This window comes from Drosophila arizonae, chromosome 5 (genome assembly GCF_054131065.1).
Source record: "Drosophila arizonae isolate 15081-1271.41 chromosome 5, UAZ_ARI_1.0, whole genome shotgun sequence".
Classification (NCBI taxonomy): domain Eukaryota; kingdom Metazoa; phylum Arthropoda; class Insecta; order Diptera; family Drosophilidae; genus Drosophila; species Drosophila arizonae.
This window is the reverse complement of record NC_142925.1, coordinates 21,435,540-21,507,628: the sequence shown is the minus strand read 5'-3', so window position 1 is coordinate 21,507,628 and position 72,089 is coordinate 21,435,540. Positions and strand designations below refer to the sequence as shown.

The 72,089-nt window shown below is 37.2% G+C and overlaps 1 protein-coding gene and 1 long non-coding RNA gene across 2 annotated transcripts; both read right to left on the bottom strand.

The window, feature by feature from the left end:
• Window positions 1-372: 372 nt before the first annotated feature.
• On the bottom strand, window positions 373-1,842 carry LOC149268769 (uncharacterized). The gene is made up of 3 exons (XR_016270408.1): window positions 1,706-1,842; window positions 1,090-1,619; window positions 373-965 (listed from the first exon to the last, which is right to left on the bottom strand). It is a non-coding gene; the product is annotated as an uncharacterized LOC149268769 (long non-coding RNA).
• Window positions 1,843-58,708: 56,866 nt separating this feature from the next.
• Window positions 58,709-64,962, bottom strand: Toll-7 (Toll-like receptor 7). Its single transcript, XM_018013071.2, has one exon. It carries the CDS (start codon window positions 64,521-64,523, stop codon window positions 60,207-60,209), a length of 4,317 nt encoding a protein of 1,438 aa, XP_017868560.1. The 5' UTR covers window positions 64,524-64,962; the 3' UTR covers window positions 58,709-60,206.
• Window positions 64,963-72,089: the final 7,127 nt, after the last annotated feature.

The following is a 72,089-nucleotide window of genomic DNA, read 5'->3' as shown; positions in this document are numbered from 1 at the left end:
GAAGAATTAAACAAATTTATGATTATTTATTTATTAAATACAAGTCTACAATGAAGAGGTAATAAGATTTTCTTTAATATGTTTTATTTATATCACTCTGTGGTCTCTCTAACTCTCTTTATCTCCCTCTCTCTCTCTTTCCTACTGACTCTGAATTGTGTTTGTATTATATGTGGCTTTAGCTACATTTGCTTAAATTAAGTATAATTAACGAAACTAATTAAGCAAATTGGCCAACTACATATACATATATATATATATATATATAATAATATACATATATATATATATATATATAATATATATACTAGCTGGCCCGGCAAACGTTGCATTGCCCTCTATATTATTTCTAGGTAAAAAATTGTTGAAAGCTATGTTGTTCAGGCTGGGATACACTGATAAATTTATTAATCGGATTTTCATTCAAGCACCTTGTTGTAAACGACATTCTTCGTTTTTTGGTCGGGTGCAAGAACAAATAATGCGGATCGTTTGCCAACACGTGAGCATGCACCGTACAATTGACCATGAGAAAAACACGCATTTTCTAGATTGAGGCCACAAATAGTCAAAGATTGGCCCTGTGACTTGTTGATCGTCATGGCGAAGGCAAGACGAAGCGGGAATTGAATTCGTTTAAATTCAAAGGGCATATCTGTTGAGCTCATCGGAATCCTAGGAATAAGAACTTCCTCATCTTTAAATTTTCCTTTGAGTATCAACGCGTGAATCACATTGCTCATCAGTTTTCTTATCACCAAACGCGTTCCATTGCACAGTTTTGGTTGGTTTAAATTTCTAAGCATGCAAATCATGGAGAATTGCTTTTTCATAGCTGTGTTCATTTCTTGACGCCGGTCAAGTTGTTCTTCCATATTGCCCATGAAGTATATTTGCAAGAATTTTTGCTGTGCATCTTCAATAGGTTGCAATGATCCAATGCGATGGCAAATCTGGCCTTGAATCTTTAAATTCAAAGCCATAGTTATAGTTATATTTACAAACACTATTTACAGAAATCTAACAAACTACATTATTCAAAATTTTTTTTTGGCAGTCATAGAAAATAAAATTTTTAACGTAAATTACCTTAAATATCCGTCTCCAATATTTTCCGCCCCAAATTATGTCATTTGGAAACAGGCATTGTATTTTTGAGTGTTCGCTAGAAAATGTCGTGATTCTAGTGTTTCGCCATAAAGCAGGGAACGCAATGGCTATGGTGATCGCTAATGGCAATGTCACTTTACCACTAAGGCAGCACAAACCGGGCGTTTCACCAGCAAACTTCAATGCGCCACAATGCTAGCAAACAACGTCCATTGGACCAATGCAAACTAAACGATTCAAGCTGTAATCAATGGTGCAATCATATCGAAACGCTGCTCGATTCAAATCAATCCTTGAACCATTTCTTATTGCCATTTCACGGGCTGCCTCTCTTTGAGAAGCACGAATTAAGGCCCTTCTTCCCTGGGTACTAACGCGGAGCCTTTCTCGGGCGATTTCTCGCTCTTCGTCAGATAATTGACTCGCGCTATTCCGTTGCCTAATTGCATTATGGGTCCGCCGGGAAAGATTAGATCTTCTAGGACGCGGCATTTTTATTAATAGTAATACTGCCCTCGCACAAAACCATATAAAACAATCGAGAAATATAAATATAAATAATTTACACAAATTTATGTTTGAGACAAACAAATACCTGAACTTTCGAGATATTTAGCTTTTGTAAAAGTCCAAAAATACAATTTTTAATAATTAACTTTTTTTTTTTTAATTTCGAATTTTGAATTTTGAATTTTTTATTTATTTTTGATTGTTAGGTTTTAATCTTTTGATTTTTTTTTTAATTTTTGCAGATTTTTGATTTGAAATATTTATAAAGTTTAAAAGTCCGAAAATATAAAAAGCCAAAAATACACTTTTTAATAATTACCTTTTTTTTTTTTAATTTCGAATTTTTAATTTTTTATTTATTTTTTGAACAGTCAGGTTTTAATCTTTTGATTTTTTGCAGATTTTTGATTTGAAATATTTTTCCTTTTGATTTGAAAATTTTTTTTTTTTTTTTTTTTTTTTTTTTTTTTTTGAATAGTCAGGTCTGCTCGAGGTCAGGAGGACTGACTGACTACATTTGTTTATTTACTTCTACACTATTGTCAAAACTGTCACTGTTACCAAGCCTACTGGGTATAAAAAAAATTTGAACATTTGGGGAAAAAACCGCGTTTTTCAAGTATTCGCCAAATTTTTTCAGTATTTTTAAGACCCTATACTAAACTCGTTGCGGAGACAAATCCAACAAATCAAAAACCATGAAAATTGGTTCAGCCCAAATCAAGTTATAAGCAGTCTTCACTTTTACACAACTTTCTTTTATATATATAGATATATATATATATGTTTTTTTTATATTTTTATTTAATTTTACTCATAGCAATACATTTTATATATATATAATATTTTCATCAATTATATTTTGAAAAATTAATACATCTCAATATACCAGTGTGTCGTCATGGGTAGAACATCTCTCAACTCGTCAGCTGTAAAATAAATGACTTTTGGCCGAGACGAAAAATGAATTATGAAATATTTGGCAAGTGTGTGCGGCCTAATGAGCCAAGCGAGGCGAGTCAAGAGTCGACGTTGAGTTGGATTGAGTCCAGTCGAAGTCAAAGTCAGGTCAAGTGGAGTTTGTCCCCCGTTTGCCCCCCCCTTCGCAGTAAGAGTAGCTGTCACATTAGCACCTTAACCGATGTAAACCCGAGATAAGTTAACGACAGCTCCCGACCCTCGACCCCCCGGCGTGGCCAAGACGAAGATGGACCTCTACAACTCGACGTTGGTAAATTGTAAATGGTAAATGTTGCTGTCGAGTGTTCGACCTGCCTGCAAGCAGCGAACTCTGCTCACTTTTATTTTTCACAAACGGCAAAAAAGCAAAAACGAAACATTCGACAGGTAGCCAGAAATGTGAGGAAAATGATGTGATAACAAAATGCCCATCCCTGCGTATATATTCATATACATATCTACAAGTTTATGGCGCAAAAAAAGGTCAAAAAGCGCCCAAAGACATCATAAACGAAGGTTCAGCCTAGCTAAAAAAAACAGTCGAAACAATAACTGCAGGCAATTTGGGACCTCTCGCAACTGTTTATTTGTCAAGCATTTTCTCTTCTTTTGACATGTCGATTTCCAGCTGAAGACGACCCCAAGCCAGACCCACGCCCAGCATGCCCAGCACGCGCAGCGCATTTTCCTTTTCAACCAAAATGGGCAGTGGCCATGCACACACACATACACAAATATATGTACATAAAATATAGTTTATTTTTTGAAAGATGTCCGAAAATTGTTATCGATGTTTTTGTCATGTTGGCCTCAAATTAAAATGCCCAATAAACGAGAAAAACTGTCATGTCCGGGCATCGCTGGGCTGATATATTATTATCCTCTGTCTGCCAATGCTAAGCAGACAGCATCCTGTATCCTGAAGGCCTACAGGACGCAATGTCCTGTGACGTTTTTTAATTGGCTTCTAGTGAAAGCAACTGGAAAATCAAACGCTGCTCCGAATATGACCAGAAATTACATTTTGGCTGACCCCAAAAATAAAACACGCAGATAAACAAAATACAACGATGATAAAAAATTAAAAAAAAAAATATATAAATAATATAATATATAATATTTCTTTAATTATTTTTTTGAATTTATTTATTATTGGAAATGTATTCCAAATTAAATAATAAATATGTCACCTAAAATTTCAATACATATTATTTAAATATCTTATTATTATAAAACCTTTTTATAGTTTAATTAATAAAAGTTCGCTTTAAGTGGCACACAATTAAATTAAATAATAAGGAAAATTATATAAATTTTAACTATATATATAGTATAAACAATATAATATTATATGTATTTGTATTTTAATTGAAATATTTTGTTAGTTTAAAAAAATGTTAGAAAAATATATGGCATAGTATTTTTAATATAATATAATTTATATAGTATATTAACTAAATTATATATATTATTAACTTGATAATTTTTTTGCATAAAATTAGAAGTGTTTTCTAACTTAAATAATAAATATGTGCTTTATGTGAAAAGCAATTTAATCAATAAATATTATTTAATTATAATATTGTATAATAATAATTAATTGACACAATTAAATTAAATAATAAAGAAAATAGTATTATTTTATTTCCATCTTAGGAAGCCACTAAGCCTGAGCTACTTTAAGGCTTAGCTGGGACTAGTTTAACTTCCAACTACACTAAATATACATATAGACAAAATAATATACGCGAATGACTCATAATGCGCTACTATAGATTCCCGAAGAAGAAAATAAAATAAAAATATGTTCTTCAATTTGATTATGGCCATGAGCAGGACAAAGTTTTGGCCCCAGAGACGAAAACAACTTCCGAGTAGGGGGAAAAAAAATATAAATGGCCTTTCAGATTGCAGCTTCATTTACTAATTTCAGTGCTATCTGCTAATCGAGCGCAAAATAAGCAAAAACAAACGACAGGCCAGATCGAGTCGCCTTGGCCATGACGCGGGTAGGGCGGCGGGGCATTTCATTTGGCAGGCGAAACTTGGGACGTTAATTATACGAGCAAAGTTTGTGCAACGCACTTGTAACTGAAACCGAGCAATGACGCACATTAATTAGTTTTTATGATTATTGGCCAAGGCATTGAAATACAATGCGCGAATGTGAGATAAAATTTACATAAGCTGCGGGGGCTGTGCGGGGCAGGGTATGCGAGGATAAGGCCGATATGTGGCTGCTTCGGTAGTTGAATTTGTCAATTTCTAATGCCAGTTTATCGTATGAGGCTTATTTACGAGCTTGCCAGACTTCAGACGGCGCGGCCAGAAGCTGGCTCTAACTGGCACACACACGCACACACACACACACTCGCACACACATAGAGCGTAGGCGCCATAAATATGCAGAAGCTTGCGCTGGCTGCCAGTAAATCCGTTTGGCTAAATAAATGCCAGGGCTGACATAAATAAAAGACAATTAAATTAAGATAATCGTTTTGACTTTGGCTTCTCCTTCTCGTTCTTCTACTTCTTCTTCCTCTGCTAGAGCTCTCTTTTGTTTTTGGGGTTTTGCGTTTTGGGGCTTAATGCGTCGTCGTTCAGCATTTCCCTCTTTGCCATAAAAGCCCCCCAAAACAGCTTTAAATGCGCTACAAATTAATGACAATCACAGCGCCAGCCAAAGCCCCTTGCCGCGCCTCCGCCCCCGCCACCGCTCCAGCTAAGCCCCAATCTGCGACAATTGCCATGCACTTTGATTTGGCTTTGATTTTTGCTTAATTACTTCCACAACTGTCGAATCGTTGTTTGTTTGTTTCTTGTTTGCTTTAATTGCTGCATGCGTCAAATGTTGCATGTGGAATGCGGATGGAAGTCGAAAATAACGCAATGGGCACTGAGCATATCGCGGCACATATAAAATTAAATCAAATGACGTCAATCATAGCCTCAACTATGTACCACGAAATGGAAATCAAGTTTTTCTTTAGAGTAGTTTAAATAATATATATATGATTTGTACACTTAAATAAAATATATTTATTTTAGAAAATCAAATTTTTACAAATTTTCTATAAATATATTTTTCTAATATATTTAAAGTTGTCTTAAGATTTTTTTTTTTTTTTTTTTTTAATTATTATAAATATGATTTTTAGGTTTGAGTATTTTGTATTCGTTTTACAATAAATTATTTTACATATTTTTTTCTATTATTTGCAGTAAGTTATATGTATGAAAGACTGGTGATATCTTTTCTGAAAATATCATTTGGGCTTCTAATAATTTTTTTTAAGCTATCAATTTAACAATTTATACCAAATTGACAGATCAGGAAATGAGGTCATTTCGATAGACAACTTATTTTGATTGCTAGCTGACATCTTTTCTTTCCATACCATTTAATAGCTGACTATAGCCAGCTAACAGCGATTCTTCAATCAGCATCAACGGTTAATATTCCAATTTTTTAATTAAAAACTCAACTTAATAACAAGCTGACAACGTTTTTCCCACATATCCGTAGAGCTTTGCATTTCAAATTTATGCAGAGCTGCCCTTAAATTATCATTTTAGACACTTTTCCAAACCAAACTAAATATACATAGACCTCAGTATATACCTATATACTATATATATAAATAGAGATTTCGAAAGTGAAAAAACATGCAACTAATTTTCACTTTTTATCACAGCAACAAAGACAACAAACAAACAAACAGACACACGACCTGCATAAATTTGTTGGCCCAAAAGCGAAGAGGAAAACACACGCGAGAGTAGAAGAAAAATCTTAATCAAGCATAATTCAGCCGAAAATGAGATTTGCATAAAACACAACGTTACAGTCAAATAAATTTCGATTTAAGTCGAACATCAATAGGCAGACAGATAACTCAATAATTTATATGCTCAACAAATGTAGATACAACGAGTATTCGAATATGTTTTAATGGCTGATTAATAAGCCGCAGAGCTACAGCCAATGCAGATTGTTTTGCCAGTGAGCTGCTGGCATTTAAAGCCACGCTAAATATTTGTCGCCTGAGCTGCAATTGGTATCAGCGTGGGCTTGGGTTACCCGGCCAAATGCTATTGAACTTTCGAATCTATCGTGCTGCGGTGCCACAAATACCTGACATGTGCGACTAGATCTAACACATATTACATGTGTGAGTAGGGGTAGGGGATTGGGGTCTTTAGCACTGCATATGATTTTTAGCTAGGCTGTTATACCCATTACGAAAAGCTGTATAAAGTGAACGGGTAATTAAATTGGAAAACAAAGAAACACAGATTGTGTAATTATGTGTACGAATAGATAAGGAAATGTTTTATTGTAATAGAATTCATTTACTGTACAAAGAAAAGATTTTAAATAAAATTTAGAATTATTTTATATTATTATTATATTATATATTCATAAATAAATCTATTAACAAAAAAAAAATGTTTAAATAAATTTGGAGTTTGTATATTACAAATTAAATTCAAAAAATATTAATTTCAAAATGAGAGTATATTAAATATTTTATATTATATTCTTAAATATTCTTAAATAAGTTTGATCTCTTCAATAAATTTTCTCTAGGATATTTTCTAGTTGCTTAATGCATTTTGCAGCTTTCAATCTTGTTATATTCAGTTTTTGTGTATTTTTGGGTACCAATGCAGCCTGAGCCACAGTCGCCTTCGCACACAGTCGCAGTCTTAGTTGTAGTTGGAGTTATAGTCGGAGTCAGAGTCGCAGCTATCTACATAATTAATGCATGTCTGAGACCACACGAAAACATGCAAACGCTGACATATTGACCCAATATCTAGGCAAAGGGCTTGACATTTGTGGAAAACAGAAAGAGAAAAAGAAATAGAAAAAGAAAAAGAAAGAGAAACAAAACGATATCACAGTAAAACAAGAAACATCGCGTGCCAAAAAGCCACAGCCACAGACGTTTATACAAAATTTATGCTTCTGCAGCTCAAGCAAATAATTAAAACGAACCAAAACCAGCTCGAGAGGAGAAAAAAAAACTCCAAAGAGAAAAAACCAAATAATTATGAACACAGCTCAGATACAAGCGTCGAGAAGGTAGAGATAGTTAATGCAATGAGGCGGGCAGCAGCAGAGTTTTGAAAATGACACAAGACAGGGAAATATCTATGCGTGATTAATGATGGGTCGTGCGGACCGCAGCAACTATCTCTCTACACATATATATTTGTATATACATATATACACATATTTAATATATAAATATATAAATATATTTGTATATTTGTTTTAAATTTCTTATTAATTTATGTGTGCGCCAGAAGAAAACATTTTCAAGCCTAAAGTATACGATTACGGCCACAAATAGTAGGTTAGGTAATCCGTGCTTAAAGAAATATGCTTGATTTGTGGCTGGATTTATGAATAAGGCATGAACATGAGCAGATATAGACAGATGTGGGTGTTAAAGCTAGAAATATGAGTGATTTAAAATGAAGATAAAAAATTAATTGCAGATCAATTTTATAAAGACAAATTATATTTTAATGGACAAACTGAAAGTATCAATTTATTGCTATGAATTATTAAAATGAAAGCACTTAACATGACGATAGTTGTGCTTGAGACAAATAGAATATATAAAACTATTCAGTATTGTATAAATATTTAATATAAATGGAGTAGATTCTGAAAGAAATAATCAATCCCCAATAAAGTCAGTGAATGTGAAAAAAAAAAAGTTCTATATCTCTTTAGTAGTAATTTAGTTTAATAAAAGACTGAAAAGAGCAGGTGTTGGATATTTTGATTTAATATTGCCAATGCAATGCCAGCGAGAGTAAAAAAGTAAATGGTTTAATTTAGAGTGAAGGAATAAACTAAGTGAAATATCACTTACACTTTTTTAATAGGGGGCTGAAAGATTACACGTTGCCTTATGTTTGTGCTAAATTGATTCACATTTTCAACAGCATGCAATAATTATATACATATTAAACATTACCTATTCAAAATCATATTTAATAATAAAAAGCCAACTATCGAATATAAGCGAAAACATCTATAATATAGTTTAAGAAAATATCATAATAAAAATATTATAGATTATCATAAATATTACGCATTACATGGTTTAAATATAATTTAATAAAACGCCAAAAATTGTATATAAGGAATATCGTCAATAATATTCTTTAATAAAATATCATATTAATTATTATAAATGTTAAACATTACTAATAAATAAATATAATTTAATAAAAGGCCAAACATTCTTTATATGAAATAACATCATTAATATAATTTAATAAAATATCATATTAAATATATTAAATATTATTATAAATATTAAACATTACTTAGGAAAAAAATAATTTAATAAAAGGCCAAACATCATATATAAGGAATATCATCATTAATATAATTTATTAAAATATCATATTAAATATATTTAATATTTTTATAAATATAAAACTTTACTCACATTAATAAAAATAATTTAATAAAAGGCCAAACATCGGATATAAGAGATAACATCATGAATACATTTAATTTAATAGAATATCAAACATCAAATTAAACAATTAATTAATTTCGTTGAATAGACATGCGCATTAAGTTAAGTAGTTAGCCAAATATGATATCTTTTTTACAACCTACTCAATATGAACTAAGAGGAGGAAGAAGAAAATACCGCTAAATATTTACGACCCCGGGAATATCATGTTGATTTCAGTTGTTTCTGAGCTGATCATCGTAAACCACCCATAACTTATTTCCAGTTAGCCAGAGACTATGTAATCATAATAAAACCCATAGAAGCCCACACTAAAAATCAGCATGGCATATCATCATAAATTATCTGATGTAAAATATCATCAATTCAATGCAGGAATTTATTATGGCAGCTCCCAAAAGCACAATTGATAATTGCTGTCGTCTCTGGTAATTCCGAGCCCCATCTCCCCCAGCCCAGCCCCAGCACGCTCTTGGAGACCAATTAAAACGGCTCCATTTTCCGCTCCGCTCCGTTCTGTTCTTTTCTTTTAGTGTGTATTTTTATGATTTTGATTACGATTTCGGCGCCTGGGCAAGCCAAATAATAAAAACACGCTCGACTCGCTGAGCTAAAAACTCAATTTCAATTTGAAATCAATTTTTCAACAGAGTTGTTTTCGGGGCCGTGCTTGTGACACCTCAATAAAAAGAACCAGGGAGCCCAACAGGAGGGCAGGAGGCGGCGCCACAATGGGCTGGACAAGATGCGCATGCATAAGTTAAAAGTTGATTTTCGGTTAGAAAGACAGACAGGCGGACAGGCGGACCGAGAGATAAAGTCAACAGAGATCGACCACCCGTCGGGCGTATAAAAATTAAAATTTTATTTGTTTAGCAAACGCCGCGACAACAACAATAGCAATAACAATAACAACAACAACTGCGACAGGTATCGAACTGCTGTGGCTTAGGGTCAAGTGTTATTTCTTATAATTTTTTTTTTTTTTTTTTTTTTTTTTTTTTTTTTGTGGAGACCCCATCGATATTTGCCCATTGGCGCATTAATCAAAATTGTAATACAAGCCCAATAACAAACAATCTAACACTTTCGAAAGACCAAAGCCCAACTGAACTCGAGCAGCGAAACACGACTTGAGCTCGAAGTGACTCGACTCTATTCCAAAACTCGCCTCGACACAAATCCAATTAATAAAATCAACATTGTTGCCAACGTTTCAAATGTCACAAGTGGAACTCAGCTGCCCACGCTGAGAGTTTCTTGTTAATTCTATATTTGGTTGGCAAATTTATTAAATTATGCTTTATATGTTATATGCACACATATATCGAATGGGAATGGGATGAATGTGAAGCCAATTGAAAGTTGTAGGGCATGAAAAGATCACATTGAATATGCAGAAAGTGCCAATGATTAGATTAGATGGAGCAGAGATTTATTTAAATTTTATTTAATAGAACTATATCACATAAAGTGCCAATTGGAGATTTTGTGAAATACTCTAAATATTTGTTGAGCAGAATTTTCTGTTCATCTTTAGAGCGATGTTGGTGCAGCTTTTGGGCTTACATAAATATGACTTAAGATAAATATTTCAGCTAAATATTTATATTTAGATAAATATTTATTTAAAGTTAAGTAAAAAAAATGATTTTCTAATAATATTTTTATTTTCAGCGTAATATATACTTACAATTTATTATCATCGATTAAGCTAAATGAAAAATTAAAAAATAAAAAAATTAAATAAATAATAAATAAATGGAAATAATTAAGCAAAATAAACCAAATTCTTTAATTAACATTCGTGACTAATTGAAGTCAGAGTCAGAGAAAATCTTTACTGCTTGCAACACAATTCTTTCAAATGAGAGAAAAAGGAAGAGTATTCGAAATCTTTTGTAGTTCTCTTTTAAAATTCACCTTCAGCTACCAAAGTTGGCTAAATGCTTATCGCTAATTTTGAGACAGTCCAAATTATTTAAATCATTAGGCAGTCAAATATTTTAGTGTCACATAGGTAAATTAATAAAAATTGAGCGGAATGCTTGATTAATTTAAGGAAACGCACATGGCCACACACACATACACAGTGGCACACACACACAGACAGCAGCAGCTAAAGCCAATTGGTTGGGCAAAGTTGAGCGTCGCGGGTTAATTACCATGTCAAATTCAAACAGAAACAAAGGCAATGGCAGCAGCTACAACAACAACGACAATGGCAACCCCAAATAGGTAGTTTATCATTGCAACAACAACAATAACAACAGCCAACAGTAGCAACAACAACAACAAATAATAGGCTGCCAAAAGGTAGTCAAGAGACAGGCATTCACTCGGTCAGGTAGTTGAGCCTAAGTAAAACCTTTTTTCTTTCCTTATCATAATTACGCAACAAAACTCAAGCGGAGGCGAGTAGAGAGAGAGAGTGTGTGTGTGTGTGCGAGTGAGAGGGCTACAAATGCAAATGCCCAATTGTACGACGCAACGGAAGTCGCAGCGCAGTTGAAGAAGGCGTCGCCCGCATCGCAGCTGCGCCTCCCTCTCTCCCTCTCTCTCTCTCTCTCTCTCCCAGTCTATGGTCTATGTGTGTATGTTGTCGTGGGCGTGGCAGCGGCTAACTTCTCGATGACCCCTAGCCCCTAGCTTCCCCCCTCCACGCCGCAGCCAGCCCACGCATCGCTGCCGTTTCGCGTACTTAAACATACGTCCATTTATAATCGACGGGTCAGCCGTGCGGACAGGCCGCACTTACGATTACGCACTGCGTCCGCTTTTGTAGGGTATCGTGGAGTGCGTTTATTATAATGAAATTATGCATACAAAAAGAGAGAAAACATCGCCCATATATCAAACTAGGCACTGCGCATCGTCGCAAGTGACGCCGCGTATTAAAATAATGACTTAATTTCGTTTATGCATGCGTCCAAGTGCCTACTCGTCCCACTGCCCTCTGCCTCCTTCCCCTTCCTTCTGCCTATGGCCAAGCCATCTGTCTTGCCTGTCATATATATAGCGTCTAGCTGAGCGCAGTTGCAATCGAGTTGGCGCGTTAATTGCCATTTGGATCGCCGACATGGAGACGCATTCGCTTATCAGCACAAAATACTAGAGACCCCTCTGCCGCACACCCCGGGCTGCTCCACAGCCCATTTAATATTATGCATGACAATTGTGTCCATAGAATGGCGCATAATCAAGCAGTAAATGAGTTATGAATGACAGACGCTTAAGCGGGACAAGTGCGTTTAGAGGGGGCGAAATGGGCTAGCTGGTAAGGCTGGTATATGGTATGTACTTGGTATCTACCTAGCTGGCACACACACACACACACACACTGACTGGTACACCAACATGAGCAGCAAAGGTTCCTTAAATACTTAAGATCATTGGGATAAGAAACACCTTTTTGCAGGCACGTGTGAACAGAGCTGAGTCATGACAGTGGTGGCGTCCTTATAGATAGGGCATATACAGTGCGTGACGCCAGGATATCGCCACTCTTCACATTAAAGATTAATGTTGAATACTTTTTCAAGCAAGACTCTAACGAAACTAATGACAGTTTTTCTAGCACGGTCAGCTTCTATAGCGACTTTTGGTATAGCTAGTGAAGAATCAAATTAAGCTTCGATCTATGATTTTTCTTTAAATGATTATACTATAAATACTATAAACAGAAGATCTATATATATAAAAAAAATTATATATTTAGTTGCCGAATTGATAGAGATATTAATAATATATTTGGTATTTATTGATTTAATTATTATTATATTTTTTATTTAATTTAAAGTGTAATTGAACAAAATTGCAGTACTTTAAAGCGTATAATATGAAATATATTTAATATTAGTAGAGTATATGAGGGTGCACTATCACATGACGCGCAGTGTAAATCTATCACAATATTTAAGCCAAACTAGTTTGAAATATCATAAAAAATTTAAAGCAACTGTCAGCTGGCTGCCAGTTCGAGCTATACGCATAGTTATTCTACATAGAGTTCTTGAAACTCGTCCTTAAAAAATTACTTAAGAAATTCTTTTCATTCCACTATTCCAGCTCTTTTTATAGTTTTATATATATATTGTCTTATAGTTCCATAGTCATTTACCCTCTATCTAGCCCAGACCTATTGTAGCCCAGTCAACTTAAAGCATTCATATGATGTGTTCATTCCACACTCCCAATAACAACAACTAATTCTTATGCCGAACTGTTTTTAACATCATAAAGAAGTTGAAGCGGCTGTCAACAGAAAAGGAGTCCTTTTAACTTTGTCTATCAGTTATTTTTATGGCTCTTCATAGACATAACTTCCTCATAGTTATATAACTTTCATAGTTCCTCACAGACATTCAGCCCGCCTCTGGCCTCTTTAGTTTAATGAACTTTGCATCAATCATCATATATTAGAGATCCGTTTCATAGTCTCAAGAAGCCTCAACTAAATGAATTTCATTTTGAGCTAGAGCAACAACAAATCATTAGGTTAGCTGCACTGCTTCGGCCCTAAGCCGCGCACAACTGGCTCAGAGGTCTGAAATTGGTTGGTGGCACAGTTTGATCTACCGTAATGCAAGTCCGTTGGCACCTGCCTGCAGGTCTAACAGAATTTGAAGAAGATGACCGTCTGTTGTCACTTTTGGTATGCTTGACCCATTTCATGATTATCATGCACTCATTCATCCATTCATTCATTCGCTCAGTCAACTCCGACTCGGTCGGTCATTGTCTTCTTCGCTCACAATTTTGTTTGTCAGTCGAGTCAGTTGAGCTTCGGCACACTCAACTGACAGCTGTCATAATTAATTTTGACGTTTTTTCTGTGGTAATTAAATATGACCCTCTCTCTCATTATCTCTCCCTTTCTCTCTCTCTTTGCCTGTCTCGCACGGTAAGCATCATCTATCTAACAGGTTCTTAAAGCTAGGGAATGCGTCTTTGGTTTTGAATTTCATAAAATGCCAGCTCTGATTAGCCATTCCAAGTGTTGGCTGAGTTAGGTTAAGGAGGCTCATTACGCACAACTTCGATAACAACTTAATAAAAGCTACCCAGAGAGTGGGAGGTCTATAAATACCCTACAATATTACAACCAAATTGAAATTGCTGGCGAGCGTCCGTTTTGTTCCTATTTCTTTCTCTCTCTCTCTCTGGCCACAAAATGGAATTTTACTTAAAGACCCAAACGCCTTGCCGCACAATGATGGGGAACTGGGGCTCTGGCTTGCTCTTGGTCTTGGGGGTTGGGTTACATCCTACTAACCGCAATGCATTGTTTGAGGCACTACGGAAGGGCGCTCCGGCTGTACGGTTCATATGCACGCGGCCGGAAACGACCTTGGCACGTTATCGTCGACTTTTCATCACTTTCATATTCATACAATATTCGAAACCCTGCCCGGGCACTCGGCCACAGGCAGGCATACACCCGCCCATTATCCGTGGCAGGGCCGGTTCAGGCCAACGCGAGGGTTTGACTATGAATACTTGTGCATCGGTGTTTTCAGCTCCTGCTCCTGCTCTTGCTGCTGCTTCTCCTGCTGCTCCTGCTACTGCTCCTGCTCTTCTGGACAACGTCAACGTCAACGTCAGCGTCATCGTCATCGTCATCGTTGCGGTCCAGTTGCCACGTTGTTCGAGCCACAAGCTATCTGTGTCAGGGAATCTCAACTACCCAAACATACGTTATGAGTTTTCTTTTGTTCGGCAGCTCGGGTTGCGGCTGGCCGGGCAGAGGATTATTCGAACGGTAGGTAGGTACCAAGTGTTTGGGCGTACACAATTTCACTTAAATCTGCTCAAATTTCATATTTATTTTTTGTTTTGACAGTTGCCTTCTGTTGAGCAGAGAGGGAGAGGAAAAGAGGCTGGATGAATGGCAAAGCAATCAAGCGCATCAAGCAACACTCAACAGAAGATGTATATATATAAAAATATATACATATATATATTTTTTAAATTAAACCTAGACATGGCAAACATTAATGTACAAGAATATTTGAAGAGAATATTGATTGTCTTTCTTACAAATATATTCTATATATGGTAAAGATATGTTTCTTAGGATGATTCTAGCTAGAGAATGGTCTGAGTTTACTGCAAATAATTATATACTTGATCATATCATGATTGTCGCATATATCATTTCAATTCCCAACAGTCCACAGGAGCTTCAATTGCTTTTTGCCAGATATCGTTATCAGCTGCAGTAACTACATCTCACTTTAATTGATATATTTCCGGTCTGGCGTGGACTACATTCATGGCCGTATTATTACGAGCTTTGCCCGTTGCAATTTCCGTGCTATATGATCCAAAACATTACGGCAAATAGTTCGGCTCGACCACAATTAAAAGGCCATTGAATGCTCTAATATGAGTTCTCGCATTGGTTATCCTGCAGCTGGACTCGACTAATCTATGCTGAGGCAAACCGAAACCACAAAAAACAGTTTCAACTGGCGCTGCTGCTGCTCCTCCTGCTGCTGCTGGTGTTGGTGTTACCGGTGGATATGTGAGCGTGGGCCTCCTGGGGGTACCTGTAGCTTATGGCAGTTACTTTTAACAGCCGGCCGTTAGGCAAACAGTTATTGCGCTCAGTACTCGCCCCATTACAATGACACTGTTCCTCTGCAGCCGAAGCCGAATGCCGAAAAGCAACAACTTGTCATTAGACAAATTCAATTTAATGCTGGGCAACGGCAACGGCAACAGCAACAGCAACAGCAACAGCAACACCAATACCAACAACAACTGGCGACCGCAACATTTTTCGGTGGGTTGCTGCCATACAAATTCTATTTAATTTGGCGCTCCGTTCCCCCAACCCCACGCATACTCGCACACACACACACACACACACCCAGGCAGACATGGAAAACTCCATCTAATGTGCACATTGGCACGTTCACTTTGTTGACACAACTGTACAATGGGGCAGGACGCCCCGAAAGGTGGCTGGGCGGTGCGGTGGTGCGATTTGCAGCCCGGCGAAGTTTATTTCGAGTGGAATCGCCGCTTTGTCGTATCTCAAAGGACATTACAATGCAGATAGACCCGGACGAGTGAGTGACTGGAACGACACAGCCAATGGAGCCGAGGCCAGGGCAAAGGCAACCGAGCTGGCAAGACCCACACACGTCGCACAGTGGAACCAGGATGAAGACGTTAAATACGAAAATATTCTTATTATTATATCTTTCTTTCTTATAGTCATTCTTGAGCTTTTTGTTAAATATCTACAATTTTTTCTATATTTTCTATCTTATTTTTTGTTCTTTTCTTCGACTATTCTGTATTTGATACTTAATTATATCTCATTTTCGTATCATCTCTATTTCCAAAAACGTTTGCTGATTATGTAGATTTTATTCTATACCTTTTTTTTCTTCTTCTCTTTCTCCTGTCTAATTTCTATGCTCTATTATTTGCATTCTCTTTTCTACAATCTTTCCTATATCTCTTTTTCTTTCTTCCATTCTCAACTTTCACTCCATAGTTGTCTCCAATCTTTTGATCCTTGATCTTGTCGACAGTTGCATCCTCTTCTCAGTCTCTCTCTCTCACTCTCATTTCAGTTCGTCTCACATCTGATCTCTTTGCCTGTTTCTTCTTTTTCCCATACATTATTTTATTCCTTCTTTTATTGTATTTCCTTTCCGCTTTTTCTCTCCTTCTCTCTCTGCTTATCTTCCTTTATTCTCTAAGCAAAATATATCCAAAGCTTACGTAAGCTCTTCAACATGCTCAATCCTCTTCCTGGAATCCACAAACATGCCTTGACTACTTGTCATTCCCTGCTTCCACTTCCTTGTGCTTTACATATTTTCATTAATTTGCCACGAAATTGTGAGTCAGTGTGCGGAGAGCATGTGGCTACACCCGAGTGTTCGAGTGTTGCTCAAGCTGACGGCGTTCGGCGGTGTCTCTCCTTTTTGGGTTCAGTTAGTGGCATTGTCACGACTTCTTAATGTCATTTTATCAAAGGCGAGTCGCGGACGGCACCTAGGACGGCGGCAAAGTGGGAGAGCGGACGAGCGGGAGATGGGGACAGCGGAACCCTAAGAGATGAAGCACACGTGTGTGGCAGCCGCACAACGCTGCGTATACGTGATGGGGTCATTATTGTTGCTGTCAGCTGCCAGCTGTTGTTGTTGTTCTTGCTTTTGTTGTCGTTGTTGTTGTTGTTGTTGCTGCTGCTGCTGCTGCCGTGTCTCGTTGTGTTCGATATGTTTATATTTGTTGTGCGGTTTGGCGTGTCTGCATGGCCCTTTAACATGTGCGTTACGTTTACATTACACACACACACACACACACATAGACATTATGAAGTCGTAATAATGTACATGTATGCGTGTGTGTGTGTGTGATAAGCGTATACGTATCAAACGACATTTGGCGAAAATTTTATGGCACATACCCTGCATACCGAAATTTTGGTTTGAAGCCCCCGAAAAAAAGGAGATGGAGTGAGAGCGAAAGAGAGAGATAGAAAAAACCAGGAGCAACAACGTTGCCACCCAGTCGCACGCCTGTTCTATGTATCTCTGCTTCTTGCTCGTTTTATTATGCGATTTGTTCAACTTCAGTTTATAGCAAGCATACAGAGACAGACACACACACACATACACACACACACTCTCTGGGAGTATTTAAAATTTAATAGCATACATTTTTATGCACAATCGATCGAAAGGTTTCATTAAACCAAAAGAAGCAAAACAAAAACATTTGCTCCGAGTCGAAGAGTTTCGCACTTTACATCTAGTTCAGGTTCAGTTGGTCTCTAAGCATGCGAACTTTGTTTTCTCACTTTTATGACACATAACTATAAAAATCAGCCACATAAACCACATTTATTGTATGGCTTCAATTCCGGCAGGCGCTCATTGAAAAGCCATTAAAATGAGTTTTCATTTTCCCTACTCCCGCAGCGCATGGAAATCAGGACATGCAGCAGCACTCAGCAGCCGGCTGAGGCAGAGGCAGAGGCAGAGGCTGAGGCGGAGGCTGACGTGTCCTTAACACAGTCACAAACAGAACCTTGACATGTCATTCAATTTGACATGGCTTGCAATTTCTTTTTAGCCAGCACTCACATGCATATGCACATGAAACCCCACTCCACTTGAACATTTCACTAAATGCGCCATACAAATATCATTTAGCATCGCATCAAATTCATATGCAACATAAACTTGGCATACATTTTATGTGCTGTTCAGCTTCATCGACATGCATATACACATATATATATATATATATATATTTATATACTTTTATATATATATATATATATATATATATATATATATATATATATATATATATATATGCTATATATATATATAGAAGAGCCTACAATTTGTGCTGGCGGCGCTGGCAGCAGCTGCCAATTCGCATAAATGTCACGTACGTCAGTTTGTCATTTGTGTAAAAGATGCAGCCGCCAACGACAACGTCGCTGCACTCGAGTCCTTCCATGGAGTACGAAATAAGTAAAATATAATAAAGACATGCATGGAACAGACTAACAGATACCTATTAAAGACAATTGAGGGCTATATATCATATATTAGTGTTTTATATTAAGCTGTCCCTAAGAGCTAGACTTGTGGACAGTTGGATGAGGTGGATGGGATAGGATCGATAAGAAGCTATCATAGGAAGCCTCATGTAAACTTTGAGAGTTCTTCTTCTTCGAGAATTCCTCGTAAATCTTTTCTAAACTGTGAAAAGCCTTATCTAGCTTGTCAGGGGTATGAGAAGTTGGATGAGTCTTCTTGCCGCTGATAGGAAGCCTAGTCTAACTAAGATCATCTGATCATCATCTTTTTGACAGATTGAAACAGAAATAAATCATTTTTCTATTTAAAAATGTAAAATACCAATTCACTGCTTCAAAAAACTCAGTCATCGCAGAGATATAGCTGAAAAGGAAGCGTCGTCTGACATTTCTCTGCAGCAGCTTATCGCTCTATTCCGATCGCCGGGTTCCTTAAGACAATAAAACATAGACATGGCTAATAGTTTATATATATATTAAAGTCCCATCTCAGCTCTCAAATAACTCTTCATCTATTCAAGCTAATAGAGCCTTAACTCTTCATACTCCTCATCGATGACAAATTACCAAAAATAATATAAGGCTAATTTATACCTCTTTAAGGCTGCCGTGCTTGCTACTCTTCATATTTACAGGGTATTAAGCAGATAGCATCAAACGCTAGCCCACACTGTACAACAAGTTCGAGTTCGAGTTCGAGTCGTATGAATAACGCATACGCACTGTGTGCCGCAAACTTTTCAAACAGCTCAAATTGGTGGCATGCAGCGCACAGAGGCGACTAATTAAAATTTTATGACACCCAAAAACTCAGCATAAAAGATGCGTTGCGTGTGCCCCTCCAAATGTGGGTGAGGGTGTGTGAAGGTGTGCGAGGGTGTGCAAGTGTGTGTAACAAAATTCATAACAATTTTGCCAAAATGCTTTCCAGCTGCTTAAATATTAAATATGAGCTGACATTTTTGCCCAGCCCTAAATAACATTTATCGCTGTTGGAGCTGAGTTTAAGCAATATATTCTATTTTAGGAATTTGAGTACATTTAAAGATGATTTTTCAATTCTAGCTGAATATTCAATGTAAATTTAAGTTGTTTTTTTTTTTTTTTTTTTTTTTTTTTTTTTTTTTTTTGGACACGTTAGTCTCTTAGTTAGAAAATAATATGATGATGATTGCATTGCAGTTTTACAGTGTTATTTTACAATCAAAATAAAGTTCTGCTTTCTTATAGATTAGAATTGCACAAGCAACTGGAGCCTTCGGCTTTGCGAGAGATTTATATTTCGATTCATACGTTCCGATTCCTCTACATTCCTTTTACATGTTTGCACGCTTGGATATGAAAGCAATTTGAGACCTTCTTCTGCTTATATAGGGACTCACTAAAGACCTAGGGACTAAAGTGACTGCAGTGGGTGCTCTTAGAACTTCCAATTCAAATGTTGCCCTTGCAATTCCAAGTAAATCCTCAAGTAAATCCTCTCAGCGCATGGGCTCGATCAAACCAAGCAGGCAGTCGTTGCTCAGGCATGAGAAGAAACGAACTCAGCAAATTGACTAACTTGAATATATTGAGGACAGCAGTGAACACATTGCCGCTTGAATAATAATATTGTAATATTATAATTAATTATAATTAGACTCTCTCAAAGGCTTCTATATTAATATAAAATATTTCTCGTTTATAATACAACTGCCAAAAAATATATACATGAAAAATCATAGTAACTTAGCTCATTCTTTGCATTCAAACTGCTGACATATATGGCATCCATATAATTTCATCAGACTTAACTTTGCTATTCTTATCCATGTTCATTTAGTTGAAAACAAGTATCTTCACTTTTTATGGACTCAGGTATCAAATGTTTAGGCAAAAATAGAAATAAATCACTTTTTTTTTAATATTCGATAAGGTGTTTCTTCGGGCCGTGCCAGGATTTGCCGTTAGCCATGCTTATTTCGCTGGGCTCGGTTTTATCAAATTTCAAAGCTCATTACACTTTATGTGGATGGGCTTAAGCCGTGTCACCGCCGCCCGTTATCGATGTCGACGGCGTGCTCGATGTGGGGCATTAAACGACCTATAAACGGCGATGTCGCCGCTTCAATTGACAATTATGTTAAACAAAGTTATTAAATTACGCAAAAATAAGGCAGCCAAGCGCGCCAAGTCAATGGGATTACACATACGCACCGTCGGCGACAAATCAATAGACACGGGCAGAGGGCTGCTGGGCGTGTGGCGTGGGGTGTGGGGCTGTCACAGGTGCTCCCGTCGACTCGCTCGGGGACTCGCTCGCTCGCTTTCTCTCTCTTTCTCTCTCGCGCAGCGCTAAGCCAAGCAAATTGCAAGCTGAAAAATTTCCATTTAGCATAAAACTCGTGCTATTATCACACGAAGCAAAGCGAACAAAATTACGCCACTCGCGTACACTACATACTAAAATATGCAGAGAGTGGCTAGGCAGCTGGGCGGCTGGGGTGGCAGATGGAGAAGGGGCATGGTGGCGGGGATCCATGGCATATCCAGTACTGTACCCAGTAGACGCTTTTTAATGTACCAAAACAGCGCTGGCACAAAGAATGTCTGCCCATTGCCGTAGACATCATAAAAATTCGTTAAAAATAAAACACACGCCACAACAAAGGTAGCCAGCAGGAGGCGGGGCAGGATAAGGCTAAGGGGCAACAAGCGCGTCGACTTCCGTGTAGCTTAAGCTTAGGCTAAGAAGCAACAGAAGCAGCCGCAGCCGTAGCAGCCACAGTAGCAGCAGCAGCAGCTGGAGCTGCGTTAACGTTTACCGGCATTTCGGATTACGCATACGCCACCGTCTCGCCCGCGGGGCCTGTTTATGCGACAGACGCCTGAGCCTGGGCGCGCCATAAGTAACAAATTTTATAAATTATTTAAATTTTTATTCATGCAACGCTGTAAAGTTAAGCCCGCTGACAGTTAGCTAGTTTGCCCAAACAACAGCAGCAACAACAACAACAAAAGCAACAACAACGACAATGGCAACAAATTCACTCCAGCCGCTCTCATTCATAATTTTTTGGATGCTATTAGAGGGGCGACTGCCGCTGCTGCTTTGGGCAGCCTGTGACCTTGACTTGTTGGCTTTTAAATATTGATACCGGCCGCCTTTGATCTGGCGCGGAGAGACCCAACGTTCCATAGTAGGCCGGAAGCAGACAGTGGAACTTAACCTGCGCTTATGCAAATGCGTGCCCAAACTAAGACGATGAAAAATTGGGGGCCGGCCTAATAAAATGTTACGATTCGGCGACGTATTTTGTATAACAATGCAAATGCTCTACCATTCTATATGCATTTGAACGGGTACTTTAGAATTTGCAGCAAATATGTAGCGATAAGAAAAGCAAATATAAATTGTATATGATTATATGTGCTAGATACGTTTCATGTAAAATATTTGTCATTATAAAATATATATAAAATTTCTGTATCGAAAAAGCTTCTTAAATATTTATTTATCAACTTCAATTCGATTAATTTATGTACAAAATATATTTAAATATATGATATTAACGTTTCGCAATCAACTATAAATAAATCCTCTTTATTCTTCAGCTTAAATTTAGAAATCAAAAGGAGAATTTATTAACTGCCTTTCTCACATTGAGCCAATATTAATTTTAATAAGGCATTCGAAAGTGTATTTGAGTCTCCGATTCGCGCAGACATTCCTGGACTTTTGTTATTCCTTTCTTCTGCCCGCCTTCACACACACAGGAATACACACACATAAATATATTCGCATGATTTATAAGCAGCTGCAAAGATACAATAAAAAAGACTGTCGCAGTTTTATGAGCCCCGGCAAATGGCCATAAAATGCCATAGCACATATGAGAAAATATAAATAAATCGAACGATTATTGACAATTATAATGATATATGATGCATTCTGAAAAGTCATAAATTGAGCCAAACGCTCAGCAAGTATATTAGTTGAGAGCTGAGAGCACAAAGAAAGAGGCGGGTAAGAATAAAATCTGGAGCAGTGTCGCCGCTCCTTGTGGGTCAACTCTTAAGTGGGTGAGCAAAGTATTTTGCAAAATAAACGAAATGAACCCAAGGCGCAATAAAAATGAGAATTTATTGAATATAAAGTAGTTATTAAAAGGGGAGAAATATGATCGCTTACGGAAACAGCCTTTACTGAAAATGCATTAGGCTTTTTCTATAAAGCTTCAATTCTGTTAGCTCAATTTCACTCTAGAGCAACCAGTTTTACCAAGTGAAATGTAAATGTAATAAAAAAATTGGTTTAGCATTTTTTGAAATAATTGATAGAACATGCAATGATTTTTTAGTTGTTTTTTTTTTTTTCAACATTAAATCAATTCATAAATATAAAAAATTGTATGCCTGTTCATAACAAAAAAAAAAATTTTTTTCTATAAATAAGAAAGTGTTTTCAATAAATAGTTTTATTTAAAAAATAAATATTAATTTTATAAATTTACCCTAAATTTGTATTTTTAAATATTAGTAATACTAAGTTAAATACCTTTTTTTTAAGATAAAATATTAGGAATCACAAATTTTTCATCTGCGTTATTTTTGATTTTATAAACATTTGCTTTTATTTTACATATTTTTATTATTTATTTATTTTTTATTAATAATTGTATTTAAATTTTGTATTTTAAATTTTGATTAATACACTTTTATTAAATTTGTTTGATATTTTCCGTATTTATTTTGCAAGCAAGCTTTCATTATCTTAAATTAATATTATATTTATTCACTGACTAAAATTTATAAAAATATCTTAAAGTCACCTAAAAACTGCACACATTATTCAAAAATAGCCGGAATAAAAATCAGACTAAATTGCATAACAATATCGTGGCATGATTATCTATGCAAACATCGACATTAGCCTAGTTCTAAGCTCGTAGTTGAAATTCTTTGAATTTTCTGCGCTCCAGTTACCGAAAAATGGAAAAACACTGAAAAATGTCTGTAATTTATGCAGCGAGTAGGCACTGCTGGCTCTTGCTCTTGCTGTGGCTCTGGCTCTTGTGCTTGCCTCGGCTAATTATCAATTTAGTGCAATTTGTTGGGCTCATTTTTAAAGTGAAGCGAATGAATGACTACAAGTTTGAGTGGACTCACGAGTTGTGCTCAGTTTTATCTCAGCGTTTGTTGTGACTTAACAGCCTTAATTTGTTTTCATATTTACTGCCTATGTGCTTCTGTGTGTGTATGTGCGTGTGCGTGTGCGTGTGTTTTTAAACTATTAAAAAGTTCGAGTTGTCTGCGCCACAAATAATAAAACAGGCACATCAACTGCTGCTTAATGCGCCTCAATGCAAAACAAACAACAGCAGCAGCAGCAACAGCAACAGCAGCAGCAGCAGCAGCAGCAGCTTTGAAGAGTCGTTTGTTGCAGTTGTCTCTGCTGGAAAAATATTGTTGTTGCTTGTAATTGTTGTTGTTGTTGTTTGTCACTGGCGACTGGCAGCAAACTGTTTGTTAATAAATTAAATGCTTAATTTACTGGCCATTATGGCTAACAAGCTGCTGCTTGCCTCTGCCTCTGCCTCCATTAATGTAGCAGCAGCAGCAGCAGACCTCAAAAGACATTTTCTCTGCTGCACAGACTAATTTTCGTCGGGCAGACGCTCTGCACTTTTCACAAAATAAATAAAACATATTTCAAGTGATTATGTTAATTTGTCAAAGAAAGTTAACAATTATTTAATTTATTTTTATTATCTTTTTTTTTTAAGTTTTCTTTTGTAGTTTAGCAAATGAGCCCGAAGATTAACCACTTATAATAAATTGCTCACATCATAGTCATAAGGGCGCACATTAGGCCCAATTTGTACACTAAGCACCTTAGGAAACTTGTTCAAGTAATAATATATTAAAATCTTTTTGTTTCTAAGTCTTCCATTTTTATTTTTTTTAAACTATAGGTAATCTACAACTATAAGCAATAATTAATAGAAATTTATTTTTTCACGATTATAGACTTTTACGAGAGGCACTTAATCCTTTCAGAAACCTAAACAATATTAATTATTATTAATTTTAATTTTTAATATTTTTTGAGTAATAATAAAAATTAAAAATATTTCGGACTTTGCATACCGTTGGACTTTTAAATAGATAAAGTATAATAAATAGCCTTTTTGGAAAAAAAAAAAAATATTACAAAATTTGATTGTCAAAAGAATATAATTCTAGAATGAATGTGAATTATTTTTTGTTTATTTACAAGAAACATATCAGGCTTTTAGACATGACCTCTTAATGACATTATAGCCTAAAATTGTAGAAAATGAAAACACACGCACTCCCATACATCAGCCAAGTAGCTATGCTAGAAAAAACTACGTGAATATATGTATATTACATCAAAATAAATATTTAAGTAGTAAATAATAAATATACAAATTTTGCACATTGTCAGGATCGTAGCCAAGTCAGAATCGTTGACAGTGCTGGAAGAAATCTCACAAGTAAACAGACTAGAAACCCATCAATATTACTTGACTGTCTAGCTAAAAGACAGCAGTAGACATATAAGGATACGAATAAAGGTTGCAACCCGCACTGACCTGCCCCTCAGTGGGATCTAAAATTTAATCACCCACACTAGCCATACATTACTTAAAATTTACCACAATATGTTCACAAAATATGTTTATAATCAGAAATTCCCTTCAGGTCACGAGAGACAGTTGCACAACAGAAATAAGTGCAAAAGAATTCGATATGCAAAAAAGTAGAAAACTGAAAGCAAAATATATATTTCACATTCTCTCACAAAAAGGAACGAAAATTAAATCAAAATATGTTCACATGCAGTGACCTAATTTTTCATCATTTTTGGTACCTTCCTTTCCCACTCTTTCATTTGTTTTATTTTCTATTTTAAGAATACTTTCGGTAGAAATATGAATGCTCATCATCCATTTCACTTCAATTTGTTGTGACAAGTGAAAAGGAGAAAAAATTGCGCAACTTGTAAACATTTTTTACATTTGCCAAGTCCCTATTAAATGGCTAAATGCGCAGCCGAAACTTTTTTGCAACTTCCTGTAATGATTGTTTAAAAACATTTGGAGCTCTTCCACAAATGTACAAATTGTCTGTAATGTGGAACCGCAACAATGCAGTTAAAGCTGCGTAGCGCATAAAATGAAATTTATGCTTTGTTTATGTCACATTTATGCAAACCCAATGACAATATAAAACATTCGCATATGTCGCTGACAGAGTTTTTAATAAACTTGCAAAGTTTTCGATTCTCTTGATATTATTTTATCCTTTTTTTTTTTTTTTTCTTTTTTCTTTTGAATATGTGTATTTTATGTGGAGCTTAATTGCAGCGTTTTTCAACGCTGGTTAACCCAATTGCGACCGTAAATTTATGAAATATTTATTGCATGAAAACAAATGCATAAATAACGCAAAAAAAGTAAAAAACATACAAAAAGTGGAAAAGTTGTGCGTGCACATTTGGTAGATAATTTAAATCAATTGCCGAGTAGCTGCAATTAGCAGCAAAAGATAAAAAATAAATTTACAAACAAAACAAATGGCCCAAAGACCACAGCGACAATATATATAAATATACATATACATATATATATGTATGAAGGGAGAAAGAAAAACAAACATTTGCAGCCCTAGCCGCAGCTTTATGGCGCGGGCTTATAGAGTATGTATGAATGGTACTATATATTAATGGTGCAGGCTCCATAAATTATGGCGCATTTACTTAGCCAGATAGATAGTGGAGCGAAAAATAAAAAAGAGTCGATAAATGATTGCGGTCGAGCCTTGAAATCCTTTAATTTGAAACGCAAAACTCAGCTGCTGCAGTCGCTGCCAAGTCAAAGGCACATTTCACAAATGTCGAAAGCAAATAGAAAGCAAGCAAGGATAGTGCTGAAGGCATACACAAGCTGAACAGCGAGCAGATATCCTGTAGAGGATACCTCAGAGAAAAACGGAGTGAAAGAGAGAGGTGGGAAGGAGAGAAATCTCGAAAATTCAAAAATGGCGTGAACTATATTTTGTTAATATATATTGGATTAGATTATTGATTACTAATATTAGTTTTACGCAGCTTTTTTCCAGACTAAAGATATTTTATATGACCTTTATATAAATATAAAATTTTTATGCAAATATTATAAATATACAATTGTTGTAATTATTTAAAATTATATATAACTAATTAAATTAAAATTATTTTTTTATTTATATTTTAATTATATAAAGAAATGTCTCATATGTATATTTGAAGCTGTATCTCACTCTCCTTAGAGTTCTTTGGGTCTACAAATATTTAGAATGTTTGTAACAATACTTAAATATATATGCAGACTTCACTTGTTTCTACATATCCATTGATATACTTTATACTTATATGTATGCATAATATTTACTGATATATGTATATCCCACTCTCTCTCTCTCTCTCTCTCTCTCGCTCTCGCTCTCTCTCTCTCTCTCTCTCTCTCTCTCACACACACAGACCAACATTTACTTCAGTGAGTCATTCGCATATATTGTTCCATCTGCCTAACAGAAAAAAATACCCAAATACCTTTTAATAGCAATTAATTCAAGTTGAGCCAGTTACACACATCTCTTGCTTAATGGCTACAGGGTATATGGGAATAACTAAAAACGTACCAAAAGCCAAAACACACATTAAAATGCATGTGTGTGTAGTCTGAAGAAATATGGCCATAGCAAATTGCTGACTCTGGCACCGGAGTTGAAAAACTTAAAAATTGCTCGGATATCCCAATACTACTGCAAGCTAGTGGAGGTGGACGGAGGAGTGGGTCCTTGCCAGCCTGCCGGACTGCTCGACTGGCTGACTAGCTGCTGGCTGGCTGGGCTGGTTCGGTCCCTTTGCTGCGCTGCTTTTTAAGTAAAGAGCAGCAAAACGCAAATATCATCGAATGGAATATAATTTATGTGCTCCATTTGCAGTCGGCAGTTCGACAGGCACACACACACACACACGCGGACTGAGAGAGGCAGGCACATATGCTCTGGTCCCCATACGGGACAATCCCCCGGCCCTGTATCCAGTGTCCAGGGCCCTATCCCTTTCGGTCATTTAGGACGCTTTTGCATATGGGATACCGCTGCCAACAGTTGCCGCAGTTAGCAATTCCCCAGTCGCGTTTCTGCACTCGTTTTGTTTTTTCTCTCTCTCCCTCACTCTCTCTCTATCACACACATAGATATATATATATATATTTGTTCTTTTTTTCGGCAAGGTTGCGCCTTCAATCCATAAATATCCGTTGGTTAGTTGCTGAACCCTTTGCTAACTTGACTCGACTCGGCTCTTGGCCCCGTTTGTTTTTTTGGGCTCTTTTTTGTATTTGGCAAATTAAATCGTTAAATGCTTGTTAAAAACTTTGACTGCCATTTTCTATATCTGTATCTGCACTGAGGAATATATATATAAGCACACATACATATATAGATATATATTTATATACAAGTATCTGTATCTTTGACCGTTTCTGGGTAACGCTTATGATTTATGTCTGCGCATGTTTTTCTGCAGTCTGCTCGGGCACAGGTTGGCCACGTAAACGTAAATAAGGCAATACCCGACATTGGAACAATAAAGCAGAGCAACAACAACAACGAAAAAGGGTTGCGTTTCAATGCGGCTTCAACTTGGACTTGGACCTCGCTTTGCGCAGGCACAGCCAACAATAAATTAAATGCAAAAGGAATTAAACTAAACTTTTCGCTTGCGTTTTAGTCATCGATGATTGCCAGTTGGCTAAAAGTTCCTGGGAAGCAGTTAAACCCAATTCTGGATTAGTCATGAGCAGTCCGTAAACCAAAAACGCAACTGAAACCAGGTAGAGCTGCAAAAATTGCTGCTGCGTTGAAATGGGTTTATAACTTATTCATAAGACAACTCACATTGACAAGTGCGAGAGTAAAAAATCTAATGAATCATTGATGCCTCTCCTATGCTTTGCAGCTGCAATTTTACTAGTTTGATGCATTCGAAATATATAAAGAATTTGATATTATTTTCAAATATAAGAATATTAAAAAATAATAATAAATGAAGCAATTTCACAAAATATTTAAGTGTAAAAAATATTTACAAATAATAAGCAATAACTTAAAAAACTTAAAAAAATATTTAAAAACATATTTTCTGTCGAGCTGCAAATACAATTTACAATTAAATTATATATATTTCAAATATAGAAAATACATTAATTAAATAAAAATAAAAATTATTTAAATAAAGAAAAATATTGAATATTTAAATAATATGGGGTATATTTAAATTTTTAAATACTTTTAGGCATAATTTAATAATAATTAAATAACTGCAAAATAAAATTTAAAAAAGTGATAATAAAAAAGTATTATGAAAATGTAAAACAAATTTAAATAGAAACCACTAAAAATTTTAATTATTTATATACTCAAAGACTGTGCGAATTATGAATTTAAAAGGGTGGGCATATAAGCACACTCTCTCCTTTCATTGTAATCCTCATTCATATGACAAATTAATATAATAATAACAATTTATTGTGTTCTGAAAGAAAAAAAAAACGCATTCAAGAAGAAGAATTAGATTTGCTTTGGCATATACATATTTATTTTTATAGATAGTTATATACACATCTCGCCATATAAGTCTTTTGACTCCAGCAGCTGTCTATGATTATAATTTATAATTTAATGTAGCAGTAATATTTGATCGGTTTGCCCAATTAGCGCTTTGGCTTTCAAATGCTCGCAGTCCGGCAATCAATAGCCTATGACACAGTCCCAATTATAAATACGCCTCTCATATGCAGCATGATCAATTGTCGCTCACTAATTTTCTGAAAGTCCCTTTTGCATCCCTGATCATGCTAATTGATGCACCTGCATATTAAATTGTTGCCCAAAAACAAAAAGAGAAAATAAAATAAAACAAGGGAACACACATGGCATCTATCAGCCGCGCATGATTAACGCCCCCTGTCCTACACTCGATTAATACATCAAGATGTTTTCGTCTCTGTATGTGTGTGTGAGAAGACATTCATATGCATACCTGCATACCTCTGGCGACTCGTGTCTCTCTCTCTCTGTGTGTGTGTGTGTGTGGAGAAAAAAAGCTGTCACAATAAATTTAAATAAATTGTTGACAAACGTCAATAAACATAAATTTTCGTGTGCAGCAAAGCAAAGCAGACCAAAGCGAACAAGCGTAGACAACGTCAAATGGAACCCCGAGAGGAGCGACTGGACCGACTGGACCAGACAGACGACCGGAAACCGCAACGCGCGCTGCCACTCGATGCATTGCGTCAATCAAAAATGTACGAAATGGCAAGCGGGCGCAACCAAAAGGGGGCGGGGCGCGACGCCCAAACCAGGCACTGAATTACAAGCGGGAAAGAAACCAGCTACAGTTAGTTGGAGTGCAGTGACAGACTAAAAGATACTCTAGAAAGAGTGAGAGACAGAAAGAGAGAGAGAGAGCGAGATAGCTTATAAAATATATATTTAATAAATAAGTAAAATATTTTTATTTTTAAATCTGTAAGTTGGAGTGCAGTGACAGACTAAGAGATACCCTAGAAAGAGTGAGCGAGAGAGAAACAGTTGATAAAAATATATTTATATATTTAAACTTTAGTCTGAAATATATAGTACTCTTTGAATATATCATCAATCGCATAATAAAGAAATCCAGGAATCCTGCTTCCTCCTCCTACATAATCAATATACTCTTCGTGCACATCTCTTGTGGGTTGAAGGAAAACCGGATTGTGCGTGTCTGTGCACGTGTGGCGCTTGGGTTTGACTAATTAGAAAAGCTGCGACGCCGAAGAGTTTTATTTTGTTTATGCAAATTGTAATAATAACTCAATTAAACATTGTGCCCAGGCCAGTGGCATGGGCAGGGGCAGGGGCTGGGGCAGGGGCGCGTCTATCAGGGGACATTGCATAAGCTGGTAGCGATTTGATTTGCAGTAATGCGGGCACAACAACTGGCACATTGACCGATCGCTGGCCTTTTGTCAACCACAAAAGCACACACACACACACAAGCACAAACACACACACTTGAACAGCTCACACTCGAGGGTCTCGCTTTTATTGATGTCCCGTTGCTTTTGTGGCAAACAATTGTAGAAATGTCGTCGACGTCATTTAATTGTAAGTGAAACTACGCTTTGTTAGCGCACTTCATGGATGCACACACACACACATGGACACACTGGCCTGTGTCAGTGTGTGTGTGTGAGGTCAACAACCAGCCAGAGAGACAGCCAGGCAAGCAAGCAAGCAACACTCAACATCAACTGACATCCAAGTGCTGTCTATATATTTATCTATCCATCCACATCCACGCAGCACTGGGCACTGCACTGCGTTTGCAACTGGAGCAGCCAGTTTAGGGGGCGGGGAACTGGCGGACAGGCGGACAGGGCGAGAGAGTCGCGGCATTTGCTGTTGTCAAAATAAAGCACACTTTAATTGACACATTTGCATTTTATTATGGCTGCGTTCGTAAATGCCACACTGAGAATATTCTCTCCATTCTGTTTTCGCTGTGGCATGAATATTTATAATTATCAATGCCTCGCTGCTCCACTTTAAATGCAGCCGGGCTCCCACAGCAGAGATGCCCGTACTTGATTATATATTATTTATTGTATATACATATATATGTTGGCTTGACGGCATTATGACTATTTGTATAACATTTGTCAACACTCAAGCACTAAATGCAGCAGGTCAAGTAGTGCGGACCTCAAAACGAAAAACTGAAACTGAAGTGCAAACAAGTGTAACCACTGTAGGTTTAATGCTAATTCAGCAAGTCCTAGACTAAAGAGGAAGTATAAAGCAGATAACTTTAAGAGCGCTGAAATCTTGGAGAACTCTTTTTGTTTTACAGATAGTAGAGACTCAATAAAATGTGTAAGTCATGCATATAAGTCTGCTTACTATTCCTTAACTTATTTTAACTATTTTTAACTAACTATTTCAATTGAATTAAAAGTCGAGTATTCAGTGTCAAATTATACTATTCAATATTTTACGATTTCAGCGTATTATATTGAGTTTAGTTGACTATATTCATATTATATTATATAAAGCAATATTATACTTAACCATTGATTATTTCATATTATAATGTATATTTCTTACTATATCCACATTATTTTATACCTAACTGTATTATACTAAACTTTAACCTGTGACTCTCGGCAAACACCTCCAACACTTTTGAGGAAATCTTAGGCGTTTCAAATGCCCACTCATTCGACTCGTTGGCTTGTTAAGCAAACAACTTCTACAACTTTATTTCGACAACGTCATAAAAAATGTACATATATGATTTTTGGTATCTAAATATGTTAACAGTCTAATGCACGGCTGTACTATTTTTTGTCTAATCAGCGCCAGACAAAACCATCAACAGCTTCAACACAAAAACGCAGCTGGAGCTGGCGTTCAAAACGGTGTTGGGCAACGTCAAAAGCGCAGTTCTAAGTGATTGCAAGCGACTGGAAACGAACATAAACAAATATTTATACTGTTGGGGGAAGTGAAGGCCTAGAAAATACCCTGAAACTTTTGTCTTAACAGATTTGTTTGTTAATCGTATGTCTTAATAGTGTTAGCGTATTTTCTGTAATTTATAAATTAGAATTACATATTATTATTTATATATATTATATATATAAACTGTAATACTTTAATATAACCAGAAGTATATATAAATATTATTTTCGGTTCGATTTCATTGGGAATTCACCTTTTATATGTTTATTGTTTAGGAATAATTATCTTCCAAATTATACATATACCAATAGTTTAATCATACTAATCATCATTTTTGATCAATTTATAGATTGCTAGCGCGTTCAGCAATATATCAAGAATTTAACAATTTCTTGCTTAAAATTCGACCTCAACTCGACTGTTGATTCCCATCAAGACTATAAATCTGTTATGGTTTTGTCTATTCCTCTCTCTCTCTCTCTCTCCATCTCTCTCTCTCAATCTGTTACATACATTTCGATCAAAACATCATACCCCATTGACCCATTATTAATGGGCTCAAAGCACACACACATACGTGACTGACTAAGCGATCAGCTTTGCTTTGTATTCACTTTTTTTTTCATCTTATTTCTAGGTGGAGCTCTAGATCACCTTGCAGCTCAGACACTCCACTTAGACACTCTATTTTGCGTGTGAAATTCAATAAGTCGACAGCTGAATGCAGCATGGAGAGCAGAACCTGGGCCACAGAGTTGGCCAAGTTCCGACTTGGAACTGGGCTGCCATGCCATAGATGCATATCTATCTGTATTGACTAAATTGTGGCTGTTCTCGATGTTGTTGTTGTTGCTGTTGGGTGTGGCGCAAAATGCACGACAAAAGCAACAACATTCGAAATCGTGTTGTAGTTGTTGTTGTTGTTGCTGTTGTTGTTGCTGTTGTTGTTGCCGGCATTGTTTAGCATGTTGTAGTTCAATTTATGACGCTTGTCGCGCTTGACTTTTGCGCAGGCGTTGAAAGCCCAGCAACAACAATGTTTAATTTTTTTTTTTCTCTCTGGTTTGTTTGACATGGACTTTGCTTTGGCGCTCCGGAAAATCAAATTGAGCTGGCTCCAAACTCAATGTCTGTATTGTTATTGTTCAGTATATAGGTTCTGTTTTTTTTTTTTCTTCTTGTTTGCCTTATTCGATTTCGTGTTAATTTCTTTTTACAACACAATGCGTCACAGTATCTATACATGTCTTTATACATCTATATGTATCTGTGTGTGTATGTGTGTGTTTACAATTTCATTTAGTGTCCGACATCCATTTGGCATTTCGGTCTATTCGGGCATGACAAGTTGCACGATCGATTTGATATGTTTACACGGCTCGGGAAATTGATATGTCAATACGAGCAAGAGTCTCAAGATGTTGTAGATGTGGTGGCTGTTGCCTATGTTGTGTGAGTGCATTTAGTTCAATTAGAAGACAACTTCATTATCAACTCTGTTTGCTCAGTGCTGCATTTGTGGCTCATGTGTGGGTCTTAGAAGAAGAAAAGCTTTTAGCAGTTACTCTTACAGATGAATTAGCAATTGGAAAATTATAGAATAACGTTTCTGTTTTAACATTTAAAACCATAAATCTTCTGCTTTGAAGTCTTTGCCGGTAAGCGGGCAAAAATAGTTGGGAAGAAACTAAAGTCTTGCTGAGTAAATGAGAGAAAATAAGTCAAATGGTTCATTGAGAATGCAATACCTGCATATGTCTATAGAGAGACAGATTCTTATATCCAAGAAAATCAGTACCATGTATCTGTGAATAACTAAATAGTTCAAGTTCTAAAATCCTAAAAAATATTTACCTACCTGAAGATATATTATATATACGGAATTTTATTTCTTATTTTAAACAGATATCTCGTTTCTTTGTGAACTTATCAATATGAATTGAAAGCTATTTAGGTTAATCACTTAATTTTAATTACTATTAATACATTTTACTCAAGAGTTTTAGTACCTTTTTGTATAGGGGAACATCTTTACAATACAAGTAAAATACTGAAATCCCAAATCGAATTAATTTCAATATTAAATCAAATTCTTTTTTACTTGAAAGACCACCAGAATAGATGTCTCTTTTCCTTTCACTTATCGGGAACATAACACACAGATCTCTCTGCTCAAATAAATATGAATCGATGAATGAGATTTCGTACTTTATTCAATTTCCATAGCAGATTTCAGGCATATCCCAATTTAAATAATCTTCAATTGGTTCAAAACTGAAGATGTCAAAATTCAAATAGTTTCAGTTTGGATGTCTCTTCGATACAGATCAGTCTGCTCTATGCCAATTGAGAGCGTTTTTTCCACATTAGGGTCATCTAATTGAATGGCTAATTGTATATCCATAACTCTGATTGCCTATCTGCGATACAGAACAACAATTTCAATCAATTCGCAGACCTCAATTCGTACAAACGCTGCTCAATAACAAATCCATTATCCACAGATGAAGCACGTTGATTGTTTTTGTTTCGTTGTTTTTCATGTTTTTTCTTTTCAATTTTAACTCAAATCGTGCTTCACACATGCGAAGCATTGCACTTGAGCTAATTCCCAAGAAACTGGGGTCACACCAGCCAGCACACGCCCACACAGCAACAGCAACAGCGGCAGCAGCTGAGCAATTGCCATTCAGACTTGGCCATATATGAATTACATACACATATATATCTACAATGTGTGTATATCTTTTAAGTGGGGGCCTAATCATAGAGCTGCGGCTATTGTTCTGACAAGGCGTTAAGCAGTTTTCGAGAGTCGCCGTCGATTACGTTGAGGCAATTATTTGTTGTTTTCCGCCGCTGTCGCTGCCGCTGCCACAGCCGCCGCGCGGGCAACCTTGAAATTAAATATAATTATGAAAACCGAAAATCGCAGCTAAAGCAGCAACAGCAGCAGCAGCCATGGCAGTTGAATGATATTTCATAAGTTGAGACCCTAACAGTCCGACGTGCCTCAAATGAAAAATTATTTCAGATACCGGCACACGCACAGTTCAAAAAGAGAAAAAAAAAAAACGCACAGCAATGAAATAAAATACAAAACCCGAGCGCCGAATCAATAAAACCTGCCTTTCTTGTGGAACTGACTCCGCAGACCTTTTCTCCCCCTCTCCCTCTCCCTCGATCTCACTCTGGGCGTCTCTTATTTTTACTTTTTTTGCCCAGGCAATTATAATTAACTTCGCGGCAAGTTTTGATTTTTTGTTTAACTCTGAGAGCAGCCTCTTTTTATTTTTCTTTATTTCTTTTCTTTTCTTTGTAGCCGCTGGCTGTGTCTGTGCCTATGCCTATGCCTGTGTCTCTGTCTCTGTCTGCATCTCCATTGGCATCTGCATCTGGGTGCCCGTCTTTGATAATTTTGTTCGCACCTGATCGTGTTACTCGAGTTTTTGGAGTTTTTCAACATTCAGTCGGTTTTCCTGGCCGCTTCTTGTTGGCTTCGTGCGTGTGCGTCATTAACTGCGGTTGCGCACACGCGGCCAATTCATTAGAGCGCTCCGTTCTGGCCCAGAGTCGACTCTGGCCAGCTGTGACTGTGACTGCGGCTGACTGGTTAGTTAAACAACAACAAACAACAAACAAAAAACAGCTTGTCCGGCTAGTTCTTTAAGCCCATTTCTCATTCCTACCTCTCTCTCTCGCTCTACCACAAATTGAACTTTCGTTTTTGGTTTTTACTTTTATGCCCCAACCGAAAGTACAAAACACCCAAAAAAAAAAAAAAAACAAAACGAGTTCAGTTTGAATTGCTTTAATGCTCTTGTGTAATTGGTGTATAAAAATTAGAATAGCCATGTGAAAAGGAAACAAAAATAATGGCTTAGTTGATAAGAAGGAAGTCCAACAGCCATCAATGACTAACCGTAACTCGTAAACCCAATTCTATTAATTTCCCTCCGTGTTAGAGTAAGACATGATAAAAGCTCAAACTGATTGAAGAGATTGCGGGTATGTAATCTCATTAGAAAACTGTAAGCAACGCATCATGTTGGCATGCAAATAGCTAAAGGTTCGGGAGGAAAAGTTCATTATATAAAGTCCAAGTGATTCAAGATCAAAATCATGTGAAATTAGTAATCAAGGAGTGCGTTTAGCATACTAATTGCATAGAGTATAGAATAAAACGAGCGATGGAGTGTGAGAGAGAGAGAGAGAGAAAGGGATATGATATGAAATTACGATTGGAAGATGCGCCTAAAGATTTCAGATATGCAGAAAAACTTTAATCAATCAAGTTTAGAAAAAAGATATTTGATATTTTGATCTTAGCTCAAGTTGATTAAAGATTTAAAGAATCATATTCCAAGCCAGAAAAAAGTGCGGTTCTCAGAGAAAACTTATATTAAAAATGAGAACATTTCTTTAACAGGTCTTTAAGAAGTTGCTGGGAACTTAAAGTAAAAAAATAAATAAAAATAAAATCAACATTTTTTAAATACCAAATATATGCAGTCCTTAGAAAAAAAATAAAAGGAATGTTTTTTGAAAGGTCTATAAACTTTGCTTGGAACTTAAAATAGGAATAAATATATATTATATTATACATCTTATAATATTAAAACAAATATAAAGATGAGGATATTTATGCATTTTGATTAATCTTCCAGAAGTTAAATAGAGTTTAGATAAAAAGAGAGATGCAATACATATACATATATAATTAGAAGATGCGTTGAAAGATCTTAGCGCCTTAACCAATAACCTTATAAAATTTAAATAACATATATTTCTGATTTTAAATTTTAGCTCAACTTGATTGCAGCCATATTTTAGCTACAAACCCGCTGCAGTAGCTAATACAAGGAATATCAAAAGTGATTTTAGAGTCCTTCAAAAAATAAGTCAAACACGTTTAGCACTTCATTTAAACAACTTTCAGTGCAACTCATGTTAAGTTATCTGAAATGGGAATTCTATCGATTTTCATTTGGTAAGTAAAGCAAGTGCTTAGATTGGCTTTGACAATGCCAAGTGACGACTGGTAGGTGGCAATAAAAGTGAAAGCGATGCCGTCGAACCCTCATTAAACAAAATACCCGGTTGCCAAATAACGGAAAAGAAAAGGTAGCGACTTAACTGGAAAGCTGCAAAGCGCAGAGAGAAAAGTGGAGAGAGGAGAGAGGAGAGGTGCTATAAACCGAACCTAGAGGCGACTTTAACTGGCGGGTGTAAACGTTCTCATAGAGGACAGGGGCGCATACCTTGAGAAATTTACATTGGCTCGAAAGGCCGCCAAATTTGATGAGGAAACGAGAGAACAGAGAAAAAGCGAAAGCTAACGTTAAAAGCGTAACAAAAACAAAACAATGAAGGATGAATCCCAACATAAAAAACACAGCAGCAAAACAGAAGCAAAAGAAGCAGCCAGAAAAGGTCGGGTGCGGGTAGCAGGGCACGGCGAGGGGGGTCCCTGCTGCCAGAAAATTCAAATCAGAAACTCGGTATTTATTTGCGAAGCGTAAATGATTACCACTTAAAATGTGCTCGACTGCCACCTAAAAACCAATTGTTAGGAAAAGCACAACCGACTCCACAGCAGAAGGAGTAAAAGGACCCAGCAGCAAGGCAACATATGTTTTTTATGCCTGAGCTCTCTCCAAGTGGATGTCTGGCAGAGTGTAAGGGGGAAAGAGCGTGAGAGAGAGAGGGAGAGTGGGTGGCAGAACGTGGGTGCATAGCTGTCAGTATTCGTTAGAAACCCACATGTCCATTGTGTATACCATATGTATATATTACGAGTGTGTGTGTGTGTGTGTGGTTGTGTGTAAATTGGGGTTTGTCTAAGTGTTACTTAGACGCGTGAAAGCAATCATGGGTTATAAGCACTTGCACAAATATTATGGTATTGTAGCTTATCATAAGAAGAAAGGAGTGTTACCCATGAGGTTATCAATTGTAAGGGGTAATAATATAGTGAAGCTAGAGACATAATATGGCTTGAATATATTAAAAATTTTACTCAAATTTTATTGACAAATTATTTAAAATGTACTTAAAAATTATTTAAAATTTATCTATAAATTAATTAATATCTAATTTACAATTATAAAAAATTAATTAATTTATTTACTACATTTTTTCAATAAATTTTTACATTTTTGTATATTAGAATAATAATACAAGAAAGCAAAAGTTTTTAATCATTAAAAAAATATATAATTAATATCTAATACAATAAAATTATATTGTAGAAAAATAGGTGAGTACTAAAAACTTATTACTTGCTATTTTCATATAAGTCAGTTATTAATTTGAAATTATTTGAAAAAATGTGTAGGTATTAAAAATTGTTTAATTGTTATTTTAATGTAAATCAATAATTGATTTGCGATTAAATTTCCATAGGCAAACTCGCAAAAAAAAATTCACTATATGCGTAAAAATAATTTTAATTAATAAATTAAACTAGAAACCCATTTATTAAGGTTGATCTTGTATTGAAATATTGTTTTATAAAATTAAATTGTTTATAATTTGTATAGTTTTCTATATTAAAGTTATACACTATGCTTTAGAAAAACCCAAAAAAAATTTGCAATTTTTTTTTAAATCGATTAAAAATACCTAACAATTATTTATTTGGTTATGTAACTATTTAATATTTACAAACTAGAGTTCCATAAAATAAAATAAATCCTTTCACGAATATCAATTTTAAATTATTTATTTATATTTTTATACAATATTTCTATTATATTTTATATTTAATTTTCTAAAATTATATTTGATAAATAATTTTTTAAATAAATTTTAAAAATAAATTTAATTTTCTAAAATACTTAACAAAAATCTGTTTATTAACAGTTTAACTTAAATGAAAACAAAATTTCCTATAATGTTTCTTAAAGATAAATCTCAAATCAAATATATGCCATCGATTATATACACAGGCTTCACTTACCAGAAAGAGGTCATTCGTTAGTCGACTAAGTGCACAGAGGCAGGCAGAGCGAGCAAGTTCTTTTGTTTTGTTTGACAATCGTACTTAGTGCATGGTGTCTCAGTGGCTTTTCATATTTTCCATTGATGCCATAATTTCTTGCGCACTTTCAAGGCTCCACGCTCACAGCAGGCCCCCGCTGCGAGCCCCCTTAGGACACATACGAAGCACAGACAAAGCAAATATGTTAATGTATCGCGGGCGCAAGGACACGTATTGGTTTCAGCCTGCAATCGTTAGGATCGCATATAGAATGAGTTCGCTTGAGTTGAGTTATTTTGGCCATGTGTTCCTGTGTGGGTGTGCGTGCCAGTGTGTGGGTGCGGGGGAGGGACGGTCTGTGGACTGTTACAACAAATGGGTGGCCCGTGCCGGCGTCGCCTTTTTCCTGCCTCTGTGTGTGTGTTGCTGTTGTTTTTTTTTTTATGGTCGTCACGAGCGCCGCCCCGCGGCGAGACAACCCCATCGCCCCCGGTTCGGCTGGGTACGCCCCCCACGCCTACGGCAAGGACACCACCCACATGGTGCACGCCCTGCTGGCACATTATTTTGCCACTTCTTCAACTGAATTTGAATTAGATCTGTGTAGCGCGTCTGGCGTGCGTCTTGGCAGCGTGTAAAATAATATATTTATTTTTATTTTGCCCAACAAAAGGGGCAACAGCAGCAGCAGCAGAAACAGCAGCAGCAAAAACAAACGACAAACAACAAAAAGTGTTTTGTTTTCCTTTCAATTTGTATTTTTATTATTTTCATTTGTATTATTTTTGTGTGCTCATGAATAAAAAAAAAGGAGAGAGAGAGTGAAAGGGGAGGCAGCATAAAAGGAGTAGAAGCGACAGCTATAGATGGCCCCAAAATTGTTTAGCTTAGCCCTTTTTGTGTCCAGAGACGAGGAAGAGAGCGAGAAAGAGTGAGAGTGTGAGAGAGAGAGAGAGAGAGCGCGGGGTCAGAGCCAAAGAAAAAGTTAACAAATTTTCGCATGAATATTTCGTTGATTTTTCTTAAGGGTGACCGTAACACGCTGAGACAGGGACCAAAGTCCCTCTCAAAGACCCGGGCCCATGTTTTGGGCATGTTGACATTGTTTGCTGCTGACAGCCAAAAAGTTTTGAGGAATTTACTTTTAATGGACAGACGAGACGATGGCGACGACGACGACGGCGACGTCGATGTCCGGGCGTGAACTTGGCATTTAAATGAAACGACAGCCGTAGCGGAAGTCTATTGATTTTTCTCTGCCCTCGGCTTAAAGCAGCAACGGTGCTTTAATCAAAATATTTTACTAAATAGCTAGGTCACTAGAAACTAGATGAAAGTCGAATGGTACCGACTGCATAATGCCCGTTCATGTAAGATGAGCAATTTGAATGGTTAAGTTTAGCAAAGGCCAAAATGATATCTTGGCTTTAGAGCTTGGAAGTCTTTACGTTTATTTAAGAATATTTTTAAAGCAGTTCAACAATAAGCCAATTAACTAGTTTAACATATAATGTATATCTGTTCAAATAATTTACAAAGCAATTCTGTTTATTAAAAATATTTCTAGCATACATATTCATAAATAGGGGTTTCTAGATTTAAGAGTAAAGCAGAGTAGAGTGGAGCATGAACTCCACATGAATACACGAGTAGGATAGAGCAGAGTAGAGTAGAATAGTAATTGAGTTGGGTAGAGCAGAGTAGAGAGGAGTAAGGTAGAGTATAGTATAGCAGATTGAAGTATAGCAAATTAGAGCAGAGAAGTGCAAATCTGCAGCTAGTTTAATATACATACATATGTACTATAAGTAGCTCTCAAATTGTCTAAATCAAATAACGCGGTTTCCCTAATCTGCACTAAAATAATGCTTCTATATACATATAATGTATGTGTATCAGATATATATAGAGGAAATTCCAAATATATGTATACTTATACACAAGAGAAATTCCCATACATATATCTGAAAAATTAAAAAACTGAAAGAAATTAATCTTTAAGACTCTAAATATAAGGCTTATACATATGTACATATAGAATCCCATTCGACAACAAAATCTATATTAAATATATGAATTCACACCCATATACTCCTATACTTCAGCCCGAGCGAGCATACAAAAAATTACTCAATCAAACTACTTATAACAATCGGTCGGTGCATCAAAGGCCCAGCCGCTCAGCTCAGCTCGGCGGCAGCTCAAAGTTCTTAAGAGAAGGCGGCTACTTTCCAATTTTCACCGTGTTACCTAATTTTAATTGTCATGCCACCTGATGATGACCCCGATGATCATCTGCTACCTGACCAACAATCGAACTCGGACTCAGCGTCCGCTTCTTATTTGTTTTGCTATTTTTTGTTTTTCTTCTCTCTCTCTCGCTCTCTCCCTCTCTCTATCTATCTTCGGTGACCTTAAATGGCCAAAGTCCAACAATGCCTTGAGACTACCGATTTTCTTGACGTCCGCTCACCCCCTATGGGCAGCCACTGCTGCGCTTTTTTGAACAGATTGCATTGTGGCTGCGACTGAGGTTGATGTACCAAATATTTCTGGGAATTTAATTGCCTTTTTGTTGAGCAATTGTTGCCGTTTCGTTTACGGTTTACGGTTTTCGGTTTCGGTTTAGGCCTACTGTTTTTTTTTTTTTTTTTTTTTTTTTTTGCACTTATTGCAAGGTTTGTCAAGCTGTCTTTTGAGCTCTTTTCCAAATGGCCCGCAGCGTTTTTGTAACATTTCTATGGCGGTTTTACGGAGCTCATGATCTAACAAAAACTTTGCTGGGCTAAAAGGAATATCGATATATGTATGTAGAAAAAAAAAAAAAAAAAAAACAATTGAAAGCAAAATTGCAGTAAAATTGTTTAGATAAAGAAGAGATTATGGCAATGCGAAAATAAACATTTGCTGAGATTTTGGATTACATTTTCGAATATGAGAATATATTTTTAATTCTTATACTTGTAATGAGAGTACTGTATGAAAAAGATTTATATGAATTAGAAGTGTAAGACATGTCAACAAAAAATATAAATAATCATTAAAACATTTTCAGAATTTATATACTTATATAAATTAAAAATTTAATTATTATAAACAACAAAAACTATATTTAATAATTTATAAATTTGCAATCAGTATACGAATATATTTATATTTATATTATATACGCATACAGATGACTTTTAGTTAACGCAAACAAAGGTAAATATTCTTTTAAATATTGAAATTCAAAAATTTAAATTTTTAAATAAATTAAATATTAAATTTATAATGTGTCGATTTTCTTAGTATACAAATATATTATTTTCTTTATTTAATAACTCATAATAAACAACTTTTTACACTTATTATTATAATATTTTTTCTACAATATATTGTTTATATGTTTCCATTCCATATGTACTCTTAGGAATACATTTATACACCCACACTTCGTAAATATTAATTACCGCTCAAACTACGATCCTTCATAAAGTTTATAAGCTACATTCATTGCCAGTTCACCTGTCAAGAAATCATGCAATTTCAGGTGGGCTAAGCCATACGTACACAAACTACTTATACACATACCTACATATATACATTATGAAATTACCCAAGATTTATGACTGTTGAGCGCGCTGTTAACTGTCAATCGCAGCTTGCACCTTGGGGCCGCAACGTGTCATAGGCGTCACTCGTCAGCTCCACTTCATGTGCCTGGCGCCGAGGATACCCACATTAAACCTCTAAATGCTGATACAGCAACAGTAACAACAACAACAACAACACATCCTAAAACCTCATTGAGGTTGCATTTAGGTTCTCCCTAGGTGCGTTGCATAGAGCGGAGACATAAAACTTCCGCTTTACCTTTTAGTTGTTTGCACTTGGCTGTTGGCTGAGTGGAGACAACAGCCGCCTACACATCAGCACCCCTCCTGACCTGTGCCCCCCCCCCTTCCCCCCTAGGGGCACGTTGCTATTAGCAGTACATTTCATACATTTTGTAGTGAACATAAAATGTTTGTTGTTGTTGTCGTTGTTTGTGTAAACTGTTGACAGGCAAGCTGGCAAGCTGGCAGCCAGGCTGGATGGCTGGATGGGACTGGCAGGGGCAAGCCGGCTGGCGAGCGAGTCAAATGAGCTGCAGTCGTAAAAAAGACAATTGAGCTCATATATTCTACACATTGGGACCGCGTTGACAGATCGTAAAAGGCCGTCAACTGAAAAGCCGGCCAACTAGACAGCCAGCTAGAGCCAGAGCTACGACTACAACGACTCCCACATAAATAATAAGCCCCTGGCCAAAGGCATCGTAAAAAACACCACCAGACTCCCGACGACGCACAGACCACAAGTTCACCATAACAAAAAAACAAAATAACAAAAAATAAAGAATAACAAAAAATTGATTAATCTCATTAATAAAATGCCAACCTGCATGGTGCGCGCAATCAACGCGTCTCCCCCCTTCGCATTCAGAGGTCGAAGCAATAAAAAACGCAATCGTAAAAAATATTAAAAAATGAAAAGCTGAAAAACCAAGTAAATAATGGAGTAGGCAAAGTACTTGGACTATTAGATACCCTATATTTCTTAAATATTATTTTTAAAATCATGAATAAAATTATGAAACGGATAAATTCTTTCAGAAGTTATATATAAATTCATAAAAATTTAATGAAACATACATATATATATTTTTTAAAAATATATATATATTTTGTAATAAAATATTATTCCAAATTATATTTATATTATATTTGTTACTTGTGAAATTTGCTTTCAAAGTTTAGTTTCTATACTTAAATGGTTAAACAACATTTTTATTTGACAACCAACAACAGCATTCCCCAAGCGAGTTACATTAGCACTACAGGGTATATAATGAGTTTAAAACAAGAAGCCTATATGAATCGTTATTTGAAAGCAGCATAATTCTCATCTCTCCTCTCCCCCTACCCACCTCTGCTCCTCTCTTTCTCTTGTTTTTTTGCTACACAAGTAGTAGCATTTAATGCGTTTTGTGACCCAAGTTGGGTTAATTTTTCAGTGGGGTTCAAACTGTCAACGCGCATAAATTTTCATAAAGACAACGTCTGGCATTATTTTCATAATTTTTATTTATTTTTCGTTTCTTGCGTAATAGTTAATTAACAAATAAAAAAAAGAAATGTGTACTCATTACGAGCATCTTATCGGGCAACCATCTAACTGGGCCTATCTGAGTCTCGGGGCCGTTTGCCCTAACCCCAAAAACTTAAAGTTTGACTCACAAATGAGCCGCAGGGCCGAGCAGGGCAGGGCAGGGAAGGGCTGGGCCGAGAGCTGATGCGGCTTTTTGGCAGGTGGTTAGAAAACATTTGCTATTGGTTTTGTGTTGCCATCACAAACGTTGCGGGTTTCGATAGGCAAATGTTGTCGTTTTCTATTTTCCTGTTTCAGTTTGGGCTGTTTGTGTTTCACTTGCCAAAGCAAATTTTCGAATTTATGAATAAATAAACAAATACGTGCATATGTGTATTTATTGCATGTTTATCGACACACCAAATTAGATATGTGCGTAGATAGGCGAAATTATGGCACAGTCGATCAAGGTAAATGCTTTCAAAAATACGACAACTGCATGGCGAATCGAAATGAAAAATCGTATAAATTGGAGGAGAGAAAAAAATCAAAATTTAGTTATGCGGGCTTCAGATGCCACCTACCGATATCGAAAATATATAATATTAAGTCTAATGATTCGAGCATTGATGGCATTCGCATTAGGGCTTTAATTGAGCCATGGATAGAAAATTGTTTTATTTATATTTATTTATCTTTTATTTCGTTTCCCCCAACTTTTGGGCACGGCACAGATCAGGGTCTTATCTAATATATTACTTTGTTTCCATAGTTCGAATAACGGTCAGAAGTGAACGAAATTGAAAGCGAATCTCTAATATGTGTCAGTTTGTTCGATCTTTGCCCATATAAACATGACCCAAATACCAAGCAATTAATTTGCAAATCAATTTGGATTTGAGCTAGAAATAGAGTAGAAAATAAAGCATTGCCTACCTTGAGATGAATTCTTTTTATATATCATTCAATTCCCAATTGACATTAAAATAAAATTAGTTTAAAAAATATATATATTTAAGAAAATTATAGTAGTTACCTTAACGCATATGAAGGATTTTTAATATTTTATTATTCTTTTTGAAAACATATTTTGTTATATTTCTTTACAAAAAGAGTCTTTACATTTAGTTTAAAAAAAGTATTTCCAAATAAAATATTACTATTACTATACTTAACTTAGTTCATATTTTATTTTATATTGAATTGACTCTGAAGAAGAATTGATAAATTAGCGAAGATTTCATTACTGAAGGAAAATTCTTGTATAGATTTTCTGATGTAATATCAAATTATTTTAGCTTTTGTGTTCTTTAAAGAATAATACAAAAACTAAAAAATAAATAAATAAGTAAATATTATTAGATAATAATAATATATTAATAATTGTAAATATTTTTAACTACTCAATCTGTCCAATAATCTGTTAAACATTTCTGCATATTTTTTTCTTTTTCCTCCGGCCTACTAGTTTAGCAACTCAGACTTAACCATAAATATTTTTATTACTTATCAAAAATCTTGGAATTGTTCTTTGAAATCGAGCAACGCCCTTAAACTAATAAAATGTATTCAAATTTTTGGCAGCCTACTCTCCTCTTATGAATGAAATCAAAAAAGATGATTTTGATACGATATTTATTGGCTGGCCGACACCATCACCAAAGCCGAATTTCATTAGCTTAGTTAACCTCTATTATTAGCCCGAGTGAACAATGGGCCAAGCTTTTGGCCACAACTATGTGAATGCTCATGCTCACACACATAAATATATGAAGGAGGCTCTATCAAAAAGCCATAAGCTCGGCGATTAAACAAAATAGCCGCAACTTTTGGCCTTTGCCTGCAGCATTTTTGGATTTTACTTTGGTTTCGGGGTCTTGTTGTTGTTCGTATCTGCCATATCAATCAATAGTCAAGAGCTTGGTGGCACCCAAGATGCTTATCGCTCCGATAATAAATTTCACTATGGGGGTGTCTGCGTCTCCGTATCCATCTTCCGTCCCAGCCATCTTTCCCACCCACCCGTGCTGTGGTCATTTAATTTTAAACGCTTCGGCTACGCGTGCTGATTTTATAACTTATCTTGGCATATCATTTTTTACGTTTTATGTGGCTTATGAAATCAGAAACTTTTTGTTGCCTTGATCGACAGCCACAACAACAACAGCAGCATCTTCATAGAATCCCAATAAAATGACCGAAAAAATTATATTTCGTTGGTCAAGTTAATTTGTAACTTGAGTTGCGGCGATAAGATCTACCAAATGCTTATGACAGAGACACAAAAAGCCAAATCGATACAAAATGAGCATAAAAAATATGAAAATTAGAAAAAACGAAAATAAAAACAAGTTTCATTGGCGGATTTGCCATATTACTCAATGGATTTCATGTGGCTCATAGTTTCTATTGATAGACAGTTTCTTTTGACAGGCAAGGCTCGACTCTGGTTGACTGGGCTTGACTGGGTTTGACTTATAAAGTAGTTCTCAGCGCAGCTTCTGATGGGTACACTGAAAACTATTGTGATGTGTTATTTGATATGATTTATTCTATAGGCTCTCTTTTGTTTTTCTTGGTTCATTAAATTATAAATTGGGAGAAATGATTTACGTTTGATGGCGTTGCAAATAAATATTATAAAATATGGAATAGCTAATTAATTAGTAGCTTATTTTTTGCGAGGAATAGATCATCGAATATGAAATCGTATTAAAATTTAATTATTATATAAATTTGTTTAAAAATTGTAATTTTTTAACTTTTTAAAATTTTGAATTAATATATAATATACCATGAAATAAATACTTTACCATGAAATTTGCATTGTGCTTAATATCATTAGAGAGAGAGAGAGAGAGAGAGAGAGTGAGGATGTGGGAGGGAGGGGGGGGAGGGGAGAAAGAGAGAGATAAATTGAGGAAAGTAATGATAACTTTTCAGATACGTATTTTCTCAAGGCTTTTTTTTTGCGTATTCTATTGTATTTTGTAAATCCATAAAGTGAATATATTTTTATTCCAAGTTATTTAGCTACATAAATACCGTTCTTTAAGTTACCACACAAACTAAATTTAGCATAAATCAAATATGTTTTTCGATTCGTCTGCTAAATGGCTTTTAGTGAAAGAATATCTCAAGAATCTTAGATGAAATTTTATAAAGCTATTCATTATAATTTACTTTACGGTAAAGAAGATAATAAGAATACCATTTACGTCTAAATTTGTTCAGATTCCACTATATAAACCTCTATCTAATGCCAGTCTTTCTTTTATTCCCCGAGTCTAAGCCTAAAGCCTTTCAGTCTTGCCACACACATACTTAAACACTCACTCTCGTCGCACGCACCCAGAGAGAGAGAGAGAGAGAGAGAAAGAGAGGGAGAGACGCACACATAATCCATGCCTGCTCCATTTTTTATGGACGCCATAAAGTTAGTTCAGGCCATATAAACATTTATGGCTTTGATTTAAATAAAAATAAGCATAGTTAAACATTTTGGTTGGCTCAGCTCGGCTGGCTTGGCGGTTGCATGCAAAATTAGCCCAGCTCCACTTATAATAGCTAATTATGTGGTTATAGTTTTATGCATTTTTAATACAAAGCATATAGGCAATATATAACAAACTCACCTAGACCGAGTGCCACATAAAATGTCGCTGATTAGTGGAGAGGCACGTCGGGTTGATGTGGCCTATAAACAATTTTATTGTTTAATAAAATTTATTAATAAATTTTCGGTACCTAACGGGGCATCGCTCGTTGTCACACGCTTCAAACGCAAATCAGTGTTTTAATAAACATTCAGTTTACGAGTTGTTTTCACGTTGTTTTCTGCGTTGGGTTTTGGGTCAGCAAGGGTTAAACCCGTTCCTCTACTACTACAACAGCAACAAATTAACACTTTATAAAGTGCAGCCCCAGGCACAGAAAAAGAACAACAACAGCAAAAAGAGCTTGAGGAAAACTTTTTTTCTGCTGCTGCTGCATGTAAATAGGCAGACCCGAAATTTGAGTAAGCAAAGCAAATGAAGTAGAAACGAGCTCAACACAAAATAAAAAGAGGAGAAAACGTAATAATATAAGAGAACAAAATAAATTAAACAAAAAAAAAAAAAAAAAAGAATGCCCCGAAAATGTTAATTACTTCCTTGTTTACATAGAATGGAGTGCCTGCATACGTGTGTATGTGTGTTGAGCATATACGAGAGTGTGTGTGAGAGAGAGAAAGTTTCGGCTATAGACGTTTAGGGTAATCTGCTACGCAATGAAGGAAGGAAAGGCTGTAGATATGAGCTGTAGTTGGAGGAAGGCGAGACAGTTTTTAATGCGTAAATAGAGGTTATATTAATGCGATTTTATATAAACATGTTTGAATCCTTCTATATGTTGTATTAAAAGATATACTTGAGAAAAATTAAAGAGTAACGTGAAAGTAATATATGGAAAATAATCGCAGAGTACTTACACATTAGCGCGGTATTAGACAGCTTCTAAGTACTGCAACCTTGCCCATATATAATAGATAAGTAAGGGGTCTTTACTTAAATCAATTCTCATTAATAATGAGAATACATAAATAAATTATGATTATATCTTGCCAAAAACTACACTCCTTTAAGTAAAGAGTTTAAAAGTTTTTTAAAGCACATATTATTTTATTTAAAAAAAAAAAAGATAAGATAAGAAAAAGAAAAACGGAATAATTTTAAAACCCTTAAATAATAAATAATACTTTTGCAGTTTATGTGTAATTATGCACACCTTTAATATATATGTATAAATTAAGCATAGGGGGAAAACTTTGATTATTGTGACATAAATAATCATTTAAATCAATTTATGAATCTTTAAACGGTTACAAATGTTTCATTTCAAAATAGAAATTAAATTTAACATATTACATTTTTATTCACATATTTACATATATTTTTTTATTTATTCATTAATCGTTTGTATTTTATTTATTTAACATATTTCTTTTTATTCATTTCATTTAACGTTTTTTATTGTCATATATGTAAGTTTGTCTTTATATATTTATTTTATTGAGCTACAGGTAAAGTCAAAGATTTATATATTTCGTGAAAAATAAAATAAGAAAAAGATAAGTATGAGAAAATAATAAATAAGAAATAAATATAAATTGACTAGAAAATCTAAATATAATAATTAATAAAATAATAATTGATATATATTAACAAGCAATAGATACTTTGACTAAAACAGTTGCTGATAAACATTATCAGCTAAATAAATAGATATAAACAAATTGATATTTATAGAATAAAAATGTATATATAGACATGCTCTCTTATAATTACAAACTGACTCAAACATGTGCCGCATATGGGAAAATCTGTGCGCTTCGAGTCTGTTTGTTAATTCAAGTAAATGTGTAAACCAAATCAGCTTCAACTCTTTTGGCTGATGGTGTTGATTACAGACGATTACAAAGCACTTGACTATACACACGAGTAGTTCTTCAGAGCACTGGGACATGCAGCTCTCTTCTCACTCTCACTCTCTCTCTCTCTCTCTCTCTCTCTCTCTCTCTTTTGCTCTCTGTATACTTGTATCGTTCTTGTGCTTACTCCTTTTAGAGCTGTGCGTCTATCTGTCTGCATTTGCTTAGACGCAGGGCCAACATGTAAGTCCTATCATTAAACTTTAGCAAAAGTCAAACAAAATTAAGAAACCAGTCGAGAGCGAGAGCGAGAGAGAGAAAGAGAGAATGTAGGTGGCAAGCAAGTGAGAAAGACAAGGAGAGAGATAGCGAGGTAAGGACTGATTCAAGCTGCTTGAGGCCACTTGACGCTAAGTAAACCGAATTAAAAAGCACACACACACACACACACACACACAGACAGACAGAAACAACAACAACACAGGCGCACTCGTTGCTGCTTTGAAGTTTTTAAGTCTTTAAGACCCGCTGACCAGGGAAAGGACATGGCTGTGCATCGCATTGACTGCTTATTGGACTGGACATACGGTCCGGCTCGTCTGTTGGTCGCCCGGTCGCTTGGTCAGTAGTAAAGATTATCGATCGTTGGCTTTTTCAATTGAATTGTCTTCAATCTGATTGCAAGTCGCAGTCATGTTTCTAATATACCCCATCTTGCTAGCTCCCACACACACACACACACACACACACACGCACACACTCTGTCGCCTTGCTTGAGCATACACATGACCTCGTTGTGTGTGCGTGTCCTGTCTTGTGTCCTGAGCAGGTTCTGACTTTGCTTTGTTTGCGTTTTATTCTTTAGTTTTTCTTCTGCTTCGTTTTCCTCTTTATTTTATTTTTTTTCCTTGCGCTGCATTCTGCTGCTTGGGGTGCCTCAACACTTGCTCAACGAAATTTAATAAGCAAAAGGATATGTTTTGGTGTCGTCCTCGTCGCCCTCAGCCTGTGCATTGCGTGTAAGACGTCCATCAAGTGAAGCAGCCGGCTCATTAAACTTGCTTCTTGCCTTTTCCAGCCCTCTCTGTCTCTGTCTCTCCTCTTGGAGTGTGCATGTGAAGCTGCCTGGGGCTTGACTTTTAAAGGCTACAAACCATGTCCTCAGCTTATTGATTTTCAATACTTTTTGTTTTGTTCTCCTTTTTTTTTTTTTGGCAGGAAACTGGTTTCTGCATTTAACAAAAGCAAAACAAAAAATTTCAAAGTTCAAGTTTCATAATTTGCGAGTGAGCAAAAAATGTAAACGATTTTGGTTAAAGGTGCTAACGTAAGTTGATCCACAGCTTGAAGCTTAATGAATCTGAAATTTTGAAAGAGCTAGAATTACCTGAGGAACACTTGAAATGATTTTAGATTTTTTAAACGAATTTTTTACTCCTTGGAAAATATGCCAAGGAATGCGGCAGTAGCTTTGATTGAATTTCTTGAGCAATTTTAAATTTCAGTTGATTGATTGATAAATGGAGTTGGATAACTGAGCTGCTATAAAGCCTAGACCTAAATAATAACAATAAAACAAAGAATTGGCTTAGTTGAGTTGATTTCCAGGTAAGCATTTCAATAAGTTAAGAATAGATCTTAGAAAAACCTTTTAACTTTTAAAAACTTAAGATCATTTAGATAAATATTCTATATAGATTAAATGTTACTTATAAGCATATGAACTTAAAAAGAATCCAAGACTTCACATCTCTTTAAATACATATATCTACAATACATTTTTATGTACAATTCTAGGTGAATTCCAGACAAGATTCCAAATTTGACTCGAATTACGATTATTCGCCTCTTTAACCTTTTACGCTTTACTGTAATATCATATAATTTAGATGGATAGATTTAGTTTCTCCTTGCAATCAAGAACCCATTTATTCCATTTGCTCTATGATGAAAATACTTTCCTACTCCATGTGCATGTCTAATTATAATCTAACCAGAGATAATTGCCTGCTATAAATAAAAGAATTGATATGAAGTACACATATACATATACCTATATGAGTGCATATATCTAGCTACAATTAACAGCACTCATGCATATTTCAGTGGCTAGAAGTCGACTTGCTTGAAGTAGTTTACCCAAATTGAATCTAACCAATTGAGACTCTCAGCTTAACCAAAACCCTTCGCCTAAGCAGTTGGCTCTTTGGCTCTGTCGCTGTCGCTGTCTCTGTCTCTGTTGGCCAACTCTGCTAAGCTGGGCCAATTTAATAAGCTGCCAAAGGGCCGCATATAAACGCAAATGTGACAAGTGCCAACAGGCAGGACGTAATAAACATATATACACACATATAAATGTGTGTCGGTGTGTGCATGTAGACCTATATCCTACATTCTCATGTACATATGTGTGTCTGTCTTCATCTGTGCGTGCGTGTGTGTGTGTTTTGTCATAATTTCACGTCCATTGTCAGCATTTATTCAGCGTCGCATTCAACATGGCGTACAGCACAAATGTCGCAGGACGAGCATTGTCCTCAGCCTGCCTTGCCTCGCCTTACCTCGCCTCGCCTCGTTGTTGTTGTTTTTGCCTCCGCCCTCGTCGTAATTATTTGTTTTGGCTTGCTGGGTTCATTTACTCCATGGAAAAAAGTAAAAGAAAACCCCCTAAAGAAGCGAGCGACACACACAAAATCTGCATGGCCTGTGTGGCAAGGGTTTTCGCTCTGCTCTGTGGCATGCCCCACACACACACACGCACACTCTGGCATACACATGTATGTTTGCGTTTTGCGTTTGTGTTTATGCACATGTGTTTTAATTTTTGTTTGTTGTTTTTAACAACAACAGCAACAACAATGTCAACGACAACAACAGGCACAATAAAAACTGTTACACTTTTGTCGCTGTTGTCTTTTGCGTGGGCTCAAACAATTACAAATTATGGCTCAGTGTTCGCTTAGGCGCTTCCTATGGGCTCTGCCTCCGCCTCCGCCTCCAGCTCCTGCTCCGCCGCTGCTTCTACTGCGGCCTTTGCCCCGTTTCGAGTTACCTTTTTAATTGTTTTTTCCTCCTGTTGTTGCTGTTGTTGTTGTTGTTGCTGTTAAGTGTCAGCTTTGTTGATTTTAAGTATGCTAAAGGTTTTCAAGTGTAGCTGCGGCCTCAGCAGGTCAAATTGGAATTGCGAGGCACAGAAGCACATTTACTTAAGCAACTGAACTGATAAAAAAGGCTTTAGAAATTCTTGATGCACATGGGGATTATTGTTAAAAAGCTGCTTGCATTTTAGCATTTGTTAAACATCTTTACAACACACATTTTTTAAATGAATGCATGTTAGAGAATTATAGCTTAGTCTTGAGAACTGTAGTGCTATGAAATTATATTCAAGTTCTATATATAAATTAAAATGTATTATTATTATTCTTATTATTATTCTTTTTTTTATTAGTGAACATTTGCACACTTAATTTCTTACTGAATTTCTTATCAAATATGTGTTTATTTTTTAATAAAAAAATGTGTATATTAATGTATGTTCAAATAATTTAGTTCTTATTAAACTGCTTATAAACAATTTATATATATATTGTCACATTATAAAATTTAATAATTTTATATAATTTCGAATTTTTTGTAAATCTTTATTTTTTTTTTTTTTTAAATTTAATATATTTTAAATTTGTATAATAAGTAATAATGCAACATTATTTAAGTTTAAAAGTAATATTTCATTTATTATACTTTCTTTGATTTCATTGTTATTTTAAACTTCATTTGATTTATTTTGAACTTATTGGCAATCTATAATATTTAAAAATACATACATTATATTATAGCTTTAGTATATATAGTTTATAAATTATTTTCTTTTTGTTTATTAATTTATAAAATAAAATAAAATCGTATCCCTAAAAAGATATTCCAATATCTGATTACTTTAAATTTATTGCAATTTTTTTTTTTTTTTTTTTTACAGTTAGTATAATTCATATGAAATAATTATTGACGGTTTGGAACACTGACTCAGCGCTAACAAGTCCGACAGCTGATACACTAATCAATTAACATGATTCACTTCAGGGCATCCGCAAAGCTAACCTAATTAAAGTAAACTTAACAATAAATATAAATAAATGGAAATTTATATTTCATGTTAAGTCCTACGTCCTCAAATTTCAATCAGCGCGAGAAAATGTCAAATGGAGAACAGAGACAGTGAGAGAGAGAGAGAGAGACAGACAGAGTGACGGACTTTGATTTGCGCGCTGTTACAGTGAACTACTCACCTCCTGGGCTGTTGTTTATGTGTCTAATGGCAAAACTGAAAGCGGAAAACTGAAAACTGTGTCGTGCGCATATCATAGATAAATATATACCTACATATACATATATACTTGGGTTATACATAAAGCTGTGCAGTTACCAAGGGAGCCGGCGTTTATTATACAGATTTATTTGCCTATTTCTGTGCGCGGAACGTGACAAAAAGCTCGTTTTACTATATATGATAAAAATACATAAAAAAGAAGCAGAAAATGCCCAGCAGCAACAAACTGAATATATATAAATGTATCTATGTAAATATATATATATATATTTATCTATATAGTATGTATGTGCTTGACAAGTCAGACTAAAGTAAATGTTTATGCAAAATGTTTTGGCCCACATTTTGTGCAGACATTTGACATCCGAAATTCCATCTTCGACTTTTTTCCTGCTTGTGTTTGTGTGTGTGTGTGTGTGTGTCTGTGTCAAAGCAAACCTTTTTTATTACATTTAAATAATTTGATTGCAAGTGCTGACAGGGTCCGGTCGAAGCGTTTAAACTGAAAACCTTTTTATTGTTATTATACGCTTTCGTTATTTTTTTCTTTGCTTCGTTCGATTTTTTTTTTTCTTTTTCTTTTTTTTTTTTTTTTTTTTTTGCAACAGTTTTCAATTCAATTTAATTCACTTTGCGCTCTGTGCGGGCCTCAGATACATTTGCTACAGATACATTTTCTTATTTAATTTTTTCCTTGCCGCCTTTCGCTTGTGTACTCCGTTTTATTTCTTGCAGCATAAAAATTTATTATCATAATAAGCAGGCGAGCCGAAAAGGCCCAGCTTCCCATATGAGCAATACATGTACATATACATCTATATAGATATAGATATATATTTTCTCTTTTTACTCCTTTGTTGTTGTTGTTTGTTGCTGCAACCCTCAAATGTTTTTTATGTCTGTTGTTTTTTTGTTTTGATGGAAATTCGATATTTGCAACACGTATTGAATTTTGATCAGTGCCTAGTAAGTAATATACCCCATATATATCTTGAGTAATATTTTTTGTACTTTTCTGCTTTTTGTGTTTTTTCTTTCTCTCTCCTGCCTACATTGATTTAAATTGCGTGAAACTAATTCGGTCGCTATTGATTTTGTCTGCCAAGGCGAAATGTAGCACAACTGAGCCGCAGATGCGTATCTGCAAACAATTAAGAAAATTGTTAAATGAATTTTACGTAAAGAACAACAACAAAATTCCATAGCTCAGCACACACACACACACACACAGAGAAACTTCCTTCAACTGCTGGCACAGTAGCTGCCCATGTCTTCTGCCATTTGTATCTAGATACGCGCATTTAGTGGAGGGTTCCGCAGCCTGCGTGTGTGTCTCCCTCTCAATGTGTGTGCATGTGTGTGTGTGTGCCCATGCATGCGCTGTTTCTTTGTAGGTTTTTGTGTGTAATTCTATTAGTTGTTGCAAGTTTGTTGTATGTGTGGCACGGCTCTCTTTTGACGCAAACAGCCAACGACAAACCTCAATGAAAGCAAATTAAAAAACTTTTGCCAAGTGCGGAAGGGCAAGCGCTCGGGCTTCCCATTGAGTTAACAAACGAACGAGCACTAGTAGCTGTGTCCCCTCTCTGACTATTTATTTCAAGAATCGTTTTGTTAACCGGCAAAACGAGTGAAACTGTTTCTACTTTTTCTTTTTCGCCGTACCTCTATTTTTTAGCAAAAGCTGTAGCAGTAGCAGAGTAGTTGGTACGAAATCTAACTGAAATGAAGAGAGAGTCTAGTGGGTTGTGCTCTAATAGTAATTAATTACTTTCGAAAATTCTTTGAATTACTATTTTAATTACAATTGCTTTTGCCAAAGGGAAAATTTGAAAGCAAACTGATTTCAGCGCTTTAATTATTTATGAATTTTGGACTAGGTGTAAGTATACTGTATATATAAAAACAAAATAATCTTCATTATCTATACAGAATATTAGAAAATTTTAATATATTTTAATTTAAGCTAGCTAGTTTATATGCATAAACTTATATTTATTGATAATAAAAACTATATGAAAATATATCAGAAAGATATAAATATAAAAATTTTAAAAATTTCATGCTTATAAAAATTAAATAAAATCAAAATCAAAATTAAATAATATTATGAAGTAGCTAAATAAATAGTAAAATGTTTTTAACATATTACCTTTTATTTTTTTTTATAAAATAAAATGCAGATAAATTAAATCTTTTGACCGCAATAGCAAATTGATGACCTCTTATTCTTCTATACAAAAATATATTCAAGGTCACACCTTTCATGGGCATCTTGTGTACTATATCATTTTCATGATATTTTCCCCATAGTAAATCATTCCTCAAGCATAATAGGAATCTAATGAAATGGCCTATCTTATTTAAGGTCAAGAACTTAGCTTGATGCTAAAAAGCAGCTTTGTCAACTGGATACCATTAGACATTGTCTATTCTCCAGTTTAAAGAACAATTTATATATTTTTTTTAAAGTAAGCTGCTAGGATTTTTTTAAGTTTAAGTATTTTTTTCCTTTTAGCGCGTTCCCACTGTGCCGTCAACTTGTGCACATCAAAAGTAGCGCCTACTGCTTACTTACTCAGCTCTTTTTCACTTTGGTAGCACTCGAGAGGCTGAGCTTGGCATAAATGCCAAAAACCCATCATAGAGAATGTGCCTAAGCGACTATGTGAATCGTGTATGAGTGTGCGAGTGTGCAAGTGTGTGTGTGAGTGTATTTGCTACCCTTCAATTTGATGCAGAGACATGCCGTCATTTAGGCAGACAAAACACTCCGCAAACCCAACTGACTGACTGACTGACAGTCCGACCAGACAGACTCTAACCGACCGAGAGCAACAACCACTGCAGAACTACTATGTGAAAGAGCGAGAGAGTGAGAGAGAGAGAGAGAGAGAGGCAGCTAGACGAATGTCTGCAGTGCGAAGCGCATTTGTATTTTGATTTCAAATATATGTACATATAACATTATATAGATATATATTTTATAGAGTGAGGGAGAAAACAAAAAATGATTTATCACTTTGGTGCGGCGTGTATCTGAGTTACGTTTGCTCAGTTGACTTTGACAGGCCGCCGACTGCGTACGGCACAGCATCAGACTCAGCCTCAGTCTCAGCATCTCTTGCACCTCTCCACGCTCTCCCACATCAGAGGCAGAGGCAGAGCCAAAGGCACCGCTGCCCCTTGCTCCACATAGTTGGCCGCACTGCGTGAGGATTACAAAACAGCAACTCATGTGCATGATGAATTAAATTAGCAAAAAAAATATATAATAATAATAAAAATAAAAAACAAAGAAACAAAAAACTGAAATAAAAATCTGCCTGAACATTTTTAAAATACCTAGCGCAACTTCATCATCATCTATTATGATGATCATTATTAAAATATGAAAAAAACTCAACATGTTTTTTCTATGATTATAAAAGCTTTTCATGAGCACGCAAACCTGCCCCAACATTGAATGGAAGGAGTCAAGGCGATATATTAAATATATTATATTGTTTTCATATGTTTGGATAGAAAATGATGTCTGACTTATTCAATTTCATAGAAAATCTAAAATGAATTGGGCAGAGTTGACGAGTCTGTTGCAGACACTATGCAATCTTTTGGCTCAAAATATTTATACTCACCAAAGACAAAGAGGTGCTGAAAAAGTAGAATTTATAATCCATGCACATTTCCCTTAGCCGTTGCCCAACACTAAAATAAATGCAATTTTTGTTTTTAGTTTTTAAAAAAAGGTTTTTCATTTCATTTTCCATGTTGCTTTTGTTTGCTTGCGAAACAGAAAAATATCTTTGTTTGTCGTACATAGATGTATATAATAGTTACATATATATATATAATATATACCTATATGATGTATATCAATATATAAATAGTTATTCACAAGAATTCGAATTATTCATAGAGTACATTATGTAAGAGTGGCATTAAATGATAACTTAAAACGTAGCATTCTTTTAATCATATATCATATAATATAATACAAAATAAAAATAAATAACAGTTTTGGGCTTTCATACTGGTACAAGTGTTTGCTTCTCCTCTATCTCTCTCTCTCTCTCTCTATCTAACATCGGCTAGCTCCTGCTAAAGTATTTTCTTGTTTGTTTATATGCTGTTTAGTTTGAAACTGTTTTGCTAAAAATTGTATGACGAGTAGGCGAGTTTACGATCCAAAATATGACATATACATATACTTATATATATATTTTTTTAATATTTTCTCTTTTACTTTGTTGCTTTGAAATAAATGCTCATAAGTGTTGGTATCCTTCTCATGTCGTACTTTCTATAGGCAGTTAAACATTTACTGTTGTGTGTGTATCAGTATGTGTGTGTGTGTGTGTGTATATAAAGTTTATCTCATATAGTTTAAATATATAATATCAGTTAGTATCTATTTTCTTTAGTTTTTTTACAGTCACATATATATTTAGTATATATTTTAGTATATTTTGTATTTATATCGTGTATACGCCATGTAGTTGTATCTTTGCAAATGCTTTAACCCATTTATTACTCAGCTATTAATTATCATTATCATTTTTAAGTATCTGTATTATTATTACAATATTTTGGTAAGCGTAAATGTTTAAAATGAGCTTTACTGCATAGTTTTATATATATGTTGTTTGCTAGCTAATTATTTAATGCTTATTTTCTTTTTTTTTTGCTTTTTTTCTTTACACAAATTTCAAACTTTCTGCTTGTGTGTGAGTGTGTGTGTTTGTGTGTGAATTAATTGTAGGAGACTACGTATTTGCAGTGGCATTTACTTATACTTACGCATATATCATTAGGTATGTATATAACTATTTTAGGCATATCCAGTGTGTTTATGTTTGTTTATATACAAGGATCTACGCTTTTAGAAGGGAGTAGAGACTATAGAGCGGAGCAAAGAGACATCTTAGACTTTATTTTATCAATTTTTACAAGTAGTTAAGCGATAGAAAATAGTTGTGGAAACCTTTTCGTCAGTCAGAAGAAGATGTGCGAAAACAAAGAATTAAGCAATGTTTCAAGTTTAGTGAATATTAAAAGCCAGTCTCTTTATAAGCTGAATGTAGGAGTTGAAAATAGCTTAAGTAAATAAGTAAAAGTAAAGTAAATTGATCAAGCAACATTTGCATTAGGCGCTCACGCAAATATCTCACACTTTGCAAATAGTTTGAGCTGCGAAATCAGTTGGGTTGACGGCACACTTCATAAATCTAAATCTCATTCTAGTTATTTGTTGGTCTAACTGATTAAAAGCACATTAAAAAGTTAGCGCTGGCAAATGCACTAAACGCATTTTCCCAGCTCAAAAGGGAAAATGAACAAACGAGCGAGCCAACGAATGACTGAATGAATGATTGAGTGAATGAATGAAAAGTTTTGTGCAACTCGACAGAGCTGCAACTTTTTGGGGGCAAAAACTTGACTTTGGCTCTCTCGAGCAAAACACAACACCAACTTGACATCGCCTCGCCGGGACGCAGCCTGACTCTCGCTCAGCACAAATCATGCAACACATGCGTCTTCTTACATAAACACACACGACGGGCGAATGCGAGTGCAACTGTATTCTGTATCTTTGTATCTGCAGTCGTGTGCCTCCATGTGTGTGTGTGTATGTGTGTGTGTGTTTAATGTACTTGGATTTATGTTTATACAGTGCACTAAAATGACTTTACACTGGGTAAACAAAATATTTGTTACGCTGCGCGCATTTCCGGGGGAAAATTGGGGGGAAGAGCTTCCCTATTGTGTGTTTCTGTTTTTCTTTGGGGTTTTTGTTTGACTGCAATATTTTGGACTCTAGACAGAATTTATAATTTGCCCCCAACACTCTCACTCTCTCTGCCTTCCTCCAACTCTAACTCTACATAGTTCTCTCTCCCTTTGCCATGCACCCTTTGCTGTATGTCTCTCTCCCTCTCCCCCTCTCTCTCTTTCTCTCTCTCACTTCATCTCTCTCTTAATTTTAGCTCGCACATATTTTAGTAATTAAAATCATGCACCAGGAACCAGTCCCTATAGAAATCACTGTCACTCTGTCCAACTGCTGGACAGGCATGCACCTCTACTTCTCCCTCTCACTACCTCTCCCTCTCTCACTCTCTCTCTCTCTCTCTCTCTCTTTATACCAGATACGCCTGCACATGTGGACCTTGCTGTTGACCACTCGCCTGCTGCTGCTGCTGCTGTTGAGGATTGGGCTTGACCGCTGTGCTGGGATTCAGTGTGCCCGCATGTGGCGTCTGCAGCTGCTGCTGCTTGGGCTGTGGCCGCCAGGTCTGTGCCCGCTGCTGGGTAACCTCGGCACTAGCTGCTCCAGTCGCTGCCGGCATCATTAGCATGTGCTGCTCGTTGTCCAGCGTGGAGTAGTCCGAGTCGATGCTGGAGTAGATGTGCTCCGAGGGCGGACGCATGCCGTGATGCTGATAGTACTGCGCGTGCAGATGATGCGGTCCGCCCGGATTGACGCCCACGCCCACACCCTCCGCCCGTTCGCCGCGGCGCTGCGGCCGTGGACTGGGCGTGGCCGTTGTGGCCGTCGAATAGTTCTGCTCGGCTGCAGCCACCGAAGCGGCAGCAGCAGCCGCCTCCGCCGGTCCACAGTAGGCAGGAGGCGGCGCCTGGCGGTAGAGCAGGCCCGGGCTGGCCGGCTGCTTGATGCGCTCGTGGTTGTGGTCGAGCGTGTAGTTGTTGCCCCGGTAGGTCGGGTAGTCCACGGGCAGGGCGTAGCGCAGCTTCTCCCAGAAATGGCGATCGGTGCGGCGTATGCGATGCACCGCCGAGGTCTTCAGATAGGGCAGCAGCTCAATGTCGCTCTCCGCCTCGAAGGCCACCTCGGGCTCCTCGATGATGACCAGCTTCTGCGGCCGGCCTCGCAGCGCGTCGTGCAGGGATCGGCGCAGCTCGCACCTGGACCACTCCGTCTGCAGGAAGTTGCGTGTCAGCAGGATGACCACTCGCCGGGACACGCGACTCGCCTCCAGCAGCTGGTAGTGGGTGGCATCGTGGGCCAGGTCGCGGTGCTGCAGGCACACACGCAAGGCCGGCCGGCCCGTCTCCAGCTCGCTGGCCAGGTGCTGGCACACGAACTCCGAGTCCTTGGCCGAGTGCAGCAGCAGAGCGTCGTACAGCTTCTCCGACTCCTCGCAGCGCGGCCCAAACACACGCACGCCGTAGTGTGCGAAGAGCCAGATGCGCAGCGACTCCCTGAACACGAACACAATGATGATGACGACGAGCAGAAAGACGAGCGCCAGGGCGGCGGCCAGCAGCGGTATGTAGGACTCGGGAATGCCGTGCTGCAGCATCGAGCCGCCCGAGTAGTAATCCGTGCAGGCGGCGCCCGTCGAGTTGAAGTCCAGTTCGCGCTTCTGGGTGCCCGCCGCCGTCGAGCTGCTCTGCTCGTAGGCCGCCGTGTTGGGCGCCGCCATGCAGTAGATGTCCTGCGCGTCCTGCACAATCAGGGCGTTGTCGGCCACGTAGGAGGTGAGCGCCTGCAGGAACTGGCAGCGGCAGCTCCACTGGTTGCGGCCCAGCCAAATGGCGCGCAGCCGCTGGCCAAAGTGCGTCGCGTGCAGCTGCCAGATGGGCAGGGTGACCAGCCGGTTGCCGTCGAGGCGCAGCAGCTCCAGGGAGACCAACGGCGCCAGCGTTCCGTTGCCAATGGTGGCCAGTTGGTTGTTCTGCAGGTGGAGCTCCTTCAGGGCGGACAGCTGCTCGAACTCGTAGCCGTGCAGCGTCTGCAGGCGGTTGTCGGAGAGCTGCAGCAGCTGCAGCGTTGCCAGACTGGCGAACGTGCGATTCTGTATGGACGCCACCTGGCTGCCATTGACGTAGAGGGCCTTCAGGTTCTTGCGCCCGATGAACGCGTGATTCTTGAGCACGGGAAAATTGTTGCCATCCAGGTAGACGATGCTCGAGTCCATGGGCACGCGGCGCGGCAGCTCCATGGTCAGCTGGTTGCCGCAGTCGACCACGTTCGTGGACCAGATCTGATCGTGGTAGCAGGTGCAGTTGTGCGGGCAGGTCATCTCGCAGTCGCAGGCATCGAAGTCGCAGCAGTGGCACAGGGCGAAGCAGTGCGACTCGTACCGGCAGAGGAAGTCCTGCGGCCGCAGCGCACTCAGCGGACGCACTGCAGCGCCGCGGGCATGCGGCATCACGCACTCAATGTTGGGCATGTCCATGACGCGCGGATGCTGCCGCGTGGTCAGGTTGTTGATGCGCTGCAGCCAGTCCATGGTGCAGTCGCACTCGAACGGATTGCCGCCCAGGTAGAACTCGGGCAGCGGCTTCGGCGCCAGCACCGGGGCAATGCGCAGCTGCTGGAGCTGCAGCTTGCTCAGCTGATTCGCATAGAGATCGACGCGCGCCAGATTCGCTTTGTCCACAAAGGCATTGGGCAGCACGTTGCCAATCAGATTGTTGTTGATGAACAGCAGCTCGATGGTGTTGGGAATGGACATGGGTCCGATCTCCGTGATGCGGTTGTGGCTGGCGTCCAGCGTCTTCACGCGTATCTCCTCCTGCAGCTTGTAGTAGTTGCCGAGCGCCTCGATGTAGTTGCCGTGTATGTCCAGCCACTTCAGGTTGGAGGGGATGAAGGCGTAGTCGAACCAGACCAGGTGATTCTCCGACAGATTCAGCCAGAGCAGCGAGACCAGCGTGGCAAACACTCCATTGATATCCGAGAGGAAATTCCGGTCCAGGCGTATGGCCTCCAGCTCGTAGTTCTTATCGAACGCGCCACGCTCGATGCTCTGGATGCGATTCTTGGCCAGATTCAGCACACTCAAGCGGGGCAAGTCCGCAAACATGCCCACCGTGATATTCCCGATATGGTTGTCTATCAGACGCAGTCCGGTCAGCTGGTGCAGATTCTTGAAGCTCTGGTTGTCGAAGGTGCGTATCTGATTCTCGCCCAGGTCCAGGGTGCGCAGCATGGCCAGATCCTGCAGAGCGCGCGGCACCTCGTTCAGCTGATTGGAGCTCAGGTCGAGCTCCTTCAAGTCCGAGCAGTTCTTGAACACGGCCGGCTCCACGACGCTGATCAGATTGTTGTTCAGCGTCAGCTTGGAGAGCACATAGAGTCCATTGAAGAGCTTGTCGTCCAGCGTGTGCAGACGGTTCTCGGCGAGATTGAGGGTGTGCAGGTTGTAGAGGGGCAGGAAGGCATTGTCCTCGATGTGGCCAATCGAATTGTTGCGCAGGTTCAGGATCTGCAGGAAGTACAGCTCCTTGAAGGTGCGATAGTCGATGCGGGTCAGCGCATTGTGAGCCAGGTTAAGGACAATCAAACGGATGAGGCCCGCAAAGGTGGTGTTGTCCACGTGGTTGGAGGTCAGCTGGTTGCCCGACAGATCCACCACGAGCAGCTGCTCCAGCCGATGGAACAGGCCCTTGGGCAGCTCGTAGAGCTCATTGTTCTGCAGGTGGATCTCACGCAGCTCCTTGCTGCCCGCGAACAGCCCCTCGGGCAGCGTCTCCAGATGGTTATTACTGAGATTAACAATGCGCAGCGAGGCCAAGCCAGCCAGCGCCTCGCCCGACAGCTCCGATATATTGTTGTGCTGCAGATTCAAGTGCTGCAGGCGCCGCAGCCGCGAGATGCCCCAGCTCTCTGTGATGGAGCGCAGCTCGTTGTAGCTCGCGTCGAGCAGTTGCAGCTCGCTGCCGCTGCTGCTGCTGCCACTGCCACTGGCACCGCTGGCACCACCGTTCGCACCACAGTTCATGTCCGCAAAGCCCAGCTGCTCGGCGGTGCGAATGCGATTGCGTGTCAGGTTGAGCGTCTGCAGATTGCCCACGGGGCAGAGGAAGCCGCTGGGCAGGGCACGCAGATTATTGTCGCTGAGATCCAGCTCCGTCAGCTGCTTGAGGCCGTTCAGCGAGTCGGGATAGAGCTCCAGCGCCTTGGCCGGGCCCCATTCGGCGTTGCGTGTGCTCAGCTTGAGGGCCTTGAGCGTGGTGAGGCCCTCGAATGCATTGTTGGGCAACTGGAGCAGCTTGCAGGACTCCAGCCGCAGCGTGTCCAGCGTCTGCAGGCGGGCGAACACCGCCACCGGCAGCTGCGACTCGAACAGATACAAATCGCTGCATTTGATGGTCAATTGGCTGCTGCCATCGGCGCCTTGCAAGTCGAGGCCGGGCTGTCGTTCGATCAATCGCAGTGAGCAGTGAACGGAACTGGTGCCGTTATACGTCCAGGTGCACTGATTGTTTGGCCCGCTGTGCACCGGCGCCGGCGAGGAGGCGGCCATTGGCTGCGCGGCGGCCAGCAGGGAGCTGTAATCACTGGACAAACTGACGCTGGAGCCGAGCATGGCGCTGGCCGCGTTCTTGTCGCTGGCATCCTTGGGCTTGGGCGGCACGGCGCCCAGGCATCCGGCGCAGCCAGCGAGCAGGAGCAGGCTCAGCAGCAATAGCAGCCGCAGCTCCATTGAATTTTCGGGCTTCGCTTGGAGTCGGGATGGGGGATTTGTTCAGTTGCCTAATTAGCTGCGTTTTGCTCAATTTTCACGTTACTCGTTTTCTCGCGTTTCACTCAGTTTTTCATTGAAATTGACATTTTTTGTAAATTCGTTTTTCATTTATTATTATTTATTTTGCCACTGCACTTGTTCAATTATTCTTGAATTTTTGCTTCATTAATTTTTATAATTCACTTCACTGTATATCTTTTTTTTCTGTTGTATTCACTTCATGTTTTCGGCTTACAATTTCTCAACTCTCATTTTCAACGTTTGAAACGCTTTGCGATTTTATTTTATTCTTTTTTTTTTGGATTTTTAACTGAATTTTGTGCGTGCTTCACACGTCCGTACCGTACGGCGCTCGCACTCGAACTGTTTGTTGGTTCGCTAAGCCAACTGGCCGTAGACCGATAGGAAAATCCATCCAACAGCCGAATAACTGCAAAGACGAAACAACGTGTAGTTTACGCACGCAGAGAGCGAGAGAGAGAGAGAGAGCGTGTGACTGAGTAAAGCGCGGCAGTCACGAACGAAGGAGGCGCATGTGCTCGTCGGGTGGGTTTTGCCTTAGAAACGAACCCAACTAACGATAATATCAAAGAGCGCTCGCATGCTTACGCTCTGGCGCGCTCTCTCGTTCGCAGTCGCTCCCTCTCCCGATTTAGTTACTAAAACTGCCGCTGCACGACCGAATGGCGCTAGTGTGCCGCAGTAAATGAGCGCAATTCGTGTGGCGAGCAAATGAGTGAATCCACTCATTGCTAGACTGAGTTACTTTTGAGTCACTTTTCCTGTTGTGGCTTGCATGAATTGAATGAGAAATAATGAATAGGCGAGAGATTTATATTGAAGTAGAGATAGAATGGGTTTTTGTAGACCTTTTGTATATAAATATATTTGCATGTCTATACAACTTACAAAAATATATTTTATTATTTATTTTCTACAAACATTTATAAACGTTTTGTAAATTTATTTTACACCATCAATTTTTCTTCGAAAGAAATAAATATAAATATTAATTTATCGTTCTCAATAAGAAAATATTAAAAATGGTAAACAATATAAAAATAATAAATATTAAATAAAAATGGTAAATAATGTAATTTAAATAGTAAATATATTAAATATTAAAATCAATAATAATAGATTTTCTATAGTTATTTATTGTTTATACATTCATTTCTTTTATATTTTTTTATATTTTTGCTTGGAAAAGTATGAATTTCATCCCATTGGGGCTGAAATTAATTTTGCTTTTATTTTATTTTAATTTTAAAATTATTTGTTTAGCTATTTTATTTATTGCATAAATTATTTGAGCTCAGTTTCTATTCTATTAACTCAGGTTCTGCATATCTCTCTCTCTCTCCCTCTCGCGCTCTTATCACTCTACACTCTTTAACTCAATATCAGTCAACACTCTGCCTACTCTCCCTCTCTCTCTCTCTCTCTCTCACACACACACGCTCCCTCCTCTCGGGCAGCAAATGCATTTTTGTTTTGTTTTCATTACGGCTGTTGTTGTTGTTGTTGTTGCTGTTAGCTCACACGCGCCGCCATCAGCAACAGCAACAGCAAAAGCAACAACAGCAGCAGCAGCAGCGACTTAGGAGACGCATCCGTCAGATACGTTTCCTATTGAGCGGGGCAAGTTCTAATTGTTGCAGCTGCAATGCCAGGGCAAAGGAGGGAGGGTAGGCACTGGGTCGGCTGCCTGGCAATTTTGTCAACGCTAAAAGATGTTTAACACATTGCCAGGATAAGCATAGCTATATATGTATACATTCCATATGTGTGTGCATGTATATATGTATGTGCTCCTAGCTGTTGAGGATCGCGCACTTAAAGATGCATTAGGCAATTCGCTCTGCAGCTCGAGTGTTTGACGAGCGACTGAGAAGTTATATTTAGAGCAGTGTTTAGAGAAACAATTGAATGTTGCTGCTACGTATACATATATAGAGTTGTATGTATGTACTTGACTTGTATGTACATATATGTACACATATACATATGTGTGTGCATCAGTAGCATATTCAATTCAATTCAGGCCAAGGCCGCATTTAGCTAGAGTCTCAAGTTATCGCCTTCAACATTATTTGCCACATTTGAAAATGTATTATTTATACCATATATCACATCACATATATATCTATACATATACATACATACATACATGCATGCGAAACTTTTGTTTGTATGCATCAAGTTTTCCTCGAAATGCATTTATTATTCATGCCAACTTTTTCATTAACTGACAGAGCTGCCACAGCGCCCACACATGACCGGAAGATGTTTGCCCCTTGCCATTGCTATCTGCCACCGCCCCCGCCTCTGCCCCTTCCCTTGGCTCTGCCTCCCCCTTCTCGACTATTTCGTAGTCCTTGGCAGTCGTCATCGGCAACAAATCTACGAAAAGGCCAAAGCCAAAAGTGAATTGCCAAAAGGTAGAGGAGACCAAAAGATGCCACCAGCTTTACCTGTATCCGCTCGTCTCCCCTCCTCCCCCCTCTCCTACCCATCACAAGAGCTGCGCGGTAACTAAGTTAATGTTCCCCGGCGCCCTGCCCTGCCCCGCCCTGCCCTGCCCTGGCTAGCATCGAGTCTAAACTTCTCTTCCTGCCCAGCTCGTGTGCTGCTGAGTGGGTTTCCACGACAACGCAGGCGAAGACAAAGTCCCAACACATTGCCATTGTTTTTGTCTTCTTTTCTTTTTTAACTTACTTTGTTTTTCCTTTTCTTATTTTTTCTTCTTTTTTTCTTTTTTTTTTTTTTTTTGGCTGGTGCTAAGGTGTCGGAAACTTGTTCAACTTGTTTCCATTTTACTATTTTTTCCCTCTCACATGTGTGAGTATCCGCGCGTGTGTGTGTGTGCTCGTGTGTGTGTGTGAGCCTGTAAAAATAGCAACACTGCAAAATGCTACCTCATATTTAGGCCCAGGCAGTAGCTGCCCTGTTTTCCTGTTCGATGCTGCTTGTTGTTTTTCCTAGTGTTGCTGCTGCTGCCGCTGCTGCATTGCGCCGCAGGACACTTTTTTGTTATCACCAGCAACACACAATGTAAGCCTAGTTAGCTATCAACAAGTAAGCTCTATTAAGCGCAGCATCAACACGTTAAACTTCAATGAGAACTGGCAAAACAAAAAATTGAACTGAAAAGGCAAAAAGTCAATACTATAGACTCAATACACGACAGTCGTAACTTTAACTGTTGAAGGGCATTTCATTTACTTAACAAAGGTTGAACAATTCTTGTTTATTCATTTTATTTTTAAAATTCATGTGAGGTATAACTCTTTCCCAAGTTAAGGCACATAGTATTTATTAAGGAGAATTTGTTATAATTAGAGACTTATCAAATATTAGAAATATATTTATAATAATATTTTATTGTGTATTATCTATATATTTATATTTTATGATTTTTATATTTGAAATTATTCATCTTATTTATATGTATTATTTCTAATTTATATAATTTTTATATATTATATATTTCATTTTGCTCCATATTAAAATGTATAGTATTTTTGCATATTTTCATATTTTAAAATATTTTGGCTACATTTTTAAATTCATTCCCAATAAACTACTTTCTTATTTAATTTGGCCAAATTATTTCATTTGCTAACCTTCTCTGAAAATTAACCAATATGAAATAAAATATTTACACTTCACTTCACTTTACAGGACTGGAAATCATAAACTTATCTATCTTACCATATAAACTTATCTAATTTCTACAGTCGACCTAAGATGCTGATCAAATTAAAAAATATACAGTATTCATATTTAATATACTCATATTTTTATAGATTCAATATCCCTTATATGCAATGATTCGCATACAATTAGTATAAAATAAATCATATCCAAGAATAATAAGTATACTAATAAATCAATTGTAAATATTTTCATATACTTACATAAATTAAATATTCCATATATTACATAGTATATAACATATTATACTATAAGCAAAATCAAATTTGTTAACTCGTTTTTACGAATATCTTAAAACAAATTCATCTCAATCCTCTAACTCATTCAATGCTATCTTTCCTAACATAATAATTTCCTTTATTTTGCTATCTATGTTTAGTCGATTGCGACATTGAAGAGAAATTGAGATAGCTTTTAGTATCATTTGACTACAAATGTATAATTTCTATTTATATATGTACACACGCAACAGACATATATATGCATACCATGGTCCATGGAGACAACGACCCCTAGAAGCGACAGCAACAATTATCTGCTTTGCATGTTGTGTTCAGTTGTTATCTACGTCAAAGAGTCTCAAGACGTGGCCCACCATGAATTATCTTTGTGTCTTGTAGAAGCTGCTTGTACTACAACCAAGTACAAAGAGAACTCTCTGAGCAAGTCAAGGGTTATCAGCTGTTGGTCTGTCCATTTCGTTCCCTCTCTCCCTCTCTCTCCTTCGATCTCTTTCAGATATGACAGCTCTTATATATGATGGTATTATATTTCAATTTATAGATCATATTTTATGGCTGTCTTATGGCCAAACAATACATTTAAATGTGCATTAAATTGAGCAATAAATTTAACAGCCTCGCGCTGTCCCTGTCTATGGTGCGTCTATCTTTCTCTCTCACTCTGTCCAGCTCCGTTGCGCTTTCGCTCTCTAATTAGAGAGCCCACAATAAAATGCAACGCAGCCAAGTTTAATTAACAAAAGTGCGACAAACGTGGCGCAATTTTTCGATTAGAGGCGCCATTGCGGAGCCCCCAAAGCGATTCCGATTCCGATTCAATGGAGCACAGCGGCTATATATCTGTTTCGGTTCCATTATCAACTTTAGAGCAGCAACAGCCCCATTCAAAAAGGGAATTTGTCATCAAGCGAAGAGCACAAACAAAATATTGTGCAAATGGCAAAGAGAGAGCTCTGCAATATAAAATATGCCCGTCCGCAGAGGAAACGGCAGGCCGACGCGTCGGGCGGCCAGGGCGGAATTGTAGATGCCGCTAGTTTTACGGCCGGACACCGAAATTTGACCGAAAATTGAACTAAAAACAAATTTTAGCAGCAGCTGAAATTGACAGGCTCTCGTTTAGGCTGGGGCACAGGATGCGGCCAAATGAAGCAGCCGTCGCACACTGCAACGAATGTTGCGAAAATACGCATGAAATGGTATTTACACGGGGTATACACTGGATGGGTTAAGTCTCGAAAAATGGGTAGTTGGAAATGAAGAAAAAAGGTGACTACATCAGGAAAATATATGCAAAGCAATTATATTCAATGCAAATTATATTATATTAAATTAAATTAACACGTATGACGCATCTTAAAATATTGACTTTATTACTACTACTACCGATTTTATTATAACTAATAAATTTTATTGTATAAGGAAATATCGAATTCACTGGAATTATTAGTATTCAAGGTCATATCACCATAGATCTAACTTTTCCTGGATTGCTCACATACTCGTTTTCAATTGGTATAGCCATTAACATCATCGATTCGAATATAATAATAATTTTTTTTTTTAATTCTTTTTCAATTTAAGTTTTCTCTTACTATAATATAAATTGTATCCGTATTTTAAAAATAAATAAAATAAATATAATTATATAATTATAATATAATATACACAACACTTTTGTATGCAGTAATTGATTAAAAACACAGTGTCCCATATAAATAAATAAAATATATATATATATAATATATTAAAATTAAAACATTATTTATTTATATTCTTATTTATTTAATTTTCTTTTAATTGCATTTTGTATTATTTCTTTTTATTTAAAATTTGTAGCATCAATTCTTTTTGATCAATTATTTTCTTTTAGTCTTTATTTTGTCTACAGAAATTTTCGGAACATTCAATATTCGTTAACCACTGTGCGCAGTGCATTTTGCGCGCTGCTGGAACTGAAGCAAGTGTGAAGATTGCAGAACTGCTGTAGTTATTCTGCTGCTTCTACTACTACTTCGAGCAGTGCCTATCTGGCGCTGCTGCTGCTTCTTCTTGTTGTTTATTATGACTGTTGTTGTTGTTGTAGTTGGCCATGATATAAATTGCACAGCTGAGCAGGCAGCATAATCGCATGCAATTATGCCCCACACAATCACAACGGCAAAAGTTTGCAAAACTCGCCAAGCCAGGCAAGCAACTCAGCTGGAAATGCAGCAACAGGAGCAAAATCAGAAGCGGAAGACTCGGAGAGGCAGAGAGAGCGAGAGGTGGGCTGCAGACTAACAGGTGAGTGGGCTGGGCAGCTCGACTCGGTGAGTTCTTTCTCCATATTGCGAGAGAGTGAGAGAGAGAGAGAGAGAGAAGAAGGGAGTTGAAATACAATGCAACAGCCACAGTTGCAGTTTTCTTTTTCTCCTTGTTTCTCTTTTTTTCCTGTTGCCTACCTCTTGTTTGTTGCACAATCTTGTCTAACTTTGTTTAGCCATCGTCGTGGCCAGTAGGTTTCCTGTGGCCCATCTACTCCCGCTCTCGCTTCACACTCTGCTCCTTGTGTTGATTTTTGCCACGTCGTCCTTGCCTGATTTCTGAGGCCTATTTTTGCGGCGAATGCGCGGCTTTCAAGCTTTGCTTAACTGTATTTCGCTCGCCTGCCTTTTCGCCTCTCGATGATTGCAGTTGGTTGCAGCAGCAACTCGTCCTGTGCAGATTTGATCTATTGATGGATTTTCCCACTCTGTTTCTTCCTCTTCTTCTAGTTGTTTTTCATGTGCCGCCTCTGGTTGTTGCCTTCAGTTGTTCGCTTTGAGCAAATATTGCATTTTACGTTTTCCAATTAAACTTGAACAAGTTCTAGCTTTTTGTCTGCTCGTCACGCGTTTTCCGTTTTGTCTGTGGTGTCCTGCTGCTGCACAGGTGTCGAGATTTTTGAGTTAGCAAGAAGACAGTTTGTATCCTTTTATAAACCAAATGGCTGAGAGCTGATAATTTGGATTTTGTAGTTTTAAATTGCCGAACGGAGCAACTTTGAAGTCCTGAGAATGGCCCATAGAAAGCTGTGGATATTTGTTAAAGAAAATTTAAATAAATAAATAAATAAAATTATGCAATATCCTTATGTGGAATAAAATTTTGAAAAATTCTTATCGATAAATTGATAAATAAATAGGAAAGTAGTGTTATTGGCAGTGTTAGTAGTAGTGTTAGATGCAGTTATTTATAATTGATAATTGAATTGTTGGATGAAGTTATCGAATGGAGTTTATATAATTTCACCAGAATGTTAATGAAATACAAGTGATTTCAAATTAAATTAAAATTATTGCTGTAAACAACTCATGATTAAATATAAACGAAATTTAACTAAGAAAAGTAAATAAAATACATAAAAATAGAAATTCTGTTTTAATATTTTGACATGCCCATTAGTTTATAATTGTAAGAAATATGATATTAAATGAGCTCTGCTACGGCGAGATTAATAATATCAATAATTATTAGCTAAATGACAAATGGAAATAAATATCTACTAATTTGTATACATATATTATTTACTAAGATAATGTAG

What these genes read in the sequence shown, in the direction of transcription:
- Toll-7 (XM_018013071.2), bottom strand. Translation starts at nt 64,523, where the DNA reads ATGGAGCTGCGGCTGCTATTGCTGCTGAGCCTGCTCCTGCTCGCTGGC.